General features: G+C 42.7%; 1 protein-coding gene across 2 annotated transcripts; it reads left to right on the top strand.

Annotated features, from left to right (window-relative positions):
- The first annotated feature begins 35,545 nt into the window (after positions 1–35,545).
- LOC306926915 (uncharacterized protein) lies at positions 35,546–45,794 on the top strand. Of its 2 annotated transcripts, XM_079506424.1 has the most exons (4): positions 35,546–35,885; positions 37,196–37,330; positions 38,765–38,842; positions 43,714–45,794. In XM_079506424.1, the coding sequence occupies exons 1-4, from the start codon at positions 35,663–35,665 to the stop codon at positions 45,498–45,500; spliced, it is 2,223 nt and encodes a 740-aa protein (XP_079362550.1). In that variant the 5' UTR covers positions 35,546–35,662; the 3' UTR covers positions 45,501–45,794. The 2 variants fall into 2 exon arrangements, with proteins under 2 accessions (XP_079362550.1, XP_079362551.1); XM_079506425.1 differs by lacking the exon at positions 38,765–38,842.
- Positions 45,795–72,089: the final 26,295 nt, after the last annotated feature.

The following is a 72,089-nucleotide window of genomic DNA, read 5'->3' as shown; positions in this document are numbered from 1 at the left end:
CCGGTCGCCTACAGTCTTTGCAGCCTGATTTTATTGACAGAAGCCGGCCGTGCCGGATGATCGTAGCCAGTAAAGGCACAGTCAATTATCATATTGTATTTTACTAATGTATTGGAATATCTTTCCTCTCCCAAAATGAAATAACTCTGAAACTACAACACATTTCAAAGTAAAAAGTTCCAGCATGTGTCTCCACAGTAAGCTGAATTCTAAAAAGTGTGAATGGAGTTTCTAGGACGTGAAAGTGAGTTTTTTTGACGTGCCAATAGCTGCAATTGAGCCCCATTATACATTTCTCAAATTTGAAAGCACTATATTTCTAAAACTATGAAACATTTCAAAGATTATTTTTCAGGCAAACATGTGCACCGTAAGATGAACCTAAATAGGTTTGAATGGGGTTTCTAGGTATAAGTATGTAGGACTAGTAGCATGCCACAGTTTGTGCTATTGCCATTGAGAATGCATTTGGCGTTTAAGTTAAATAACTCTGAAACTACAACACATTTCAAAGTAAAGAGTTCCAGCATGTGTCTCCAAAGTAAGCTGAATTATAAAAAGTGCGAATGGAGTTTCTAGGTGAAAGTGATTTTTTTGTACGTGCCAATAGCTGCAATTGAGCCCCATTATAAATTTCTCAAATTTGAAAGCACTATATTTCTAAAACTAGGAAACATTTCAAAGATTCTTTTTCAGGCAAACATGTGCACCGTAAGATGAACCTAAATAGGTTTGAATGGGGTTTCTAGGTATAAGTATGTAGGACTAGTAGCATGCCACAGTTTGTGCTATTGCCATTGAGAATGCATTTGGCGTTTAAGTTAAATAACTCTGAAACTACAACACATTTCAAAGTAAAGAGTTCCAGCATGTGTCTCCACAGTAAGCTGAATTATAAAAAGTGCGAATGGAGTTTCTAGGTGAAAGTGATTTTTTTTACGTGCCAATAGCTGCAATTGAGCCCCATTATAAATTTCTCAAATTTGAAAGCACTATATTTCTAAAACTAGGAAACATTTCAAAGATTATTTTTCAGGCAAACATGTCCACCATAAGATGAACCTAAATAGGTTTGAATGGGGTTTCTAGGTGTAAGTATGTAGGACTAGTAGCATGCCAAAGTTTGTGCTATTGCCATTGAGAATGCATTTGGCGTTTAAGTTAAATAACTCTGAAACTACAACACATTTCAAAGTAAAGAGTTCCAGCATGTGTCTTCACAGTAAGCTGAATTATAAAAAGTGCGAATGGAGTTTCTAGGTGAAAGTGATTTTTTTTACGTGCCAATAGCTGCAATTGAGCCCCATTATAAATTTCTCAAATTTGAAAGCACTATATTTCTAAAACTAGGAAACATTTCAAAGATTCTTTTTCAGGCAAACATGTCCACCATAAGATGAACCTAAATAGGTTTGAATGGGGTTTATAGGTATAAGTATGTAGGACTAGTAGCATGCCACAGTTTGTGCTATTGCCATTGAGAATGCATTTGGCGTTTAAGTTAAATAACTCTGAAACTACAACACATTTCAAAGTAAAGAGTTCCAGCATGTGTCTCTACAGTAAGCTGAATTATAAAAAGTGCGAATGGAGTTTCTAGGTGAAAGTGATTTTTTTGTACGTGCCAATAGCTGCAATTGAGCCCCATTATAAATTTCTCAAATTTGAAAGCACTATATTTCTAAAACTAGGAAACATTTCAAAGATTCTTTTTCAGGCAAACATGTCCACCATAAGATGAACCTAAATAGGTTTGAATGGGGTTTCTAGGTGTAAGTATGTAGGACTAGTAGCATGCCAAAGTTTGTGCTATTGCCATTGAGAATGCATTGGGCGTTTAAGTTAAAAAACTCTGAAACTACAAAACATTTCAAAGTAAAAATTTCCAGCATGTGTCTCCACAGTAAGCTGAATTAAAAAAAGTATGAATGGAGTTTATAGGTGAAAGTGATTTTTTTTTACTTCACAGCCCTTTTCTTTACCAACTGCACTTAGCCTGAGATTTCCGGGCGCTTTTATCTTCTTCTTTCTTCAAAGTAAAGTTTCAGAGTAAAGATCAGAGTGGGATTTGAAGTTGAACCCACAACATCTGGAGCATGTGGACAGCCACTTAATGCATTGAGCTATCATGCTGTCTGTGTTCTATCATGGTTTCTTCTCTGTATTATCTGATTTACATCCAAGGTGACACTTAAAAGCACTAAAGACACCTTTGATGCACATTGCACAGCAAACACCAATACAATGCTCTGTACATGATCCCAAGGCCCCATTTGAAAAGTGACACCAAGAAGAACAACTTACAACTTAAAATCACAGAGAGCTCAGTGGCCCCCTTGATAAGACAACATCAATGTGAGCCAGAGGTTGTGAGTTCAAATCCAGCAGAGTTCCTCCTACTTTCACTCTGCAGCATGTTTAGGGGTATAAAGTCCAGAAGAACACTGGAAAGAGATGGGAAGCTGAGTAGATTCTCAGAGAGCATGGTGGCACTCTGTGAAAAGTTGCTGTCTATGTGAGCTACAGGTTGTGTGTTCAAGTCTAGCTGAGTTCCTTCTACTCTTCACTGTGGACCACCTTTTGTAGAATAACACCCAGAAGAACAATCGAAAGCTGAGGAGATTCTCAGAGAGCATGGTGGCTGTCTGTGATAAGCTGCTGTCTATGTGAGCCACAGGGCGTGGGTTCAAGTTCAGCCCATGGTCCATCGTCTCGGACGGAATAGTACAAACTATTTCAAAATAAAAAGTTCCAGGATGTGTCTCCACAGTAAGCTGAATTCTAAAAAGTGTGAATGGAGTTTCTAGGTGAACGTGATTTTTTTGACGTGCCAATAGCTGCCATTGAGCCCCATTATACATTTCTCAAATTTGAAAGCACTATATTTCTAAAACTATGAAACATTTCAAAGATTCCTTTTCAGGCAAACATGTCCACCGTAAGATGAACCTAAATAGGTTTGAATGGGGTTTCTAGGTGTAAGTATGTAGGACTAGTAGCATGCCAAGGTTTGTGCTATTGCCATTGAGAATGCATTGGGCGTTTAAGTTAAATAACTCAGAAACTACAAAACATTTCAAAGTAAAAAGTTCCACCATGTGTCTCCACAGTAAGCTGACTTATAAAAAGTGTGAATGGAGTTTCTAGGTGAAAGTAATTTTTTTGACATGCCAATAGCTGCCATTGAGCCCCATTTTAAATTTATCAAATTTGAAAGCACTATATTTCTAAAACTATGAAACATTTCAAAGATTCCTTTTCAGGCAAACATGTCCACCGTAAGATGAACCTAAATAGGTTTGAATGGGGTTCATAGGTCTAAGTATGTAGGACTAGTAGCATGCCAAGGTTTGTGCTATTGCCATTGAGAATGCATTGGGCGTTTAAGTTAAATAACTCAGAAACTACAAAACATTTCAAAGTAAAAAGTTCCAGCATGTGTCTCCACAGTAAGCTGAATTATAAGAAGTGTGAATGGAGTTTCTAGGTGAAAGTATTTTTTTTACTTCACTGTCCTTTTCTTTACCAACTGCACCATCACTACCTTAGCCTGACTGAGTGAGATTTCCGGGCGCTTTTATCTTCAAAGTAAAGTTTCAGAGTACCAGAGTGGGATTTGAACCCACAACATCTGGATCATGTGCACACTGGACAGCCACTTAACACATTGAGCTATCAGGCTGTCTGTGTTCTGTCATGGTTTCTTCTCTGTATTATCTGATCCACGATAACACTTAAAAGCACTAAAGACACCTTTGATGCACATTGCACAGCAAACACCAATACAATTGTAGAATATTACTAGCCTAGTGGAGGCGTGTATAAACTTAGGGGGGTTGGTGCTATGCCCACCACGGGGCTCCAGTCAGAGAGCATGAAGAAGGTTGACACAGTGTTGGTATTTATGGTTTTATATGAAGATAGATGTACAAACAGACAGGGTTGGTTTGATGAATGAATGACTCAATGAATGAATGGTATCTGCAATACAGTAACAGGTACATGGGAATATTAGGGAAATTAAATAGAAATCACAGCTGGTTTCATACTGCATTTTGTAGATGAATAGGAAACATGTCAGTTATTTAGCTTTAGCTGTATGCAATGAAAGGTACATGAATTAAGGTGAACACTGCACAAAGTACAGGCTTATGGTAAATAATGCTTTAAAGCTTAGCTCAAAGCCTCATGAAACTATGGAAATAAACATGTTAACACCTTTGCTTACTGTGAGCCATGAAAGCAGAAGGCTAGCTTAGGCTACTTAGCATGCTAACACACAAGGTAGTCCCTGTTAGCTTAGCCACATGTTTCAGCATATGAATGAATGCCAAAAACGAACTTTTTAAGCAACATTTTGATTAGTTCTATCACCATGAATTGTTACAACATGAATTTATATTGTACTTTATACACAAATAATTGCCTTACTTCCTCAAGAACGCATTCTGTTGGTCAGGTTTGTCTGTGCAGCTGCATTTTAGAACTGCACAGTCACAGAACTGGGGTCCTGTTCCATTAGGGAGTGCCCCAACTAAAGTTGAAACTGGGTCCTATAGAATGACTAGAGGTTGCCCAGAATAGGCCTGTACAAAGTAAGGCAAATAAATTAGGCTATGGGGAATTTTCTACATCCGCCCCCAGATTAGCAGGGCTAATATGTAAAGAGGAAAAATTCCCCTAGCTGCACCAGTCTCTTAGCGGTCCCCTCTGGTACGGCAAGCCGCCCTAAGAGTAGGGTCATCGGGTGCGAGCAGGTGTAGTCCTCCACCTCTGCTCATTGGTAACTGTCTGTGCTGGAGCTCCCTCTCCGCGTCGGTGGAGAAGAATGGGGCCTGGTACAGAACTTTGGCTGGAGGTAGGTCTGCCGTGGCCGGTATGGTCGGCCGTGCTCCATTGTTTATGGCCTGTCTCCCGCGCAGGCCCCAGTACTGGTGAAACAGTTCATCGAAGACAGGGTCTTGACATGGATGGTTAAGATGGTTAAAGGGCCATACTGATGTCCCGTTCATAAGGGCTTTGGACTTGTTGGGGGAGTCATGACTTTGGCAGTTATTCGATGTAGCGGCTGGTGTGGTCTGGTAGTCTGGATTGGTCTTGGGCAGGTTTGGATCTGAGGTTGCCGCCCTGTGAAGAGAGTGAGAGGGATTGGGCAGGTTTGGATCCGAGGCTGCTGCCCCGTGAAGAGAGTGAGAGGGACTCGTCAGGTTTGTGTCTGAGGTTAACTGCCTGATGTCAGGGCAGGATGAATCTGGTGGCATTGGGGCCGTCACCTGGTGCTGCTGGAAGGCTTGCGGTGTGGAAGCTGTCGGCTGGTACCGTTTGAAGACTGGTTGTGCTATGGCTGGCGTTGGGTGCAGCATGTACGTTGAGCGTGCTGTGGCTGGTGCTGGAAGTAGCCGAGAGGTCTGCTTGGATGCTGGCGTCGGCTGGGATACTGGCATCAGCTGCGGCGTTGGCTGAGAGTCTGGTGTCAGGTGTGGCTGAAACGTCAGCTGGGAAGCTGGCATTGACTGGGAGACTGGCGCCGGATGCAGCTGGTACGTTGGCTGGGAAGCTGGCATCGGGTCCTGCTGGTATGCTGGCTGCTCTGTGGTTGGTAACAAAGGCTGCTGGTACGCTGGCTGCAGTGAGAGAGGCGTCGTAGGCTGCTGGTACGCTGGCTGCAGTGAAGGAGGCGTCGGAGACTGCTGGTACGCTGGCTGCAGTGAAGGAGGCGTCAGAGGCTGCTGGTACGCTGGCTGCAGTGAAGGAGGCGTCGGAGGCTGCTGGTACGCTGGCTGCAGTGAAGGAGGCGTCGGAGGCTGCTGGTACGCTGGCTGCAGTGAAGGAGGCGTCGTAGGCTGCTGGTACGCTGGCTGCAGTGAAGGAGGCGTCGGAGGCTGCTGGTACGCTGGCTGCAGTGAAGGAGGCGTCGGAGGCTGCTGGTACGCTGGCTGCAGTGAAGGAGGCGTCGTAGGCTGCTGGTACGCTGGCTGCAGTGAAGGAGGCGTCGGAGGCTGCTGGTACGCTGGCTGCAGTGAGAGAGGCGTCGGAGGCTGCTGGTATGCTGGCTGCAGTGAGAGAGGCGTCGTAGGCTGCTGGTACGCTGGCTGCGTAGGAGGTGGCGTCGGAGGCTGCTGGTACACCTGCTGTGGTGTCGGAGGTTGCTGGTACGCCGGCTGCGGTGTCGGAGGCTGCTGGTACATATGCTGTGGTGAAGGAGGCGTCGTAGGCTGCTGGTACGCTGGCTGCAGTGAAGGAGGCGTCGTAGGCTGCTGGTACGCTGGCTGCAGTGAAGGAGGCGTCGTAGGCTGCTGGTACGCTAGCTGCAGTGAAGGAGGCGTCAGAGGCTGCTGGTACGCTGGCTGCGTAGGAGGTGGCGTCGGAGGCTGCTGGTACACCTGCTGTGGTGTCGGAGGTTGCTGGTACGCCGGCTGCGGTGTCGGAGGCTGCTGGTACATCTGCTGTGGTGTCAGAGGTTGCTGGTACGCCGGCTGCAGTGGAGTTGTCGGAGGCTGCTGGTACAACAGAGGTGTCGGACGTTGCTGCTGGTACACTGGAGGTGTCGGAGGTTGCTGCTGGTACACTGGAGGTGTCAGAGGCTGCTGGTGGTACACTGGAGGTGTCGGAGGCTGCTGGTGGTACACCGGTTGCGGTGTCGGATGCTGCTGGTACACCGGGTGAGGTGAAGCTAGCGCTGGGTGCTGCTGGTAGACCAGTTGTGAGGTAACTGGCGGCTGGTGGTGCTGGTAGGCCAGCTGCGGGGTGGCTAGTGTTTGGTGCTGCTGGTACGCCAGCTGTGGTGGAGATGGCGCATGGTGCTGCCGGTATGCTGGGTGCTGCTGGTATGCCAGCTCCGGTGAGGCTGGCGCATGGTGCTGCTGGTATGCTGGGTGCTGCTGGTATGCCAGCTCCGGTGAGGCTGGTGCATGGTGCTGCTGGTGTGCTGGGTGCTGCTGGTACGCCAGCTGTGGTGGAGATGGCGCATGGTGCTGCTGGTATGCTGGGTGCTGCTGGTACACCTGTGTGTGCGCTAGGGGACCCAAGGTATCGATGTGATTTCTAGGATACGCCATCTGTTGGTTGAAACCGCTTAGGGGGTCCGGTCCATACTGCCCACTGAGATACGTTGGCACAGCTGAATACTGGTCTGCAGTCGAGGCAAGCTCGGCTTGCCCACTGATTGGCCACATCAGTGCTGTGCTGGTGATCGGGGTGTCCCCATGCACTCTCGCCTGAATGCCGATAGGGACTGGGGGTGGCAGTAAGGAATGATGAAGGTTGACCTGATACGGTAGTAGATGGGATGGGATCCTCCTTGAGTCACACTCCTGTGTCATCTCGCCGTTGTGAGTGAAGCATCCGGGCTCGAAGTACCATGTAAAATATTACTAGCCTAGTGGAGGCGTGTATAAACTTAGGGGGGTTGGTGCTATGCCCACCACGGGGCTCCAGTCAGAGAGCATGAAGAAGGTTGACACAGTGTTGGTATTTATGGTTTTATATGAAGATAGATGTACAAACAGACAGGGTTGGTTTGATGAATTAATGACTCAATGAATGAATGGTATCTGCAATACAGTAACAGAAATACATGGGAATATTAGGGACATTAAATAGAAATTACAGCTGGTTTCATACTGCATTTTGTAGATGAATAGGAAACATGTCAGTTATTTAGCTTTAGCTGTATGCAATGAAAGGTACATGAACATTTTGATTAGTTCTATCACCATGAATTGTTACAACATGAATTTATATTGTACTTTATACACAAATAATTGCCTTACTTCCTCAAGAACGCATTCTGTTGGTCAGGTTTGTCTGTGCAGCTGCATTTTAGAACTGCACAGTCACAGAACTGGGGTCCTGTTCCATTAGGGAGTGCCCCAACTAAAGTTGGAAACTGGGTCCTATAGAATGACTAGAGGTTGCCCAGAATAGGCCTGTACAAAGTAAGGCAAATAAATTAAGCTATGGGGAATTTTCTACAACAATGCTCTGTACACGATCCCAAGGCCCCATTTGAAAAGTGACACCAAGAAGAACAATTTACAACTTAAAATCACAGAGAGCTCAGTGGCCCCCTTGATAAGACGACATCAATGTGAGTCAGAGGTTGTGAGTTCAACTCCAGCAGAGTTCCTCCTACTTTCACTCTGCAGCAGGTTTTGGGGAATAATGTCCAGGAGAAAACAGGAAAGAGATGGAACGCTGAGTAGATTCTCAGAGAGCATGGTGGCACTCTGTGAAAAGTTGCTGTCTATGTGAGCTACAGGTTGTGTGTTCAAGTCTAGCTTAGTTCCTTCTACTCTTCACTGTGGACCACCCTTTGTAGAATAACACCCAGAAGAACAATGGAAAGCTGAGGAGATTCTCAGAGAGCATGGTGGCTCTCTGTGATAAGCTGCTGTATATGTGAGCCACAGGTTGTGGGTTCAAGTTCAGCCCATGGCCCATTGTCTCAGACGGCATGCTACAAAACATTTCAAAGTAAAAAGTTCCAGCATGTGTCTCCACAGTAAGCTGAATTATAAAAAGTGCGAATGGAGTTTCTAGGTAAAGTGATTTTTTGACATGTCAATAGCTGCCATTGAGCCCCATTATACATTTCTCAAATTTGAAAGCACTATATTTCTAAAACTATTACATATTTCAAAGGTTCCTTTTCAGGCAAACATGTCCACTGTAAGATGAACCTAAATAGGGTTGAATGGGGTTGCTAGGTATAAGTATGTAGGACTTTTAGCATGCCAAAGTTTGTGCTATTGCCATTGAGAATGCATTGGGCGTTTAAGTTAAATAACTCTGAAACTACAAAACATTTCAAAGTAAAAAGTTCCAGCATGTGTCTCCACAGTAAGCTGAATTATAAAAAGTGTGAATGGAGTTTCTAGGTGAAAGTGATTTTTGACGTGCCAATAGCTGCCATTGAGCCCCATTAAAACAATCTCAAATTTGAAAGCACTATATTTCTAAAACTATGACACATTTCAAAGATTCCTTTTCAGGCAAACATGTCCACCGTAAGATGAACCTAAATAGGTTTGAATGGGGTTTCTAACTTTCTAGGTGTAAGTATGTAGGACTAGTAGCATGCCAAAGTTTGTGCTATTGCCATTGAGAATGCATTGGGCTTTAAGTTAAATAACTTAGAAACTACAAAACATTTCAAAGTAAAAAGTTCCAGCATGTGTCTCCACAGTAAGCTGAATTATAAAAAGTGTGAATGGAGTTTCTAGGTGAAAGTGATTTTCTGACGTGCCAATAGCCCCATTATTTGAGCCCCATTATACAGTTCTCATATTTGAGCACTTTATTTCTAAAACTATGAAACATTTCAAAGAGAGATGCCGTGAAGATCTGGCCTCAGTTCTCAGCTCCAACTGCTCTAGTCTGACACACCTGGAACTGTTGAGTAACGACCTGCAAGACACAGACGTTAAGCGTCTCTGTGTTGGACTGATGTCAACACATTGTAGACTGAAGGAGCTCAGGTCAGTAGTCCTGAAGTTTATCACAGTCCTGTCTTTTTCTTCAAGCCTGTCTGTCTGTCTGTCTGTCTGTCTGTCTGTCTGTCTGTCTGTCTGTCTGTCTGTCTGTCTGCATATCTGTCTGTCCTTCTGGTCTCTCTCTCTTTCTCTCTCTCTTTCTCTCTCTCTCTCTCTCTCTCAGACACACACATGCACGCACGCACGCACGCACAGTGCAGTGCGTGCATGCAGTTCAGTGATGTTCGGTTATAATATGTTACAATAATGTCTGTGTGGTTTTCTTCATGAATATGCAAATGATCATTTTCTATTCTCCATTGTCTTGTGTTTGTTTCAGGTTGACGGCCAACAACCTCACAGAGGAATGTAGTGTTGTAGTTCTCGAGACATGGTCTCGTCTCGAGACCGGTCTCGAGACCACATTTTCGTTGTCTCGGTCTTGTCTCGGTCTCGCGCCTCTCGCCTTTTTTGTCTTGCGGTCTCGTCTTGGTCTCGCCCCTCATTTGTCTTGGTCTTGTCTCGGTCTCGCGCTTCACACCTTTTTTGTCTTGCGGTCTCGTCTTGGTCTCGCCCTTCATTTGTCTTGGTCTCGTCTCGGTCTCGGACCAATTGTCTCGGGTCTCTTCCCCCACCGAGACCACTCGAGACGAGACAATGCAAAACGTTCTATCAACCCGATCGCAAGGACTGATCCCATTCATATTAACATTAAAGACAGCTGTAGGAGCGCAGCGCAGCGCTGAATTAGAGCACACGTAATCTTAAATCTATTGAAATTGGGTTAGAACATGTTCTGATTGTATGAAATGATATCAGGCTGGCATAAATAAAGTGTCGGCCGGGTGGCGGAGAGTTACACAGCGCCACAGCCTGACTTTTTTGGTATAGTGCGAACGGCGTCGGTGCGGCTTGCAAGGCCTCGCGCTAGACAGCTTTTTTTTATTCTTTGAAATGGGAACGGGGCTAGCTCTCTCTCTCTCTCTCTCTCCCCCCGTCTGTGTGTCTGTCTGTCTGTGTCTCTCTCTCTCTCTCTCTCTCTGTCTGCCTGTCTGTGTCTCTCTCTCTCTCTTTCTCCGTCTGTGTCTCTCTCTCTCTCTCTCTCCGTCTGTGTGTCTGTCTGTCTGTGTCTCTCTCTCTCTCTCTCTCCGTCTGCCTCTCTCTCCGTCTGCCTCTCTCTCTCTCTCTCTCTCTCTCTCTCTCTCTCTCTCTCTCTCTCTCTCTCTATTAACTATTTAATTACATATTTCCATTTTGCACCAATATTATACTACCATGTCTTAATACAGTGTTGCTTTTTACAAATACAATAAGCAAATTAAGGTTGATCACAAAGTTAGTGTGGGTATCAGCAGGCTACTTTGATGGGAATGCGACGGGTTGAAGAACAACCGCTGCAGGGTTTGACTGTGAACAGTGAATCATTCTAGTTTCTTACCTTGTGGCTCATGCTAGTCATTTGAAGAATTTTATAATCCAATAATTATATAATCCAAGGTTTGTTTGTCTGGAGATCCAACGCTATGTCATATTATTAAAGTAAGTAAACTTTAAGAAGCGCTGGTCATTGTGCTGCAGTCAGTGAGAAGCTGGTCCGCTCTGCTAATTGATCTGACCTATATATTTGCGCAACTGACTGGCATGAGGGTAATTACTTATTTGGCAGCACCTGCAATTCCAATAGGACATTTGAAAAGGCTTTCATATATTAATATTTTTTTCTAATAAGGTTTGGCCTTATAGATTTTGTATAGTTTTGGATATTGATTCATTAATTAACACAAAAATGTTTCTCCCAGGCGGCTCTGATGTGCATGCCTCATTGTTATTCATTAATTGATATTTAAAATAAATATTTGAATGAATCATGCTGTAGTAGGCCTATACCTAATTTTGTAAAATCTATTTGCACTGCAGTGTTTCAGATCAAGATTGTTTTCTGTGCCTATCAAATAAGAGGGAAAAATGGTCTTGGTCTCGGTCTCGGTCTCGACCTGCTAGGTCTTGGTCTTGGTCTTGGTCTCGGCCCCCTAGGCTCGCAGCGGTCTTGGTCTCGGTCTCGGTCTCGACCTGCTAGGTCTTGGTCTTGGTCTTGGTCTCGCCCCCCTAGGCTCGCAGCGGTCTTGGTCTCGGTATCGGTCTCGACCTGCTAGGTCTTGGTCTTGGTCTTGGTCTCGGCCCCCTAGGCTCGCAGCGGTCTTGGTCTCGGTATCGGTCTCGACCTGCTAGGTCTTGGTCTTGTCTTGGTCTCGCTTTAGGTGGTCTCGACTACAACACTAGAGGAATGCAAGAAGGAGTTATCAGTTCTCCCCTCCAACACATCCTGCAAGATACACACCTAAACTGTCCAACACATCAGACTGAGAACTGTGTATAGCTGTGGCCGGTTAAGACTCATGCGTGGCCGGTTAAGAATAATGCGTGGCTGGTTAAGACTCATGTGTGGCTGGTTAAGACTCATGCGTGGCTTTTTAAGACTCATGTGTGGCTGGTTAAGACAAATTATTTACATTTCATAGTGTTTTGAGTGTTTTCTCTGTCAAACTAATATATTCTGTCTCCCCAGCTTTTTTATAAAATGTATTAGATCTCTTAAATTAATATAAAATGCTATTGCAAATATTTAACCAATGACTTAAAATGCATGTATTATTGCACATTATAGCTAAACAGTAAACACATATTGTGCATTGAATGTTTACTTATTCTGGTTATATTTGGCATTGTGCATGGTTACCGCATGCCTCAAAATGGCTTCCCAATCACTTGATTGGTTTTTCCTGATGAGGACCACACCCCCTATGGAGTCCACCTGTTGTTGCTGCCCTATAAGTGTGTGTTTGTCCTCTGGCTGGTTTATTCCCTGAAGAAGACCTCTTAGGTCGAAACGTTGGATTCTTGTCAATAAATAATAGACAGCATCGTGGCTACGAGTACTGTGCAGCCTTTTTTCTTATTTTTACTTGTTTAAGACTCATGCATGGCCAGTTAAGAATACTCATGCATTCTTTGAGTGCTGTCGCCTCACAGCTAGAAGGTCCGGGGTTCGTTTCCCGCTCGGGACGCTTTGGGTGCTGGCGGCGTGTTCTCTCCTCCGCAGACAGTCTGCCTGCCTTAACCTTATAAGGTGCTGGTGATGTTGGCTCTGGGCCTTTTTTTCCCCCTATGCTTTCGTCACTTGCAGTTTTTGGGGCTGGGATCATTTAATCAGTGGTGGAAAGTAACTTAAGTAAGTACTGTACTGTACTGTAAAGGTCAGCTTGAACCTGACCTTTCCCCAACCCCTGCTGATGATATGAAACGTCAATGCTGTTCATTATAATCGTCTCTCTGGCATTACAAAAACACATTCAACTAGCTCTGTCATTGCGTCTCGTTGCGACACACGTCAACCAGTAAGGCAGTGGTTCCCAAACGTTTTCATGTCAAGGACCCCCAAATTGACACTAATTAGACCGCGGACCCCCATTAGAAAATATATGCCAAGGACCCCACCATAAGAGAAGATTTCTACGGCTCTAACAGTGAAATACTGCAGTAAGGAGTCGGCCATTTAAATACAGAGCTGCTCAATTATTACATTATACGCAAACTAATGAGCACTTTTCCTAATGGGCACTTTCCTAATGGAAAAAAGGGGAATATCCGCACTATGTATAACGTTTAGTTTCTTTATTTCATGAAAACACACACTGAAAAATCGTTGACTGCCTTTTTCCACTGACGGCAACTAAAATGGAAACTAAATGAAAACTAAGCTATGATGACTAAAACTAATATACTGACAATTTTGTCAACAAATAAACACTAGACTAAAATGTTAGGAAGGGACTATATATAGTAGACAAGAGATCCAGTATAAGTCATTTTACAATTAGTTGCGTCGCAGCTGAAAATAGATCGGCTATTTTCAGCAAGTGTAAAAACAGTCATTACGGTGGCATCAAGGCCCACCAAAATACATTGTGTTCGACTAAATCAACTGTAGATTTAGTCGACTACAATTGTATGGGGCACGGTGGCACAGTTGGTAGTGCTGTCGCCTCACAGCTAGAAGGTCCTGGGTTCGATTCTCGCTTGGGGTGCTGTGGGTGCTGGTGGCGTGTTTCCTCCTCCGCGTCATCAGTGCCCATACCCGAGGCGGGGTTGGTGAAAGGGCCTTTCTGTGTGGAGTTTGCATGTTCTCCCTGTGTCCCCTAGGGTAGGTACCCTCAGAAAAAACATGCGGTAATCCTGGTCTCTAAACTGCCTCCCCCTGGCCAGCTGGGGTGCCTGATGGAGGGGAAAGGAACTGGTTGGAATAACGTGTTCCTTTCCACGCGCTACATCCAACCAGGGAAACTCCCCCCTGTCAGGTGTAAAGGAGCAACTTGGAGTTCCAGTCCGTTGCTCTCCCCATGTCCCCCATATATGGGGACTGGTTGGCGGAAGGTGTGTAGAGCCCAGGATCACATTAGATAATTGACACAGGGGTGAAAAATGGGTTACAAAATCGTGGGATAAAAAAAAGAAATTGTATGACATTTAGTCGACTAAAACTAGACTAACACTAAGACATTCCAGGTGACTAAAATGTGACTAAAACTAAATGAAAACTATTCAAGAGACTAAAACTAAAAACAGAATTTGCTGCCAAATACAACACTGTGTCCCGGCTAAATGCCTGATGTATGGTCTGACGTGTGGCGGCTTCACCACATGCAGACAAGTATAAATCTGGCTTAATATTCTGTCGGGAAATATCATTTCTGTTTTTTTTATTTAAGCAATATTACACGAGAGGGGGTGGGTTTAACGTCATTAATGCACGCCTGCGATGCTGCAGGGACTCACCCTGCATAGTTCATTAATGACGTTAAACCACGCCTATAGATCAAAAGGCTAATTGAGTTCATCCTTGCGGCTGGCGTCACTGCGTCAGTGCAACCACACCTTTCTAGTTTAGAAAGACATTATAAACTTGTGATGTATATGGAAATCACAATTAACACTAATATAGCTTAAACAACTGTTTAGTGTAGTGTGACATTACATTGTCTTTCAGCAGGGCAAACATGTCAGGACACAGAGGCTAGGAATTTCAGAACAGGGCTTGACCAAACAAATGGTCGGGGGTTTGCTGATAGCAGGCCCTGCAGGACACCTACTGTTCTTCCTGTGCTTGCTTCCTGGTGACCATATATGGAGACAATTTGGACAATGTTGACCACTTTAGACTTCAGGGGGGTGGGGTAACCTGAGACCACCTTTGCATCTGTTGTTGTGTCTGTATAAAGACTCTAGTGAAATGTCTATATGTGTTAGTGTTAGTCGAGCCGAGAGGCTGTCGGGTGCCTGCATGGCTCAAGCCATGCAGCATGTATTTTGTACACTCTGAAAATAAATGGAACTCCGGAAGAACTTTCATCTGCTTGCCTGTGCTTCTTCATCCATCTATCTGTCTGCAGAACTTCTCCGTATTTTTGCCTGAGTGTTTTTTAGTCTAAGTCTTTACGTCTGTTTATGGGCTATAGAGAGAGAAAAAGCAGTCTCTCTCTTTGTAGTTTATATTCTTCACTTGAAAGATATTGCGCCCCTGAGATATTCTGTTCTCTCTCCTTCCTCCTTACAATACTTTTTTTCCCTCCTCAATTCTCATCCTCACCCCACAACCGTCCAGAAGGCGTGTTCATCTTCTCTCTCACAAGCGTAACCCTTTTCTCCCTTTCTCCTCCGTCATACTCATCCGTCATACTCTCATCCCTTCGCTCAGCATAGCCATTAAGAAGCTTCCTCCTACAGTCATAGTCTAATTACAGCTCCATCTCAGTGAATTAGAATGTTGTGTAAATGTTTTCCCTTAATTTAATTTAAAAAGTGGAACTTTCATATATTCTCAATTCATTAAGTTAAGTATTTAAAACCTTTTTTTTTGTTTTAATCTTGATGATTATGGCGTACAGCTCATGAAAATCTAAATCTAAATTATTATTATTTTTCAAAGGAGAAATGTCGACCATCTGAAACGTTTGTTGATGTATGCAGTTAATACTTGGTCTGGGCTACTTTTGAACAAATCATTGCATCAATGGGGCGTGGCATGGAGGTGTACAGCCTGTGGCACTGTTGAGGTGTTATGAAGCCCAGGTTTGCTTCGATAACAGCCGTAAATTAATTTGTATTGTTTAGATACTTCACCTTATGCACAATGAATTGAGAATATATGATAATAATTGAGATGGAGCTGTGTGTTGTTGTTCTCTCTCTCTCTCTCTCTCTCTCTCTCTCTCTCTCTCTCTCTCTCTCTCCCCCTCTCTCTCCTCTCGGTCCCTCCTCTCTCTCTCTCTCTCTCTCTCCCCTCTCTCTCCTCTTGGTCCCTTCTATCTCCTCTTGGTCCCTCCTCTCTCTCTCTCTCTCTCTCTCTCTCTCTCTCTCCAGGACCATCGGTCCACGGTGCTGTCCCTGCAGAAGCTGATCGCCAGGGAGGTAGCGAACGAGGAGCGGGGTCCCTTCCTGATCACGGTGTGTGTGTGTGTGTGTGTGTGTGTGTGTGTGTGTGTGTGTGCGAAGAGGAGAGGAGAGTGCGTGCATGTGCGTGCGTGTGCGCGCGTGTGTGAAAGGAGGTAAAGTTGACCTTAAATCAATTACTTTCTATCATTCCAGGTGAGCCAGTCGTCACTTTTGTCGTCGTTTATTACGAATTACGTCAGCATGGTAACGCGTAACGGAAAGAAAAGCACAGGCCAATGGCAATCAATTGGCTGAGGCAGAGGCTGGAAATTGCACAGGTGAGGGGACTTTGGTCCACTGGCAGAGCCTGGCCAGAGCCATTTGTGGTGTTTTGGACAACAGTGTGTCCCACAGACTCAAGGCACCGGGCACTGCACTCCCTGTTGGGATGTGGAACGCGTGTGTCGAATTTGAAGTCGATGGGTCAAACGGTTCTCGAGTTACATGCATTACAACCGTACACACACGCACACACACAGACAGAGACGTGGCACATTTATTAGACTAGACCTGTACGTGCCCGTCGCAGTCGGCCACCGGCCTACTTGAGAACAATGCAACTTGGGAACCTAATGATATACGTTGTCATAGCACCCGTTTTAACTGCCGGTGTCCCACATGGAGTTCTGTGTATGTGCCTGTGTGTGAAGACTGCAAACTGAAAAGTGTACTTGGCAATCAATTCGGCCCACTGGCAGAGCCTGATTGGTTGAGCCTCAATTGGCTGAGGCAGAGGCTGGAAATTGCACAGGTGAAAGGAGTTGGCCTCATTAGGCCCACTGGCAGAGTCTGGCCCAGGTGAAAGGAGTTGGCCTCATTAAGGCTCATTCATAGTCTGGATTTTCGGTGGTGAGGTGACCACCGGAGCTGAAATAACGTTGAGCGGTGGTGAGTAAAAACAGAGAGAAGAGCTGGGGCGGTGGCGGTGGTTTGCTCTTCACCGCGGCTTGTGACGTCATGTTGTAGTTCGGTGCTCACCTCACCACCGAAAATCCAGACTATGAATAACTGGCAGAGCCTGGCAGAGCCTGACCAGAGCCTTTTGTGTTGGTTCTGGAAAACCGTGGGTCCGACCAACTCGATACCTGGCACTGCACTCCCTGTGGGCCTGGGGAACGTGTGTGTTGAATGTGAAGTCGGTGGGTCAAACGGTTCTCGAGTTACGTGCATTACAACCGTACACACACGTACGCACACACGCACGCAGAGACGTGGCACATTATATAGTAGATGTGTTACACTCTCAGAGTTACAGACCTGTAAGGGTCCATTTGGTTACAAGTGTTACACTCTCAGAGTTGCAGACCTGTAAGGGTCCATTTGGTTCTATCTATTACACTCTCAGAGTTACAGACCTGTAAGGGTCCATTTGGTTCTGTGTTACACTCTCAGAGTTGCAGACCTGTAAGGGTCCATTTTAGGTTTTATTGATGTATTTATTTGTCTGATCCGGTAACGGACGGAGCACACACATGTGTGTGTGCGTGTAGTAGAGGGGGCATCCTTACTATTGGGCACTCGGTGTCTGTCAGACTGGCCCCATAAAATCTGAATCCCCCACCCAACCCTTTTCCCCCCTCACAGTCACTGTATATGTTTTTTCCCCTTACATTTTTACCTCCTCTATGATGATTTCCTGTTTTTGGCTATATAGATAGAAGTGTATATTTGTACGTCTCTAAATCTTATGTAAACAAGTTTAATGCTTTTATGGTGTCGTCCACTCACTACAGTTAACAGCTTTGTATTGAGTTGTGCTTGAAATGTACTGTAATTCTGTTAATAAATACTTCAATCAATCAATGAATCTGTTCTGTGCGTTCTGTGCTGCTGTATGGCGTGCACCATTTGAAAACACATCTTGACTAGTACTGGCCATACCTTGAGTTGGCTGTGTGGCCGCGACCGTCTCTAGTGTTGTCCTTGCGTTCGTGTTTGAGGGATTCCGATTTTACGGGGGCCAGTTTCGAATTGCAGCCGTCCGTAGGTGCCCTTTGAGAGCGGTTTTGAAAGAGTCAAGGGATTCGCATGTCTTAATGACAGTTGGTAGGGCGTTCCACATTTTGGTGGCATAGGAGCGAAACGAATTTAGTCCCTTGTTTGTGCCGAATCTGGGTTGTACATGGTTCGTTGCACTCCCTCTGGTGTTGTGGGTGTGGACTTCGTTAACATTAAGGAAGTATCTAGTTTGTGCGTCTGGTGGTGGAGACAAACAGATACGCTGAACAGAGCAGAGCCGATACTCCATCCAGAGCTAAATGGACAGAAGTCAGTCTCGTTGAGATGAAAACTTTTTTAGGAATTTGTCTCGGAATGGGAATCCTGAAACTTCCAGCCAGGTGGGATTACTGGCGGATAAAACGACCCCTTCTTCAGACCAACTTTCCCCAGTAGGCTACATGTCGCGAGACAGATTTGCTGCTATCTGGAGGTAATGATGAGTATTTTATGAACTGTAATAAATGATGATGATGATTATAACGCTGGCAAGAAACGATGATGAGCCTATATGCTGCCTAGACGCCCTCCCATAACAAGTTTACAAATGAAACCAAATTAACCCATGATATCTATTATCTATATCCATCTCTCTGTAATTTCGTTACATTTGTACACTTGATAGACGTGAATCCCCCCCACCGCCCACCCCTTTTTTTCCCCTCACTGTATATGTTTCTTTTCCCTTTTTACCCCCTTTATGATTAATTCCTGTTCTGTCTATAGAAGTGTCTATTTGTACGTCTCTAAATGTTTTGATGATTTGAACATGGTGGACCCTATTGGAAACAAGTGTAATGCTTAATTGGGTCGTCCACTCACAGTTAACAGCCTTTGTATTGAGTTTGTGCTTGAAATGTACTGTAATTCTGCAAACTGTTAATAAATTCTTCAATCAATCAATCAAAGACAGACAGACACGTCTATAGGTAGGTAGGCCTACACACAGTATTATTATAATGTCTGATGATGGTGAATGGTAATACAAGTTCATAATTAATTATAATGATAAGAAATAACAGTAGTAGTAGTATTTTATTTAGTGATTTTATTTATCACACAATAATAAACAATACATTACATGAATGTACTAGCAATAAGTATTACCAATACTATACAGTATAATCAAGTCTGATGATGATGATACAGATTATTATAATAATGATGGTGATGGTGATGATAGTAATAATTATGACAGTAATACATTATGATTATAATGATGGCTGCTTGCATGCATGTATGCAAGCATGCTTGTATACATGAATATTACATTTTGAATATTTGGATGAATATTACATTTTTTACTTTTCATAATTTGGTGATATTGTTATTACATTGGTGGTGTGTGTGTGTGTGCACGTGAATAATGCAATGTGATAACAATATCACCAAATTATGAAAAGTTAAAAATGTAATATTCATCCAAAGTAACTTATTTACTTTTTACTTACGTGTATATTCAGATATCTTCATCTCCAAGACAACAATGAGGAAGGCCTGGACCGCTCGGACAAACTCTGAAAGCTGCGTTGGTTCCTGAATCACCTGGCAACACAGTACCAGTCCCTCTATGGGGTAAACGGTACTGTGTCTGTTGACGAGAGCATGATCAAATACAAGGGCAGACTCTCCTTCAGGCAGTACCTTCCCCTCAAACCCACAAAGTGGGGTGTCAAGGTGTGGGTCATGGCGGAGAGCTCTACTGGATACTGTTCAAGCTTCCAGGTAAGAAAGATAAAATCAGCACACCAGTTAGCTCCCATTTGCAAAGATGTAATAGTACGTTTCAAGTACCAAAGTTGTTCTTGTTGTTGGTTTTTCGTTCCAGGTCTACACAGGTCGTGATGGGAATGTCGCAGAGAAGGGTCTTGCTCATCGTGTCGTAATGGATCTGGCAGAATCCTACTATGGCTCTAACCTGTCCATATACATGGACAATTTTTATAGTGGGGGTGGAGCTTTTCCAGGACATGAGGAGCAAGGGTATGGATGCCTGCGGCACCATTCGGGCCAACAGGAAGGGGCTGCCAAAGGACGGACAGCTGACAAAAAAGGCGAATTTGGTGAAGCACGAATTCAGAGTCGCCCAGAAGGACGACCTCACATTCTGTGTCTGGCAGGACACTAAGGCTGTCATGGTTCTGTCCAACCATCACGACCCCACCGAGACAGGGACCGTACAGAGAAGGAAGGGTGCCTCCAGCCAAACCACTGTGGTAGTTCCATCCTGCCTTGCCGATTACCAGAAGCACATGAAGGGTATGTTTGAGTTATTGATTTTTTTATTTATTGACAAAAATAAATACAAATAAATACTGTATATGACATAGCCTACATTATTTGAAAACATCTGTCAAAAAATATAAAACAAATAGCCTGAGAACCTTTTTCCATTGTGGTCCTCTCAGTGTAAATGTGTGTGTAAACTGAGTCCTGTGTTTGTTCCAGGTGTGGATCTTCTGGATCAAATGGTGGGCTACTACAAAATTGAGCATCGCTCAAAGAAGTGGTGGAGGAGGGTGTTTTTTTACTTCCTCTCCGTGTCCTGCTACAACGCGTTCGTTGCCCATAGAGCTGCTGGAGGAAGAGCATTCTCCGCCTCTTACAAGGGGTACAAAGATTGGCTGGAGGACCTGATGGAGGAACTTGTTGTCCCAGTTTTGGCAAGGCCTCCTCCTGATTTCTTCCCCCCTCCATCCCCAGCTGTGCTAAACACGGAGCATGATTTTGAGAAAATCTTCGATAAGAGAAGGGGCTGCAGAGAGTGTGCAGTGGCAAAAAGTGGCACTGGTGAACGTCCCACAGCCACAGTATATGGCTGCAAACAGTGCAAGGAAGCTGTGCACATGGAATGCTTCGGCAAGCATGTCCGTTTTATGAACTGAACACTGAATTCACTTTTCTTCTTTTTTTTGTTTTTGCATTTTTGTGAAATGTTGCTAGGCACTATTATTTTATTGTATGTTATGGTTCCGAGGGAGCCTGTTCTGGAGACTTGAATGACGTTTATCAAATTGTTTCAGAAAAAAAGAACACTGTGACACTTTTATTTTCATTTTTGTGAATATATTACCTTTTGTTATGTTTCCAAGGAAACCTGTTGAGACTGGAGAAGATTCAAAATGAGTGGTCCTGATTCAGAACCACTGATCCGATTGACTTTCCACTTGGTACTGCACTAGCCTGTGAGCCCAGGAATCCCCCGCCAAGTGGGAAGTCAATCGGACCGAGTTTTGATATTCCTGCCCATTCTAAGCAGATCGGGCCGGTTCTGCAGAACTGCTGATCCGATTGACTTCATACTTGGTACTGCACTTACCTGTTTGTACAACAACACACCTGCCAAGTATGAAGTCAATCGGATCAGTGGTTCAGGAGATATTGCTGTCCATTCCAGGTGGGTCGGGCTGGTTCTGCAGAACCGCTGATCCGATTGACTTCATACTTGGTACTGCACTTGCCTGTTTGTACAACAACACACCTGCCAAGTATGAAGTCAATCGGATCAGTGGTTCAGGAGATATTGCTGTCCATTCCAGGTGGGTCGGGCTGGTTCTTCAGAACCGCTGATCAGATTGACTTCATAATTGGTACTGCACTTGCCTGTTTGTACAACAACACACCTGCCAAGTATGAAGTCAATCGGATCAGTGGTTCAGGAGATATTGCTGTCCATTCCAGGTGGGTCGGGCTGGTTCTGCAGAACCGCTGATCCGATTGACTTCATACTTTGTACTGCACTTACCTGTTTGTACAACAACACACCTGCCAAGTATGAAGTTAATCGGATCAGTGGTTCAGGAGATATTGCTGTCCATTCCAGGTGGGTCGGGCTGGTTCTGCAGAACCGCTGATCCGATTGACTTCATACTTGGTACTGCACTTACCTGTTTGTACAACAACACACCTGCCAAGTATGAAGTCAATCGGATCAGTGGTTCAGGAGATATTGCTGTCCATTCCAGGTGGGTCGGGCTGGTTCTACAGAACCGCTGATCCGATTGACTTCATACTTTGTACTGCACTTACCTGTTTGTACAACAACACACCTGCCAAGTATGAAGTCAATCGGATCAGTGGTTCAGGAGATATTGCTGTCCATTCCAAGTGGGTCGGGCTGGTTCTGCAGAACCGCTGATCCGATTGACTTCATACTTGGTACTGCACTTACCTGTTTGTACAACAACACACCTGCCAAGTATGAAGTCAATCGGATCAGTGGTTCAGGAGATATTGCTGTCCATTCCAGGTGGGTCGGGCTGGTTCTGCAGAACCGCTGATCCGATTGACTTCATACTTGGTACTGCACTTACCTGTTTGTACAACAACACACCTGCCAAGTATGAAGTCAATCGGATCAGTGGTTCAGGAGATATGCAGACAGATATGTAGTTGAGTATAATTAATGTATTCGTTTTATATTACTTTATTTTATTTTTTAATAGTTTGTAATAAATATTTGTGCAAATACATTTTATTCTGAACAATAGCCAAAGTTGTAAGCTCTGAAATGTTTTTGGAATTTTGTTTCTATCTGCTATAGAGGCTGAGTAATATATGTTTTAGTGAACCTTGGGAATTTTGTGAAGTTTCTCAGAAAGACCTCAGGTTCTAGGGTGTCTTTCATAAAACTGCCATAGGTTTTAGAAGGCCTTTTCAAAATCGGCCTTAGGTGTAAATGGGTTAAAACTACAGGGAAGGGTCATCAGGTCAGAAATAGAATAATTTATTTGAACAACCCATTTAAAAAGGATGACATATCAGAAACCAGGTTAAAATGTCAGTTATGCTAACTATTACCACAAGATCAGCAGCCAGGGGAACCAAAGGTGTCCTTGCTGACAGGGGGACACTGATTTCACAAGCCATGCACTATACTAGTTAAAACCCCAAGACAGCCTACCCCAAGACAGCCTATACCACGTATACCCACCACCTGTCGGGACTACAACTCTAGCCCACCTGTGCTACTGCTACTACTGGCACAGTCAGAGGCAAATATACTTTATATTCAACATCTATTTTGCATCGATTCAATATAGTGAGCTGGTTTGCACAAAACAAAATAAACCTAAACAAATTAAATAACAAAACTAATAAGGACAAAAACAGCAAGGGCACAGAGCTCCTCCTAATAAAACAAAAAGACAATTAAGACAAAATTACAAATTAAAACACAAGTACAATATGCAGAGGCAGCCCTTTACCTCAGATTTAAGAATGCCACACTAGGCAATGAGGCCATGCTGTCATCAGCACTCGGTCCCGTGAGCTTGCCACCGAACCAACTGGAGCTGGAAAAGCGCTGCATAAATATATACGAGGCCATGGCGTGGAGAAGCCACGCAGTCAGTACTCCTAGCTGGTCCATGGGGCAGCAAGCCACTAAATGCTCAGGAGCCAACAAACAGCAGCTCCGCATGAGAGTCATACGAAGCTATAGTATAGCCTACAACAGGTGGGGGGAAACCAGCAGCCTATCCCAGGGTGGGATTCCCACTGTCAGATGCCTGCAAAGTAAGAAGCACTTAGATTTTGCTCATAACTTTACAATTATAAAAACACATGGAGACCAGACCTTACATACCGTCAATGACATTCTCTTGCACCTACAACCCCAACACACCACCAGGCAAACACAACAAGCCAGCCAGCTACTCTGATAGCTGGGTGTGGCTCCCTCTTATTCAGTGAGCAGCCAGGTGTCTCAGCTGTCCTGAATATGGGTAATTGGGATGTCACATGATTGGAAAAGCTCAACCCACTACACAAAGGAGGAGGATGTGCAAGTCTACCTGCACTCCCATCCCGACAGCTCCAAACCAAATGAAGTGAGTAAAGTTGTGACAATTTTTCACTGTGTCAGCTGTGAGGGGTCATATCACTCCTCGTTGAGTTGATGTAAGTTGTCAGACTTCATTCTCCTTTTATAATCAGGACTGCAGCAACTTCAAAGCTGGTAACATGGTCAGGTCAAAAAAACAGCAGACAAAACTCGACGTGACCGGGGTCTTTGGAGCGTGCTGTAAACATGAAATTCCACTGCTATTTGTGAACATGAACCAGGGAGAACGGTGAGTTTGTTTTTTCACAACTGCTAAGCTCCAAATGTTACCCAAAGATGTTGGATGCTATTTATTTACATTTTAGGTCATCATGGAACCCATTTGGACAAATTGGAGAACTGTCGTTTTTTTTTCTCAATAGGCTGGCATTCTCCATGTATGTCATCGATGAGTTGCTGAGCAGATGCCAGGACAAGAGCATTGAGCTCCATGTCATATATGACATAGCATGTGTCCTGTCATCACACATGCGTGTAAGCAATTTCTTAAACCGTTATTAAATACTCAAGACAACATTTACTTGTGCAATACAGTTTTATGTAATGTATTGTCTTGTGTTCCATCAGAAGAAAGGAGAAGGCATACCAGCTAGTCTGTCCCTGGCTGTACCGGCGTTTCATGTTTATGGTCATAAACTCCAGTGTCAGGTAATGTTGTCTGTCTGTCAGTGAAAGTATTGTGATTAATGTTTATGGTTAGGGTTATTAATGGCCTTATTCTGCAAGGGAAGCACTTAAAGAGTGACACACATACAGTACACACTCACAAACTAAATATGTAAACAGTACAAATTATGAATGCACCCATAGTGCAGCAGTCGTGCTATAGATGGGTTTCTTGTTTACAGACATTGAGACTGCACGCGCCTATTTCATGTAATCAATTCCCAACAGTTCCCCAAACCTGTTGGTTTCAGTTCAATCAACCTCCTCTTGTGTGTTGGCTGGTGAGATGCAGAGAGGCACCCTAGTGAGACAGATATATATATTTACTTCACCCACTAACCCACCCACTCACACCGAGAACAGCTCACATACAAGCTTGCGTCATGGATGCGGCTGCTGTGAGCTTGGAGGTCTGCTGTTCTCAGCCATTCTCTGTGCAGCAGCGTCAGTGCTGTGACCACTTTACATTGAATGTAATGAGCGATCGGTTTCTTTTGCCCACGACCTGCGCACACATACAGGTTCTTGTCAGTGTGACGTTGTCTGGAATTGCGTGTATTGTACTGTACATTGATGTAAATGTACTTCAATCGTCTGTTATTTACAGATCATGTACAGCACAAGAAGGCTGCAGGGGTTTGGGCTGACGGATGGAGAAGCCGTGGAGAGGCTGTGGTCATTCCTAAGAAGATTTGCGCGAGTCACAAAATAGATGACGCCATCACATCGCATCGACCTCCTAAGTGATGCGCTGCTTTATTTTAGGAGGAGGAAATCGGCTGATCTAGGTTTGCCCCCATTTCTATCTTTGCCGGTTATGCTGCTTCCAGTTACAGCTTTTTCACATGGAATGAATGTTGTTTATTAACAACATGTACTGTATTCACTGGTGCTGGATGTGTCATGTGCCTACCAAAGGCAGGCATTTTGTGAGCATGCAGTATGTGCCCTAACATTATGCTGCTGGTTTTTACATAAAGTTGACAATTTCTGTTTGTAGATGTGCAGCTCCATCAGAGATGGGTAAGGGCAGAGAAGGTCCTGACTGCTGCGGAGGTGGAGTTTTCTGCCATCCTGAGAGAGGCACCAGGTAGGCCTACAGCTTTCTTCTACGCACACACACACACACACACACTTCAGTTGTATTCTCAAGTAGTGGGAATTGCTGTTTATTTCAGCGTTCGAAACATCTCGTTCATGAGAAAGATTAGTTTTCACCAAATCATTCACCGTTCAGTACTTCTCGTTCCGGTCCGGACAGAGCTCCCTCTGTGCAAGCTCATAGGCTAATATGCTTGCTTCCAATGTGCAGCCGATCCCACTGACATGATTGCACAGAAACACAGCACTGTCATTCATGAGCATTGCACATGTTCTTTGTACTATAATGTAGTAAAAGTAATCAATACCTATTGTTAATTTGTTTATTTCGTTTTCTTAAAGGGTGTATTTCAGAGCAGGACGTACAGGGGTGGATGGAAAGGGAGACAGAAGTGGCTCAACTTTCCGTTAAGAAGACGAAGCCAAAAGGTATGCCAAATTAATATAATGCAGATGTTAAGTGGTTCATTTCCCATTTGCTCAGAGCGGCAGGGAGGGTTCCCAGTTGATCCCAGACTCCCCCAGAGTTAGTGTCGAAGTGTAATTGAGCAGGACACTGCACAGGTTGGTGCCTTGCATGGTTTCCAACTTAGACGGTGTATAAATGTGTGAGAATGGGTGATGCTGGTTTAACTCAAATCACATCTTGATTTCAGCAGCATTTCTTATTCCAGTACAAAGTTATTATGTACTACCTATGTCAAAGATTGTCATTCTCATGCATAATGTATTCTCATAAAATATTGGATTCCCCCTCTTTATTTCCATTGGATGCTGCGGTTCGTTGAAGTTAAATTGTCTGTTTTATGTTTCTAGAGTGTGTTCCCAGATGGAAGAGGGTCTACATCACCAAGTTGATCGAGTTAAACCAGCTCAAGTAAGTATAATCTCAATTTGCTAAACTAACTCAATTAGGATGGATCTATCCCCCCGTTACTGTATTTTATAAAAGCAGAAAATGTGCTGCTTTGATTATTGGCACTCCCCAGCATTAGCTGGGTTATTGCATGTTTTGTAAGTAGTCTGTCTCTCGCCCCCCCCACCCGATCAGTGTTCTGAGATTCCACACAATGAAAGTTAAATGACAATGATTTGTCCAGTCGTATATGGGCTTATTTGTCAATTTGTGCAGACGTCTGTCCAGCAACTGTCCATATATGGGCATATGTATGTGTGCCTGTCACAGACACACAACTTGATTATGATTTCACAAGGTATTTTATCCACAATTGTTTTACTTAAGCAATTCACAGTTCACACGTGCAATATTGTTTTGGCAATATAGATTTGTTATCAGTTTTAACAAAAAATATGTCGATGTAGATTGCATACTAAGGAGTCGTCTGCTGCAGATGAAATACAGTAAGTAAGCCTATATATATAACATTTCAATTGTGTCCATGTGTGCTTTACGGAGTACTGGCAGCATTCATTTATTTTTGATATTTCTTTTGTTTAGGATAGAGAATTGTCTTCAGACAATTGAGGGAAAACACTGCATTGCAACAAGATGGCATCAGTCAGATGTGGTGTTCCAGTCAACGTTGAAGGTCCTTGACTGGGAGGTTAGGAGTCAACTCCTTCTGCAAGCTCGCACAGAGGCAAGGGAGAGAGTCACTCTACTCCATCTCAAAGGCAAATACCCAAGTCCAAGTCACTTTTAATAATTATTATAAAATGGCATGCTTTTGATATTGCTATAGAACAAATGTTTCCCCAGGACGAAACTAGTGGGTATTGCCTGCAACCTCATGATAGATTCATATCACGTTTCAGAAGCCACGATATACGATCGATATACGATATTGTATGTTGATTCCAAATAATGACCATGAATTAACTAAAAGAGCTCTTCTTTATTATTCTGTAGCAGAGGCAAAGCCTTTAAGAATTGCCCAAATACAATAATACCCATTAAGGCCCACATATATAGGCTTTTACTTTAAGTTTAAAATAAAGTAATTGTGCATTGCACCTACACTATGTGTTTGTCAAAACTGCATCGCCCACTCAATCGATATAGCAGCCTCTGTATCGATTCACATATCGTCTGGACTAGTACATATCGATATATTGATTAATTGAAACCACGACTAGGCAAAGCGAGTGTTTTTAAGTCCTCGATGATCTCTATACTATACCGGTCCTTTGTTCCAACTAAACACAAGTGAATCTTTCTAAGTCTGAAATGCCTGAGTTATCAAGACTGAGTTACCAAGTTTGATTATTACTGCCACTGTGTAATGTAGGTTTTTGTTGGGGTGTTTTTCATTGTTATTTTTTGATGTTCTGTTACAGATGGACAGGGCATTGCTGTAAGGCTGTCTAAACAAATAAAGAGCTGTAACTCCAGACTGAGGAAGGCAATTTTGGAATACAACTCTATCCAGTGGCCACCACAGACCTCCTTACCATCACAGTTGGAGTTTGCCCAAGCATCTTGTTGTATTCTCGTATGAAATAAAGTACACACAGACAAGGCAGCTTCATACCATGTGTTCACTTCAATTTTACCTCATGACATCATCAATACAATACCATTCACCTTTTCGCATTAGGGCCCCCTAGTCTACCTTAGGGCATTGCACTTTCAGACCATACACAGTATATCACACATCTGATGTCTCCTTTCCTGCCTATTTCATCATTGATGAAAGTGTGGGTGGATTTCAAATTGAATCAAATGAATTAACCACTAATGTATACTTCATTGACCTGTGTTGGAATGTGATCATTATTGTATTTTATATACCTACTCTTATTCTGAAGTGCCAAATGTTCAACAGGAAATGCCTATTAACATGTGTATAAAACTGCTGAATAAACGGCTGGCTTCAGTTCTGTTGTGTACAGCTGAGAGAGTGGATGTGAACTGACGCTGCTGCCTACTCGTCTCATTATTTATTTCCTCCATACATCCGACTTGTGTCCACAGTATACAGACTCTTCCTATCGCTGTAATGAAGCTCTGTCTAACAACCTGGGTCCCCCAGGGCTGTATGGTTTCCAGCCTGATTTGCTGTGTTCCGTGATTTGTTTTACCTCCGAGGTAGGCGGGACATGCCAAAACTGAGAATTGGTGTGGTTGGGACAAAAACACCAGTTTGACTCAAATCAATGTGCAGCTACTGCTGTTGCCCTACAAACGTTTGTCCCTTCATTATTCAATAAACTCACCCCACACAGCTGTGGACTATTGAATCAAACTAACATCTAGCAATCAAATTTAGATATTTGGCCCCGGACCCTCATCAGAATTTGTTTTTTGCCAGTGATCCCCCAGAAGAGAAGATTTGTCATTCTACATTATTCAGCTTCTATAGGCCTATCTGCTATTTTGAAATGGCCACGTAACACATTTTGTTGGGGAGCCCCTCCAAGGAGCCCTGGGGGTCCCTGGACCACACTTCGAGAACCAAGAGTTCGTAGAGTTTGTATTGTTAATAAGTGTTGGTGCTACTTATTTGTTACAGTAGGTGAGTTTTACCCTGTTTATCTTTACAGACCGAAGAGGGGGATTTTACAAGATTGCTGAAAAGACGTGCCATCGACACCCTCCACATGAAGGCCAGGGCTGCTGAGGAGAAGGCCATGCTTAGAGATGAGATGAGATCTCTCATCATGTCTCTTTTTAAAGGTGCATTCTCTGAATGTCTACAACACCACCTTTCAAGTTTGCCAAAATATCACAAACACCAACTATTCCATCAGCACTTGATTTGTGATCTTAAAAATTGTTGTTTTATTTTGTCTCTGGCTTGGTTGCATACCCCATTTTCAACAGCCAATTATTCTGTCCATGTTCATCTGTACTGAGTATGTTCTGAGTGGTCTCCAGCTCTTTAACTTGTAGTTGATTGTGACCTTTAATATGCAGTCTGGTACAATGAGTTGTGTCTGAAGCTAATTCCTTGAATCCACTATCAGCCACTATACACTGACACCACGATGCGTAAACAGCGCCTCAAACTGTGACTCCGCCCACAACCGGGGGAAGTTGTTATTTGCGCTCGTTCACTGCAATGCAATTTGCGGCATTTTCAAAACAATATTGAGCAGAGTAGCGATTATCAAACGTATTTGCAATGCTGTTGAACAAAGCTAGCGTGTATAGCGTCAAACAAACAACAACTCAGAGCTAGCCGGAAACATGACGGAGGATAATAAAGAGACTCAGAGAGCAGATATGCCTTTGCTTCTTAGACTGCATGGCTGAGAGCAGTGTGTTTATTTTCACTTCCTTATATGCAGATCAGGGGTGATCACGTGACCGGTATCAGGTCACGTGCTCTCAATACAGAAGTATATATAAACATACCCACAATGATATACAGGCAATAAAGGTATATATATAAATATACATACAATGATATATATATACACAGGCAATTAATGATCATCTTAATACATTCCAACTTGATCGTGAATTGGTACACATAGAAATAACAAAAAAATAACCCTTGAAAGAGAAACAAAAAAAAACTTTGGACTGTATGTTACTCTCCAAACCCTCAAAATTCTTCAATTGACACAGCTTGGCTGGTTTTGTCATAACATCGGCAACCATTTGTTCAGTTGGACAATACTCGAGAATCACTTTACCATCATTGACAGTTGATCTTACAAAGTGGTATCTTATGTCAATATGTTTTGACCTCTGTCTCTGTACAGGATTTTTAGCTAACGCTATTGTACCTTGATTGTCCTCGTAAATCTTTGGCTGCATGTAATGAAATCCATCAATACATTGTAACAATTGAATCAAATACAAACACTCTTGTAGAGTTGCCGCTAAAGCCATTGTTGTGATATTAGCCCATGCACAGTACATCTTAGTCTATGTACTTGAACTTGAGATACAGTGTACTTGATATGTATTGTGTACTGCCGGTACTGTAGCATTCTTTATAGATAGGCTACGAGAGACATCTAGGCGACAGCAAGGTCAGCCTTGCTGCAGTAGGCACGTTCTTCTGTCTCATATCTTATTGTTACGTCATTATGATCCAGCACTATATATGTTTCATGTTTGTGTAATAAACTTTGTGAACCTTAGCGTGATACTGTCTCGTGTCTCGTTAATTTGTTCTCCCGGGTACCCGCCGGCCGCCGCCGCAGTCGCCGTACCAAAGTAATACTTCAACAGGATTGTCACACACCACCCAGCCTGCACACACTACCTGTCTGTCAACCCAGACGAGGGTCCCGTATTTAGATTACAACAGCCATGTACTCAGCTTCACAAGTTGAAAGTGCTACGGTGTATTGCTTTTTAGACCTCCATGAAATCAAAGGGCCCTCTGGGTTTAGGCTGACACAATAACCACTAGGATTTTTCCCTGGTTCCCTTCAGATATCTCAGCACATGTTTCACTGTGATCCACTGCTCTTCTGTTGGTTTAGAAAAATATTGTGAAAGTTTTCCCACTACAAAACTCAGATCTGGCCTGGTACAAGTAGTCAAGTATATTAGACTACCCACAACTTCCCTGTATTTTCTCACATCCCCCAATGACTCACTGCTGTCAGTGTAGTTCAGTTTTGCCTCACAGGGTGTTGTTCTTGGCTTGCAGTCCTGCATGTCAAATCTAGTCAATATTTTGTCAACATATTTCCTTTGTGACATAGTCACACAATGTTCACCTTGTTCAAAATCAATACCAATGAAATGTTTCAATTTGCCTAAGTCTTTCATTCTGAATTTTGCTGTAAGCATCTCTTTGACATTAATCATCACATTGTCATCACTTGCTGCAATTATTATATCATCGACCCAAAATAAAATGAATACCTTTTGATCCTTAATTTCCCTTGTGTAAACACAATAATCAACTGGGTTCTGAATAAATTGATTTTTAGTTAAAAAATCATGCAACATCTTGTTCCAATTTCTCCCTGATTGTTTTAAACCATACAAATATTTATTTAGTTTACACACCAGCATTTCCCCATTCTCAGATGTAACTTCATATCCCTCTGGTTGTCTCATGTAAATCTCAAAATCTATTGGTGCATGCAAATAGGCCGTTTGGTGTAAGATCATATTCTCTTGTGCTGCCTTTTGCATCAATACCCTCACACTAGTCTGGTTTGCCGTTGGTGAAAAAGTCTCTTCATAATCCACACCTGGTTTTTGATTGAAACCTTTGGCTACATAACGTGCCTTGAATTGTTTAGATTCATCTGCATTTGTTTTTAAAGCATACACCCATCTACCCCCCACTACTTCTTTGCCTTCTGGCAGTTTAGTCAGGGTAAACGTGTAATTTTCCTTTAGTGATTCAATTTCCTCATCCATAGCTCTTGCCCATAACTTAGAGTCAGGTGATGCCATTGCCTGCTTTACTGTGTGTGGCACATCACAAATGACTCTAACAATAATCAAAGGTTATGTCATCTAGGTCATCAGATTTTACTTGACACTCATAATCCTTTAAATACTGAGGTGGTTTCACTTTTCTTCTGGGATATGTTGCACTCTGGCCACTGTCACCTGCCTGAGCACTGACCAAATCATCCATCTCCCCTGCTTCTTGTTCCTGTGTCTCACTGGTTTGGTCATCTTCACCTGCCTGAACATTTGCCAAATCACTCATTTCAACCACAACCTCTTGTTCTTGTGTCTCGTTAGTTTTCCTATCTTCAGGGAGGTGGTTTACAGTCCTTCCCCCACTGCAATCATCATCCCAATCTGTTTGGGTCTGAACCTCAATGACATTCCTTTGAATTAACTTTACCAATCTGTGCTTAGTTACCTTCCCAGTGTCGGGATAAAACACTAAATAGGCTGGGCTATTTTTATCATAACCTACAAATATCCCTTTTTCACATCGTGAATCCAACTTTTTCTTATTTTGTTTATATGCATAGCATGGGGACCCAAAAGTTCTCATTCTTGAAAGGTTTGGCCTCTTTCCTGTCAGCATGTAATATGGGGTCTGTCCTACACGCTTATTGAAACATCTATTTCGAATAACAGCAGCCGTCATTACCGCATATGTCCACAATTCCCTTGGTAATTTGCACTCAATCAGCATACATCTGGCCATCTCAAACAGCGTTCGCCAATTTCTTTCAGCTGTCCCATTCTGATGGGGTGAGTAAGGAGCTGAGGTCTCATGTCTAGTGGAATTTCCGCTTAACAATGCCTGAAAGTGACCAGAAGTATACTCAGTACCATTATCCGAACGAATACACTTAATTTTCCCATAAGGTGAAACATCGGCAATGTACTTCTCTGTAGCTCTTAGATTTCAAGAAATAAACAAAAGTAGCTCCTGAATAGTCGTCAGTAAATGCTAAAGCATATTTGAATCCATCTTTAGCCGTTGGATCAATTGGTCCAGATAAATCAGTGTGTACAAGTTCTAGTGCTGCTTTAGCTCTTTGGTCTGGTTCTCTATTTCAGCTCTGAGCACATTTACCTTCTATACACACATCACATGACAACTTGGAAATATCAACCTTGCCTTTAATTTCCATACCATCAGTTACATTCTGCAATTTTAACACATCTTCGTAGTTGCAATGTCCCAGAATCTCATGCCACGTCTTGATGTCATAACACCCATGACATTCATCAACATCAATACTCTCATCAACGGTGTTTACATAAAACAACCTGTCATGTACCTTAATGTCGAATGTCGTGCCGTCTCTCTGGATGAACTTGTTCTGTCCCTCTTTGAAGATGAATGTGGCTCCATTTGATGTTGCTGCGTTGACTGAGAAAATGTCTTGGGGAAAGGATGGAACATACAGCGCCCCCTTCAGCATCGTTTCCACCTCTCGACCCTTGGTATCTCTCAGGTAAAACACTGCAGTACCTCTCTTCAGCGCTACGCCAGAGGCCCTCACTCCATCAGCCATCTCCAGAACATTCCTCCGTGGCTCGAAATTCTCATCGAAGTTTCGGAACTTCTTCACGTCGGTCACAATATGTGACGTAGCCCCGGTGTCGACCATCAGCCCTCTGCTCAGAGTATTACTCCGACAAAGTCTCTGCTTCGGTCTCCCGGCGCCGTCCGAGTCGCGGTTCACCTGGCCCACCTTGAAGGCGAACGTGTGCTCCTCTTCATCCTGCGTCACATTGACGTTGTCTTTCCGTCTTCTTCGTCTGCAGTTGGTGTCGTTATGTGTTGGACTTCTGCAAAGACTGCACCACTGTCTCTGTTCTTTCTGACCAGCAGCATCTCCGCACTCAAATGATTTGTGCCCCCTCTGGCCGCAGTTATAACAGGACAGTCTCACGTCGTTGTCCTTGCTTCTTAGTCTCATCACGCTGTCATCCCCGGAACTGCTACTGAACCTTTCAGTGATCTCGTAACTCCTCAGTTTGGACTTAAAGTCGGCGAAGGTGATCCTGTCGTCACTTTGTGCGATGTGGATGGAAAATGGCTTATAAGATTCTGGCAGCCCCTTCAGAACCATAGCTGTTAGCAAGCCATCACTCAAAGTCTCTTCCGCATTCCTCAGTGCCGTGATAGCTATTTCTGCTCGCATAATATAGTCATTGTTTCATCTGCAGTTTTCCGGAGCGATGTCAGCTCTGTGTACAAACTGATCACCCTCGGTTTCCCCTTGCCCGCATAGTGATCTTTCAGAATCTGTAACGCCTTTCTTCCGTCATCCGCTGCCTCACGCATAACCAACGACAAACTTGTATCATCGAGCACCTGAACCAGTTCAGCATAAGCGTTTTCATTCTTCTCGGTGTCCTCAATGGCTTTCACCTTGGCTGCAGCGTCTCTTGCTGCGGCCTCATCTCCATCGAGTATTTCTTCGTCGTCGACATCGGGCTCGTAAAGTATAGTGTCTTTCAGCCCTTTCAGCCGGAGGTAACCGAGAAATTTTACCAACCATAATTCAAAGTTCCTTTCATCTCCGTCAAAACGAATTCGGCTCCATTGGCTGTTGTTGTTTCTACCACTGGGCTCCATGACCTGTTGAACAAAGCTAGCATAGCGTCAAACAAACAACAACTCAGAGCTAGCCGGAAACATGACGGAGGATAATAAAGAGACTCAGAGAGCAGATATGCCTTTGCTTCTTAGACCATGGCTGAGAGCAGTGTGTTTATTTTCACTTCCTTATATGCAGATCAGGGGTGATCACGTGACCGGTATCAGGTCACGTGCTCTCAATACAGAAGTATATATAAACATACCCACAATGATATACAGGCAATAAAGGTATATATATAAATATACATACAATGATATATATATACACAGGCAATTAATGATCATCTTAATACATTCCAACAAATGCCATACGTTGAAAGATCTGTTGCCCGTGGACAAGGCACGCTACCTCCGCAAGTTAGATAGCATCGGCATAGATGTTTGTCCGTATGTGATTAAGGATTGGACAAGTTGCATTGGCAGCCATAGAAAATTCTTACCCCAGGCTAAAACCAGATGTGACGTTTTTGGGCGTTCCTGTATACCGTGGTGTCAGTGTATGTATCTGGTCACCTCCTAGAAGAGATCATTATTGACTCTCAGACTGGGTGTCAGGTTCTCCAGAGGGTCCACAATTTTTTGGGGGGATCCCCAGATTAGTTTAATGTGCAACATTGTTTTCACACTCAACATTAAACAAACCAACATAGTATAAGTGTATAGGGCTACAATGTAGCTGTCTGCACAGTTGAACAGTTACAATTTAATGACTTAATACCTTTTTAATTCCAAATTGGCCAAATTGTCAAATATGGGTAAGAAAGAGGCAATCACAAGCTCACAACGCCTTGCTCTGCGAGGCGTTGTGAGCTTATAGATTGGGTATTATGATTTTCACAATATTTATCTGTGGCAGTCGAACGGAGTCAAACTAAATGCCTACAATTCCACGTGCTAACTATAGTCTAATGATCTCTTTCAGTGACAGTTACACATATCCTCCACCAGGGGGCGAAATGCATTAAAGCCACAGTGCCTGGGTCCATTATTGCGCATGCGTCAAACAAACACATTGATCCGGAACTTTCGTGTCTTTTTTTTCCACAACAAAGAAACGTTAGTTTGTTCATCGTGGTGTGAACACAGCGTGGTGAAAACGGTCTCTAAAGGAGGTCAAAACGTGTCAAATGGAGTCTGTACGGCTGAAGATAAACGAACACATGACGTCGGTGGGAGAGGACATATTGTGTGTTTTAGAAAAACAACAAAGTGTTGATGTCTGTCGTGTGAAACTTGATGTCAGAGTGCTTGTGCTGGAGCGACTCAGTATGGTCGCAGAGGTAATCTGCAGCCTCTTTCAGAGAGAGATGGAGACTCTACACATACACAACATCAAACTACACACTGCAGGTATGTGTCACACACACACACACACACACACACACACACACACACCTCTCTATCTCTCTCTCTTGCTGCAGGTATACTGTTACACACTCGTAGATGTATTTGAATCAAATTTGACATTTTCATATTTATGAGCATGTTGGTGCTCTTTCCCCTGTGGACACTAGAGAGACACCTGCTGAGCCCGTAAAACTCCAAACATGTACAAATGCAAAATATACGATGCTCACCCTGTGCAATGTATTCACCCGTAGTTTTCAATAGAGACATATTTTAATCCTGTCTAGTCTATGGGCAAACGTACATTTTCACCCTTGATTAATTCCTGTTTACATTGAGCGTAATTCTGGCTTTCACTGGATACTCCCCCTCATTACTGCCATTGGGAACTTCCGACAAAAAAAGCCAAGAACCCATAGGTGACTTAAATCCAAAATGGCTAAAATAGCTTACTTTTCACAATTTCTAGGACATTTTTCAATTTATTTAGGGGTTGACACTAAGGTCTCAGAGGACCCGTCGGTCAAAGTACAGCTTAGATTGTACTTGCCAAAAGACCATGCCCACTTGCCCGAAAAGTAAATTGTCCATTATAATAAATGATGGGCCTGTGCGATAAAAAATGTCCTACCTGTCAAATGTTATGCTAAATACCTACATAGCTATGAATGTGATTATGGGTTCACACTTATTTTATATTTCTAAGTGTAGCCACAGTGAAAATAGCATAAACAGTGCTCTTATGTGACATTCCACAGACCAGAAAACAGAGTGCTCTAGCGGCGTCATACCAAAGCCTACACGGGTTGTGCAAAGACGCGCTGTGATTGGCCAGTCGCTGTGATTGACAGCCTAAACCTAACCCTAACCTTAACCTCAGTAAAACTATACCTAACCTTAACATCAGTAAACTTAACTTGCCCGGGGCGTGGTTATAAGCACAACCCGTGTAGGAATTAGTATGTCGCGCTCTAGCGACAGGTGTTTAGACAGATCTCTTGTGTTGTGCTTGTAGACGGCTGCGTCCCCTCCCAAACAAGCACTTGCTCGGTCGGGCAACCTGAAAGCAGACTCCACATGCCCAAGAGTTTAATTTACCTGCCAGGTGCAGGTGGGCAACCCTTAGTGTCAACACCTAGATTTAATTAAAATGTTTCACCTGGTGTTTATATCAGGATGGGGGACAATGATATTAGCACCTTTCAACTGAACAGAGCATGGTAGACGTCTATAGTTTGATTTGATTACATGATGGTATAATGTGAGGTTGCTGAATGATAGCCAAAGGTTCTTTCTATTGGTGATTTCCACAGAGCACCACAGGGAGAGGTCTACAGTATCTAGAGAGACAAAAACATCAACGTTGTCAGAGGAACAGCGAGAGACGGACCAGGGACGTGGACTGCTTTATGCAGCGATGCAACCTGTAGTGAAACTGTACAAGATAGGTATGTACTGTTTTATTTAAATACAAGAATTCTCGTCCCAGAAGACACTCACCCCGGGTCAAAATTTGCAAACTTGGAATGGTCGCCACCAGGTATTCAGACCTACCAACCTGCACGCATTTTGTGTACCAACCACACAATTCTAGGTGTCTATACGCAGGTATAGACACCTAGGTATAACTGTGCAATAACAACTACGCAATGTTAGGGGATGCAGGGTGAAATTCAGTTAAATTAGCCCCCAACGGCTTCTGCCAGAAATATTTGAGGGAAATCTAAGCATATCGGCCATTTATATGGCCCATTCCGATTATGCTACCTATTATATCGTGTATCCCTACTATTTACAGAGCACAACCATCTATTGTACTACAATTCTGGTGTGAAAATTTCCAGGGATGTGCCGATGAGACGTTTTGGCTGATATCGATATCCAATATAATGAATTGCTGTTATGGCTGATAACCGATATTACCTATGTCGATATGATCTCATTCTGTATTGAAAAATTATAATAATTTTGTCCATTCTGAAAAATACATGTAACAGGGTTTCTGCACTGCAGGCTTAGGCAAGCCAGATTTAACTTTAATACCTTTATATTTAATATTGTGAGCTTGTAGATCTGTTCAAGCTGTTACTTTGGGCTTGTTAATCTGTAAAGACAGACCGATTAATAGTACCGATTCATTTATCGGTCTGATTGATTAATCGAACTGATGCCGATTAATCTAAAAACAACTAAAATCGGCCGATACCGATGTGTTTGCCGATTAATCTCCCATCACTAAAACATTCTATAACATAACCTCCCCCAAAATTGCGAGACACCCAAATTTGCGGCCTGCGGAACACCTGCCCACCGCCCTCCAAAAAACCTAACCTTATTCCTAAACATAAACTTGTTAAAATTATGCCTAAACCTCAGTGATATTGCTAGGTTGTCAATGGGGTGTCTGTGGCTCAGGATGTAGAGCAGGTCGTCCAATGATCCATGGGTTGGCGGTTCGAATCCCGGGTCCTTCTGTCCACATGTCGAAGTGTCCTTGGGCAAGACACTGAACCCCACCATTGGTGTGGGAAGTGAGGACACTGGCGTTGACTGTTCGCCGCTTCACCTCCCAATGTATGAATGAATGGACCATTGTAAAGCGCTTTGGGTAAGCACGTAGTGCATAGAAAAGAGCTATAAAAATGCAATCCATTATTATTATTATTATTATTATTATTGTAGAGAGTCCCGGAACTCACTGGTGTAAGACTGAAAAGTTCCTGAAGAAAGTTTGTTCTTGTACTGAGTTTGCAGTTTCTGTCCACGTTGAATGAACACAAATAGTTGATTTTTTATTAAAAAGACACCTAGTTCTTTATATAGAACCCCAAGTGTAAACGCATCTTAGCAATTAAAGTCCTTATTCTATTCCTTCATTGCAGGCCAGAGTGCAGAGTCCAGCCTGAAGGTGAAGAGGTTTTGGAGTGTTAAACAGGAATCTGAAAACCACCTGGACATCAGTACGTTTTATTCTCTCTCTCTCTCTCTTCCTTTTTCCTTTTATTGAAAGGCTAATAGGCGTGTCCAAACTGGAATCTGCTTCAATTCTGAGTTGTTAAATTTGAATGTTTGCTGTTGGCATGGGCCGGCCTAGAGGTCCGGGCACCTAGGCTGCTAAACCTCACAGTGTGTTGCGGGTTCGACTCCCAATTCCGGCAGCCTTTGCTGCGTGTCATTCCCCAATCCCCCCCCCCCCCCCCATTTACAGTCAGCTTACTGTATGTACTCAGGCAGAAAAAGCGCTAAAATCTAAATATATACATATATCTAAATAAATAATGTTTGCAGTAAATTGCCTTTTTTATGAATGAAACAGACAATATATTTACAGCTGTAGTTCGTCCAACTACCAAAGCTAAACACTGTGAAATAATGTTCAAAGTAGGGCTGTGCGATATGACGATATATATATCGTATCGACGACAGAAAATGTCTGTCGTTTAAAAGGAGCTCCATCGTTTATATCAAATCGCAAAACAAGCGTTACGGCAGTATTTTTCGTCACAGCGCCCAGACAGGCTGCTTATCAATGCTGCTATTTCATAACAAACATGAAGGGAGATGATAGGGGATGAGGTTCAGAGCGGGGTAACTCTAAAGTAACCGGCACTTCACTGTTATAAATGCATGTTTCATGTTGGGTCAAATTGATATACTGCATGGGCCACACAGTTTTACACAGTGATGTTGTTGAACAAAGAGCTTGTCCGTCCGAACACTTCTACCTCTTTCCTCCTACTTGCAGTCCTGCTGCGTGTCTTCTTATTTTATTGTTCCAAATAAATTATTCCACCTGAAAAGTCCTGTATTCAGCAACAACAACACAAGACGCTAACTGAGGTTGTGATCATGTGTAAAAAACATCCACTCAACCCAGCTGTGCATGCAGAGTTGACGAGTGATGATGCGTTTTCTCTCACTCTAGCCAACACCTGTAGTCTATTAATTATCTATTGATTGTAGGTCTCTCTAGGTGGACCGACCTTGGCTACAAAAGCATTTGTAATGTTCACATAACAGTGATAACACTTGCCCAAAATGTTATTTTTCCTAGTCACATCCACATACATATTGTTCAAATCCTGGAAACACAGTGTCCAGATAACACTGGTTCAGATCTCCAACCACGATTGCTGGCACTTCTGGGTACTGTAGCGCGAAACGTCACTTAGGGGCTTAGCCTAAAGCATGTTAATAAAGTATTCAATCATAGCCTCACCAAGTGTCTGTTTTCAGAACAAAAATACATCTCATGGATGCACCGGGGACGTATCGTCAGTGATGTATCCCAAGGTCATCAGGGTTTTGGGTCTCACAAACATCATACCCCTCACTCAGGTGACCCAGCCGGGGTGATCAAGTCCTGACTTACGTCCCAGTAGCTACCCTCGATCAGACTCACTAGGGAAAGACACACAATCCACCGCTCAGTTTATTAAGATTTTACATCATATTTGATTTGGCTTTTGTTCTAGACTAGAGGTACTAGAAACTGTATTATATTGATGACTTTTTACATTATTCATTTATTTATTTATTTTGCTGGGGAAAACCGATTTAAATAATCTGGATTCGTTTGAGACAGTTCCAATACCGATATGGCATTTTTATGGCCGATATGGCCCATTCTGATTATGCTACCTATTATATCGTGTATCCTTACTATTTACAGCAGAGCACAATCAGCGCTCCATCAAATTAAAAATTTGGAAAATGTGGGCAATGGGTAATCTGATTTTCCAGCCACCACTCTGCGCTGAGGTACAAGATTCAAACCTTTTATAGCAGTGGTTTTCAACCCTTTTCACTATTCATTGGGCATTTGAGCCACGGACCACCATTTGATGAGATTTAGCCAAAACTTTGAATACTTTATCGTTGGATACGATTTTGTCCACAATTCCATGCTGCAGAGATAGCAGGCATCTAAATAACAACTCTTCTACTTTCTCTAATTGTGTAGACTTCTTGTAAATTATGTAATTCAGATGTTTAACTCTCTATCTATCTATCTATCTATACAGTATCTCACAAAAGTGAGTACACCCCTCACATTTCTGCAAAAAAATAATTATATCTCTTCATGTGACAATACTGAAGAAACGACACTTTGATACAATGTAGTCAGTGTACAGCTTGGATATCAGTGTAGATTTTATTTCCCCCTCAAAATAACTAAAAACACAGCCATTAATTCCAAACAGCTGTCAACAAAAGTGAGTACACCCTTAAGTGAAAATGTCCAAATTGGTGTCAATATTTTGTGTGGCCGCCATTACTTTCCAGCACTGCCTTCGCCCTCCTGGGCATGGAGTTCACCAGAGCTTCACAGGTTGCCACTGGAATAATCTCCAACTGATGTCTCCATGATGACATCACGGAGCTGGTGGATGTTAGAGACCTTACGCTCCTCCACCTTCTCAGGATTCCCCAGAGATGCTCAATAGGTTTTATGTCTGGAGACATGCTTGGCCAGTCCATCGCATTTACTCTCAGCGTCTTTAGCAAGGCAGTGCGGTCATTATCATGTTGGAATACTGCCCTGCGGCCCAGTTTCTGAAGGGAGGGGATCATGCTCTGCTTCAGTATGTCACAGTATATGTTGGCATTCATGGTTCCCTCAATGAACTGTAGATTCCCATTGCCGGCAGCACTCCTACAGCCCCAGACCATGACACTCCCACCACAATTATTCACTGTAGGCAAGGCACACTTGTCTTTGTACTCCTCACCTGGCTGCTCCCGCCACACACGCTTGACACCATCTGAACCAAATACATTTATCTTGGTCTCATCAGACCACAGGACATGGTTCCAGTAATCCATGTCTTTAGTCTGATTGTCTACAGCAAACTGTTTGCGGCCTTTCTTGTGCATCATCTATAGAAAAGGCTTCCTTCTGGGACGACAGCCATAGAGACCAATTTGATGCCGTGTGTGGCGTATGGTCTGAGCACTGACAGGCTGACACCCCACCCCTTTAACCTCTGCAGCAATGCTGGCAGCACTCCTACGTCTATTTCCCAAAGACAACCTCTGGATATGACGCTGAGCATGATCACCTCCCTTCAGAAACTGGGCTGCAGGGCAGTATTCCAACATGATAATGACCCCAAACACTCCTCCAAGATGACCACTGCCTTGCTAAAGAAGCTCAAAGTAAAGGTGATGGACTGGCCAAGCATGTCTCCAGACCTAAACCCTATTGAGCATCTCTGGGGCATCCTAAAAAACAGAAGGTGAAGGAGCGTAAGGTCTCTAACATCTACCAGCTCCGTGATGTCATCATGGAGGAGTGGGAGATGATTCCAGTGGCAACCTGTGAAGCTCTGGTGAACTCCATGCCCAGGAGGGTGAAGGCAGTGCCGGAAAGTAATGGTGGCTACACCAAATATTGACACTTGGGCCCAATTTGGACATTAAGGATGTACTCACTTTTGTTGCCAGCAGTTTGGAATTAATGGCTGTGTGTTATATAAATCAAATCTACACTGATATCCAAGCTGTACACTGACTAACATACTGAAGCAGCAAGCGTGGATGTCGACACAAGTCCAGCCCCACATGGAACATCTTCCGATATGTAGAGCTACAGTACATTATGGCAGAGTGACGTTCCATATGGGGCCAATGTTAGTGCGACTCAAGCTATGAGTTGAACCCACGTCCAAGTCCAACCCACACTCGACCAGACAAAACTGTTATGGCCTATTAACTGAAATGTTGGTATTGATAAATCAACAGTGATGTTATCTAATTGCCATGTTTTCCACTGTTCTGGAATTGCTGCCCCAACCCTGTGGAATGCATTGATTTCTCCCCAAAACTCCCCATATAGCTCACTGTTTTGATTGATTTTATTCTATCATCAAAAAATAATACAATGTTCAGGAAACGGAAACCATTCGTTGCCATGGTTACACATATACAAGCGGTAGCGGGTTCCCCCCTTCCGGATCCAGTTGCGTGACGATGAAGCTGTTAGGAATTATGCCATGGCTTATATATAGTTTTGCTCATAATAAATCAATACACATCGGTAGGCCCAGTAGCTATTGGCCTACATCATGTCAAAAATATCTAGAATAGGAGCCTAAAATAGGTGACATTTTGGTGTGGTAGGCCTGTACTTCACAGCATTTTTCTTCATTCATCGCCTTAATGATCAGTGAAGAATGCAAATAGAATTTCTTGTTGGTTGACTGTGACGTGTACAAAGGTGAGTGTTGGTGGATGGCTCAACATTGAAATAAATAATACTTTCTCCCAAGCTTCTGTGGATGCATTTTTTGTGCTGAACATGTGCTCATATTTAATTTGCAGGTTAATGAGCTCCCTGATGCAAGTAGCAGTCCCTGTGAATATCCAAAGTTTCAATTCATAAGTCTGTGTTGGATATTGGTCGACTATATGTGATGCAAAACCCAACGCAAATAGGTCGCGTTTGGCATTCGGAAAGCTAAGAGGGCTGCACAATAACGCGTTACAAGTAACGTATTTAAAGATTTCTATGATATTTTCGAGTCCTATGATATTATAGTCTCACTACTTCACTTTTTTCGAGCACAGAAAAGAACGCTTCAATGTAAGTAGTGTGACTATAAAGACCCAGGCTCATCCATCCAACGACAGTGTGGCAGTCCACTCCACCTCCTCCAAACAGACGCGGTCTCGACTTGATCCGGTCTCGTTACAAATGTGCGTGTTGGTTTTGATTTGTGTCTGTCCCGCGGCAAGCATGTGTTAGAGAGAGAGAGGGGGGCGACCGAGTCATTCCCGAATCTCTCTCCCCCATTTCCTGTCAGCTCTCATTGTACCTTTTTCCCCCTAGACTTCCTGCACCTGCCTGTGTGTAAAGAGGTTTCCTCTGAACATGAGGAGAGGAGTCCCAGTCTTGTCCAGGTGGAAACTCAACCTCCACACATTAAAGATGAACAAGAGGAGCTACTTCAAAGACCAGAAGAGGTGATGACGTTTCTAGCAGTAAAAAGTGAAGATGATGATGAAAACAGAGAGACAGAGGCTGAAGCCAGCACCTCAACTGGACACATGAAAACACAAGCTGATGTAGAGGACTGTGGAACAAAACAACCAACCAGAGATGAGCAGCTCCTCTCTCCACACTGTTCTGAATCTGACGACACTGAAGCCAGTGATGGCTGGGAGGAGACCAGGGAAGGTCAGTCGGAAGTAAACACGGTGGATTTACACGAGACTCGAAATGTGGAAGAACTAACATTGTCTTCAAACCACAAGCTGTCTCAGGACCTGACATCAACACAAACTCATCATCAACACAAAACGGAGAGCCACACAGACAAAGGTTTTAGTTGTACAGAGTATGGCAAAATGTTTAGTCACAAGGCAGGTCTAAAGATGCACACAGTTATTCATACAGATGAGAAGTCCTTTGCTTGCAAAGTTTGTGGTAAAGGCTTTAGTCAAATGATTAATCTTAAAAGACACATGATGATTCATACAGGGGAAAAACCCTTTAGTTGCAAAGTTTGTGGTAAAGGCTTTAGACGAAAGATTACTTTGCAATCACACATGAGGACTCATACAGGGGAGAAGCCCTTTAGTTGCAAAGTTTGTGGTAAAGGCTTTAGTCAGAGTAGTGTTATTAAAATACACATGAGGACTCATACTGGGGAAAAGCCCTTTAGTTGCTACATTTGTGCTAAAGGCTTTAGTGCAATGACTCATCTGAAAACACACATGAGGAGTCATACAGGGGAGAAGCCATTTTGTTGCAATGATTGTGGTAAAGGCTTTAGTCACAGTAGTGTTCTTAAAAGACATGTGATGATTCATACAGGGGAAAGGCCCTTTAGTTGCGAAGTTTGTGCTAAAGGCTTTATTCACAGTGGTGATCTAAAAAAACACATGAGGATCCAAACAGGGGAAAAGCCCATTAATTGCAAAGGGGAAAAGTCCTTTAAATGCAAAGTTTGTAGTAAAGGCTTTAATCACAATGTCAATCTAAAAAGACACCTGATGATTCATACAGGGGAAAAGCCTTATAATTGCAAATTTTGTGGTAAAGGCTTTATTGAAGGTGGTGGTCTAAAAAGACACACGAGGACCCATACAGGGGAAAAGCCCTTTAATTGCAATGTTTGTAGTAAAGACTTTAGTAACAATGGCAGTCTAAAAAGACACCTGATGATTCATACAGGGGAAAAGCCTTTTAATTGCAAAGTTTGTGGTAAAGGCTTTATTGTAAGTGGTGATCTTAATAAACACATGAGGACTCATACAGGGGAAAAGCCCTTTACTTGCAAAGTTTGTGCTAAAGGCTTTAGTCAAATTGTTAATCTGAAATCACACATGATGACTCATACGGGGGAAAAGCCATTTAGTTGCAAAGTTTGTGGTAAAGGCTTTATTCAAGGTCGTGCTTTAAACATACACATGAGGACTCATACAGGGGAGAAGCCCTTTAGTTGCACAGTATGTGGTAAAGGCTTTAGTCAGAGTAGTGTTATTAAAATACACATGAGGACTCATACAGGGGAAAAGCCCTTAACTTTGCAACTTAGTTGCAAAGTTTGTGGTAAAGTCTTTAGTCACAGTGGTGGCCTAAAAAAACACATGAGGACTCATGCAGGGGATTAGTCTTTCATTTGTACAGTTTGTGATAAAGGATGTAGTCTTATGCAAGATGTAAAAAAAGAGAACAAATAACATGGAGTCATACAGGGGGAAAGCACTAACCTTGTACAGTTTATGGTAAAGGCCATAGGCGATTTTAGGGGGGCCATTCTTTTTGTGTCAATTATAACTTCATACTCATTTATATTTTTCATTTAATTCATGCTTTGTAATAAACAACTTTGCAACATTACATGAACTTCTTAAATGCAAGTCCAAGCTGGCGCTTCGACAGTGATCTCCAAACCCAACTGGGCATCCTAAAAACCCAACAAAAGAAAACAAGCTAAGAAACATTGTAACTACCATGACCAAATCTGCAAAAATAAACTTGATCAATGATAAAGCAGAGGAAAACAAAAACAATCCTCGGGAGCTCTGGAAGCTACTAAACAACCAACTAGGCTGCGGTCAGAAACTACAAACATAAACATCAAATCAAACGACAAGCTTGAGGTAGCCAACTACTTAAACATCTTCTACAAACATTGCAACAACGCACTTCCCTCCCACTCCGGGTGCTTTGGTGTAGAGCACATCAAAGCCTTCTACAAAAACCTAGGTGGTTGTAAAGATTATTTTAAACTAGCAATGGTAACAACAGAGGAGGTACTTAAAAAAACTGAGTGCCCTTCAACCCCACAAGGCCACTGGCCATGACAATATTCCCTCCAAATTTATCAGAGACACTGCCATCTCTATAGCTCCAATCATCACCCACATAATAAACCTCTCCATCAAACAGGGACAGATCCCCCAAGATTTCAAACTGGCCAAAGTAACCCCCCTGCACAAGATAGGGAGCCAATTAAAGCCCTAAATGTAGGCAAGACGAAGTACATGTTGTTTTCAAATAAAACAAAAGTGGAAACAGGTGACCCCATACTGTCTCTGAGAGGGGCACACATTGAGCGGGTCTCATCATATAAGTATTTAGGGATCTGGCTAGATGAGGATTTCTCTTTTAAAACACATATAGAAAATCTAACAAAGAAAAGCAAACCTAAAATTGGCTTCCTCTATCGAAATAGATTATGCTTCTCTAAAGAGAATAGAAAGAGGATAATCCAAGCAACAATTATGCCAATTTTTGATTATGGAGATATCCTGTATATGCATGCCACTGACAGCATTCTAAAACCCTTGGACGCAATTTATCACAGTGCACTCCGCTTTATTACAGGAGCAGGTTTCAGAACACATCACTGTGCATTATATACCTCAGTAGAATAGTCTTCTCTGGCTCTTAGAAGGAAACAACATGCTACCCTGTTCACGTATTAAGCTTTAATTGGTAAACTACCTCTGTATTTAACAAAACTGCTAGCTCTCAATACATCAGCTTATGGTACTAGATCACAAGATATGCTTTTATTGAAGGTACCAAAAACTACTACTAAATTGGGAGATACTCCACATTTATGGAATGGTTGTCAAAACAAATTGAAGTTGAATGTTTTTATTTCGTTTACTACTTTCAAGATACTCTTAACTGACCTCACACTAGAGGAAGGCATATGCACCTGCTTTCTGTAACATTTGGTTACAAGGTTTTGTTTCTGTGTGTATGTGCTTGTGGATTATATTTGTTGTACTGTGTGTCCATGTCATGTATGTAAAATGTAAATGTTCTTATTTGTATACAGGGCGCCATTGAAAAAGAGACCCTGGTCTCAATTGGATTCCCCTGAAATAAAGGTTACAAACAATTAGACCCCGGCATCTCTAAAGTGATGGAAAAAATTGTCTATGAACGGGTTAAAGTATCTTAAAATGTATGTACAAATTTCAATCCGGTTTCAGAACATCCCACTCCACTGACACATGCCTCCTCTATTTGAGTGACCACATCAAACACAAAAAAACAAAATATGTCTAAATAATATTTAAACACACAAGGACTCATACAGGCAGACAGAGCCTTTAGCTGCAGTTTGTAGATGTGAAGATAATTCGGTTTCATACTGGGGAGAAGCAACAAGAAATATATGCGTGTTTCAAAAGCATTGTGTGATATCAGACACATTTAAGATCATTCAATGTAATCCAGGATGAGAATGACAAGTCAGATGAAGCAGAGGAATCACATAATCTGAAAATCAACATGACTGAATAAAATAAACGTTTCTCTTTAGATGATTATATTAAAGGTATATTCAGTGATTTCAGTTAATTCAAATATCACTTATTTTTTCTTATTTTTTGGATAATCCTCCCTACTATAAAGTGTGCTGACCATATAAGGAGTTCCGCCCTGTCCCCAGTGAGCCCCTGGGGTAAAAAAAACCCTAGTTTCGGTTTGGGCTTTGGGTGGCAAAGCCTTCATCCAATCAGGATGAAAGGGGCCTTCTTCCAATCACGATCGAGTGGGGCGGGACTTGGTGCACGTGCTGTTGGTCTGTTGTACTTCCCCCACTGTAGAGCGTGTGCATGTGCACATCTTGTTAACGGGTGGACCGGGTTTTTTTCCAAATCACTGAATGCTCCTTTAAAAGAAAATAATAGTTCCTTCAAGTTTATATTCGGTTGACATCATCACTTAATTTACTTTACGTTTAAGTTCTACTCACCTTTTTGTATAGATGGTTTTTGTAACAGATCTTTTATTTGTGTTATATTACAGAAATGTTATCACCTCTAAATTCACGGATCAAAAGGCATCAAGGCTGTGGCAGTTCACCCTGCCCCTGAGAATGAATTTAACAAACAGGGTTGAACTCTGCATTATTCTTTGTTTATGTTGCAGACAATGACATTTGTTTGACTTTATATATATATTGTATGGTGCTTGATTGATAATTGATTGTTGACTCCATTGTAGGGAGCAACTACCAGCTGTGGGTGTGGGGAACATGCCAGCATTGGTCTTGTGTAAAGTCGGAAACGGAGTACTCTGATTAAGTGTATATTATTTTTGTGGACAATTAGTAAGTAAAGAGTAATATGTGACACCTTAAAATGTATATTAAGAATTGTGATGTTTCTGGACATTGAGAATGTTCAATTGATTCGAATCAATTCAGATTTGGTATGGTCCAGTGGGAGGGGCTTAGCCTATATAAGTAGGGAGACCTGCCACTGCCAGGGAGTAATTAAGGTCGGACTGTGGAGGTGTGAAGACCAAAGCCAATCTGTCCAGTTAAGATTGTAAGTACTTTTTCCCCTTCATTTTGATCACTGATTGCCTGTGTAAAAAGGTCAATAAAGAAACCATTTATCTGCATTAAGGACAGTTTTTGGCTATTTTGCAACAAGGCATTTGAAAAAACTAACCAACCAGAGGAATACCCTGTTTAATTAAAATGCAGCCTCCAACATAGGCCATACAGTATTTGTAATAAGCAAATCAGAGTGCTCTAGATGGATTTAATCATAAATGTAAGTGTGGCAGGATAGGTGTGACTGAGTTCCCACGCTGTCACAGCCCATCCCCCACCCACTCATCAGTGGGTGATAAAGGCAGTGCGGTTCCTTATGCTAGTCAGCTGGTTGTCTCTGCTGCTGGTTTGTGGCTGCCACACCTTACTTGTCGAGCTGGTGTGTCCACACACAGTTGACGCCTAACTTGCTGGCCCGTCGGGTTACAGCGTGGCGTTGTGCATATTGGTGCAGGTATGTTTCTCTTATTGTTTAAACGATAGCTGGCAGTTGATAGTTTGATGACCATGAACTTGACTATGACCGCTTGTCTCTTTAGCTTCGGGCTACACTCTGCAGGCATTCACTCCTGCTGGAGTCTTGTGCTGGGTGTGCGGTGTAGCTTCACCACGCCACCCAGGTACGTGGTTTATCCTCCCTCTCTACAGTATATTTCATTTGGTGTCTTTGACGCCATGGGAATGTAAACATGGGCTCTTGTTGTGCCAGTGGTTTCCCTACCGGCTTCTGCTGTGTGAGGCACTACGTCGGTGCGCATTGTCCCTCATTAACGTGGTAGGTTCCATTGAGCTCTCGCTGTTCTTGCCTCTGTGAATTGTACTTTTAAATATTAGTTTAACACATTGATTGCTACAGAATCTAGCCAGGCCTGTTCTTCTGGTGCTATAGGCTTAAGATTGAACGAAGGACACTGTTCGGGGGGCCACAGCAAAATGTTCTCTTATAGCGAGAATCACACGCATACATCAAAAGAAAGCTGAACTTGTCCACTTCAATTTAAAAAATAAATTTTGATTTTACCATCTTCCGTTCTGGAGATATTGACCTTTTTGCAACACCTGCTTTTGCTATCTTGAACAGCGAGCAGAGTTATGGATGGTTTAAAGTCAGACATTGACAGGCAGATATAAAAATGAACACAATAAATATCCTATACACCGAATGAAAGCCCTGAATGTGTACTTTTACGAGGAAAACAGTACACATTGATCCCATCTACAGTTTGACATTAATTGGTTATTGAATGCAGCTTGTGCCCACCAGATAACTTCAGAGAAGACATGGACCTGAACTCCTCAATATTCACAAAATAAGGCCTATAGCGACATATACATACTATATACCGTATGAAACAGAAGACTCTCTGCTTTCATAAGGAAAAACATTCTACTGTAATAAAAAAAATCACACCCCTGTGAAGTGAGCGGTGCAACTCTACTTCTCTACTTATTCACTACAGCTCGCTATATACGGACTGAGACAGAAAGTCATGTAAACCTTTTATTTACAGTTTGGTCTGTAAACTTCTACTGTAATAATAAAAATCACACCCCTGTGAAGTGAGCGGTGCAACTCTGTTCTCTACTTATTCACTACAGCTCGCTATATACGGACTGAGGCAGAAAGTCATGTATACCTTTTATTTACAGTTTGGTCTGTAAACTTCTACTGTAATAATAAAAATCACACCCCTGTGAAGTGAGTGGTGCAACTCTGTCCCACAGAGTTGCACCACTCACTTGAATATCATCTTTACAAACATAGCAACAACTCTGGTTAACAAACTGCCCACTCTGGGCTCTTTGGTGTAGAGCACATTAAAAACTTCTACAGAAACCTAGGTGTTTGTAAAGACTATTTTAAACTAGTTATGGTAACAACTGATGAGGTACTTAACACATAATTTGCTAACCACGTATCCGTACGTCTTTAATTAATCAAACGTCCGGTGCGAATCACATATTCATACGTTTTAATCACTTTTTTATTGAATACTTTCATTCATCTTTCACACACCGACTAGATCATGGCATGGGCGTGTCCATTTTACCCTGGCTTCTACACGTAAAGCGGCCCGCCCTCCTGTTTTCAGGAGGGGAGGGGGCTTCTTTTTTTTCTGATCACGTGATCGGGACTAAGCAGCAATGACAGGTTCTTCATTGTCCGGGTGGGTAAAAAGATGAATGAAAGTATTCAATAAAAAAGTGATTAAAACGTATGAATACGTGATTCGCACCGGACGTTTGATTAATTAAAGACGTACGGATACGTGGTTAGCAAATTATGTGTTAAGTACCTCATCAGTTGTTACCATAACTAGTTTAAAATCGTCTTTACAAACACCTAGGTTTCTGTAGAAGGTTTTAATGTGCTCTACACCAAAGAGCCCAGAGTGGGAGGGCAGTTTGTTAACCAGAGTTGTTGCTATGTTTGTAAAGAAGATATTCAAGTAGTTTGCCACATCAAGCTTGTCAGTGATGTGTGTCGTTCGATTTGATGTTTGTTTGAAAACCTGGTTTTTAGTTTCTGACCGCAGCCTAGTTGATTGTTTAGTAGCTTCCAGAGCTCACAAGGATTGTTTTTGTTTTCCTCTGCTTTATCATTGATAAAGTTACTTTTAGCTGATTTAGTCATGGTAGTTACAATGTTTCTTAGCTTGTTTCGTTGGGTTTTTAGGTTGTCCATCTGAGCTTGGAGATCACTGTCAAAGCGCTTGGCAAGCTTTGACTTGCATTTTAGAAATTCAGAGCATTTTTTGTCTCTGGCTTTCATTGCAGTCAGTAGGCCTATGTCCGAATTCATCCATAGTTCCGACCGGGTTTTGACCCTGATGGCAGTGATGTAAATAGGGTGCATTTTGCGTCCCAAAACGCACTTTATAGTTATGGGACGCAATAAACCAACAGCCTCTGCATCCATAGGACGCAACTTTATCCTGGCTGCACTGAAGACTATGGCACTCTCTCGGTCACACACTGTTCTACGTGGAAGTCTAGCACTCTTTCGGTCACACACTGTTCTACGTGGAAGTCTAGCACTCTTTCGGTCACACAGTCGTCTCGTCCCACACACACACACACACACACACACACACACACACACACACACACACACACACACACACACACACAGAGAGAGAGACACGACATGATGAGCCCTCGATCGCTTTAAACGACTCTGGAATAATATTGATCGTTATACATATACAGGTCTGCTAGTACTAACCTTTTTATCTCAAATTGACCGGCCAAAATAAATCCACGACCGATTTGAGTGTGTTGCTCCGCTCGCTTGTCACTCCAACTTTCTTTGAGCTCGGTGGATGCGCTTTCAACGCAAATATGAATCAGCTGGTTAACGAGCCTCGTTGACCCTGACCCTGGTCCCTGACTTGACTTGAATTGGCAATCAACGGCACTATTAATGGCAGCTGTATAAACGCTTCTCTTTTGTCTCTTGTCTTGTGTGTATGTGTGTACTGTGTAGGGCAGGCCATTGGATTCTTCCCTGTAGACAGGGACTCAAGTGACTTCTAAGTTCCACTTTTCCAAAGAAACGCAACATTATTTTACATCCACAATGGCAAGCCTATTTGCATTTTGGCTAAGTACAATAATTGCAACTGCAAACAACTTTTGGTTGGTATATTAAGCTATGTTAAATCCACTGTTGCCCACTATTAGTATTTCTTACTGAGTTGTGCTTGCTAATACTACTAGCCTACATAAAAACATATACTGTATAGGCCTATTTGATATTTTTATATTTTTTTTTAATAAAAAATAAATGTTTTATTATTATTAAGTGGTGCAACCACTCCCTTACGGAGCTATGTGTGTGTCTTGGTGTCTGGGTATGAGCACAAAAATAGCATGGTTGTTTTTCACCATCTGTGCGCAACCTAACGCACACACAAACACACACTCACGTATTAACTGTATATATGATGCTTTCGGGGGGTGCCAACACATTACAGTGACAGTACAGTAGAGGGTACAGTAGAGGGACCGCCACACGGTAACTGTCATTTCTCAACCGTTTCGGACGCGGCCCGGCCCCCTGGGCGCATTCCTGGGGGTCTGGAACTCCCCCACCCCCCCCCCACCCCCACCGCGAACCCCCTCACGCAGTTGCACCACTCACTTCACACAGGTGTGATTTCTTTTGGGACTCATAAGGATTTTTTGGGACTCATTCGAATGACCACCTGTGCATCCCGGGACCCATTACATTGAAAACCTATTTACATCACTGTGATGGTTCTCAAAGGAGCCATGTTCAGTATTGATGTAAATTTGGTTTTGAAGTGTGCTTTTAAGCTCATCGGACCAATCCAGACTCTCCAATTTAGGTTTTGAGGTCCCTTGATATGACTGTTTTGTGGCAGCCGGTCTTAAGTTTTTGTTTTTTGCGGGTACAGAATATCATAAAATTATCGCTAAGCCCGCATACAATAACACCTTTCATGGAGATTCTGGATTTGTCCGAGGTCAAAATGAGATCAATGACAGTTTGAGTAGAAACACACACTCTAGTGGGTTGGGTAATTAGCTGGCTGACACTATGCAGATCACAAAACCTACTAAATGATTTGAAAACAGGCGCCTCTTTATGTTGTATGTCCGTATTCAGATCGCCCATCAGGATTTTCTCTGCACCCTCCTCCTCAGCTACTCAAATTATTTTGGGGGGATCCCCAGATTATCTTAATGTGCAAGTGCAACATTGTGTTCACACTCAACGGTAAACGAACCAACATAGTATAAGTGTATAGGGCTACAAGGTATCTGTCTGCGCAGTTGTAAAGTTTAATGACTTAAGACATTTTTAATTACAAATTGCCCGAATTGTCAAATATGCATAAGAAAGAGGCAATCACAAGATCACAGCGCCTTGCTCTGTGAGGCATTGTGATCTTATATAGATCGGCTATTTTCACAATATTTATCTGTGGAAGTGGAACGGAGTCAAACAAAAATGCCTACAATTCCACGTGCTAACTATAGTCTGTGCTTGAAATGTACTGTAATTCTGCAAACTGTTAATAAATATTTCAATCAATCAATCAACAAAGTCTAATAATCTCTCATTCAGTGACAGTTACACATCTCCTCCACCAGGGGGCGAAATGCATTAAAGCCACAGTGCTTGGGTCCATTATTGCGCATGCCAAACAAACACGCTGATCCGGAACCCGGAACTTTCGTGTCTTTTTTCCACAACAAAGACACGTTAGATTGTTCGTGGTGGTGGGAACACGGAGTGGTGGAAACTGTCTCCTAAAGGAGGTCAAACTAGTCAAATGGAGTCTGTACGGCTGAAGATAAATGAACACATGACGTCGGTGGGAGAGGACATACTGTGTGTTTTAGAAAAACAACAAAGTGTTGATGTTTGTCGAGTGGAACTTTATGTCAGAGTATTTGTGTTGGAGCGCCTCAGTATGGTCGCAGAGGTCATCTGCAGCCTCTTTCAGAGAGAGATGGAGACTCTACACAAGACCAAACTACACACTGCAGGTATGTGTTACACACATCAAACTACACACTGCAGTATGTATGTTGCAACATAGCCCTAGAACGGCTCTTGTTGTTCCATACAGTATACAGTATTTCACATACAGAGCCATAGAACGGTCGTGCTTACTTTCATGTTGGACGTAAACTTGGCGGCCTAAATGTGATAAATGCTCTGTTTGTACTCACCCATTAAATAATTCCAAAGACGTGGAGTGAAATATGGTCCTCTAGTTTTATATCCATGTGAAAGTTCTGGTACAAAACGTGTATTTAGTCAATCATCTCCACTTTTTCAAGAGATGCACACGGACGTCTTTCTCTCCGGGCGAGAGGGGCCCGGAATGATCGATTAACTGATTTTAGATACTTCCTGTTGTTTACCGAAGACGTCATCACAAATTGACAAGGGAAACACAAAAGTTTGGGTCACACAATTGGCAGGTGGTGTGATTAATTACCCAGCACCTATCGCAAGGCACCTGCCAATTGTGAGACGCAAACTTTTGTGTTTCCCTTGTCAATGATGACGTCTGCGGTAAACAGGACGTATTCGTAAAATCAGTTCATCGATCATTCCGGCCGCCCCTCGCCCGGAGAGAAAGACGTCCGTGTGCATCTCTTGAAAAAGTGGAGATTGACTAAATACACGTTTTGTGCCAGAACTTTCACATGGATATAAAACTAGAGGACCATATTTCACTCCACGTCTTTGGAATTATTTAATGGGTGAGTACAAACGGAGAATTTATCACATTTAGGCCGCACATCATTCAATTCAACCAGGAACAGTAGGAAGCGATCTATGCCTATGATACATGGAAATTTACGTAAGTTAATTAAATGATCACAGGCATTCTAGGTCTAGTTGCAACACACACACACACACACACACACACACACAGACAGAGAGACATGCACACAGTGCAGGTATATCTGTTACACACACATCAAACTACACACTGAAGATGGCCTTAAATTAAGAGGTAGATGTATTTGAATCGAATTTTACATTTTCATATTCATGAGCGTCTTGGTGCTCTTTCCCCTGAAGACACTGCAGAGACACCAGCTGAGCCCGTAAAACTCCAAACATGTACAAATGCAAAATATAAGATGCTTACCCTGTTGCCCCAAATGTTATAGAGGCCTACGGGGTGCTTGTGCAATGTATTCATCCGTTTTCAATAGAGACATATTTTAACCCTGTCTAGTCTATGGGCAAACGTAATTTTTCAACCTCCATTAATTCCTGTTTACATTGAGCGTAATTCCGGCTTTCACTGGATACGCCCCCTCATTACTGCCATTCGACAAAAAACACAAGCCCAGAACCCATAGGCGACTTAAATCCGATTTCCAAAATGGCTAAAATAGCTAGATCTACAAGCTCACCTGTCAGGATGCACAACACATTATTTAGCTTGTAGATAGTCTTATGTTTTGTTACTTTTCACAATTTCTAGGGTTAGGGGTTCGGGGTTAGGGGTTCACACTAAGGTCTCAGAGGACCCGTCGGTCAAAGTACAGCTTAGATCAGGCCTGTCGAACTCAACTTGGGGTGAGGGCCGCATTGATCAAAAGGTCACTTGATGGGGGGCCACAGCCAGTTGCGTGCTCGATGTCTCAGTCAGTCACTGCTATAACTGTGTGTGTGTGTGTGTGTGTGTGTGTGTGTGTGTGTGTGTGTGTGTGTGTGTGTGTGTGTGTGTGTGTGTGTGTGTGTGTGTGTGTGTGTGTGTGTGTGTGTGTGTGTGTGTGTGTGTGTGTGTATATATTCTACTGTAATTATTAAACAATGCAATAAGGATCCCCAACAAAACATTTGAAAGTAAAACATTTCAATTTGAAGTAAAGACATTACTTGTCTACCTGTTTACATCTGCTAATATGCAAAATATCTCCAGTTTCTGTTGAGTAAGGCCATGCCAAAAGACCATGCCCACTTGCCCGAATAATATTGTCCATTATAATAAATGATGGGCCTGTGCGATTAAAAAATGTCCTACCTCAATTGTTATGCTAAATACCTACATAGCTATGAATGTGATTATGGGTTCACACTTATTTTATATTGCTAAGTGTAGCCACAGTGAAAATAGCATAAACAGTGCTCTTATGTGACATTCCACAGACAAGAAAACAGAGTGCTCTAGCGGCGTCATACCAAAGCCTACACGGGTTGTGCAAAGACGCGCTGTGATTGGCCAGTCGCTGTGATTGACAGCCTAAACCTAACCTTAACCTCAGTAAAACTATATCTAAACCTAACCGTAACCTCAGTAAACTTAACTTGCCCGGGGCGTGGTTATAAGCACAACCCGTGTAGGAATTAGTATGTTGCGCTCTAGCGACAGGTGTTTAGACAGATATCTTGTGTTGTGCTTGTAGACGGCTGCGACCCCTCCCAAACAAGCACTTGCCCGGTCGGGCAACCTGAAAGCAGACTCCACATGCCCAAGAGTTTAATTTACCTACCAGGTGCAGGTGGGCAACCCTTAGTGTCAACACCTAGATTTAATTAAAATGTTTCACCTGGTGTTTATATCAGGATGGGGGTTTATTAGCACTTACCTAGTGACTGCACCTTTCAACTGAACAGAGCATGGTAGACGTCTATAGTTTGATTACATGATGGTATAATGTAAGGTTGCTGAATGATGGCCAAAAGTTCTTTCTACTGGTGATTTCCACAGAGCACCACAGGGAGAGGTCTACAGTATCTAGAGAGATGGCCTCCAAAACATCAACGTTGTCAGAGGAACAGCGAGAGACGGACCAGGGACGTGGACTGCTTTATGCAGCGATGCAACCTGTAGTGAAACTGTACAAGATAGGTATGTACTGTTTTATTTAAATACAATTCTCGCCCCAGAATACGCTCACCCTGGGTCAAATCATGCAATGCCACCAGGTATTCCTAAATGTAACCTCAGTATAACTATCTATGCCTAAATCTAACTGTAGTGGCTAATTTACACCAACAATAAAACTTAAAAAAGCCACTAAGGGCACCAGGTAGCGAATCGTACTCAGAGGTAGGAATGAGACCATTGTCAGACAGGCAGCGAAGTTTAGTGGTGTTTATTTTCAGCTTTTTGGTCCAGACAGCAAAAGATGGAAAATGTTCAGGTTCATCCCTAACCTACTGGTAAAAAACCATATGCCTTCCTGGTGCTCTGCTGACTGACTGTGTGTGCTCATTAATTAAGTAACCTCAGCTGTGCCCCAAACTGCCCATCACCTTCAAAATAAAAGCATATAGCTGCAACACAAAATGTAGACTGAAATAATGACTGTAAACAAACCAAGCAAAATAAACAAATAATAAATGCATTAAATCATTATATAGAAAATACTGAATTAGCAAAAATACTTAATAGCTCCCACATTCCGGCCCCTAATTGTGAGAATCACAATTACAATATTTAAACATGTAAGGGAGCTATTTTTCTATCCATGTGCGTGTCTTCTGTGTCTCCTTCTCTGTAGCCACTGAAAGGTAAACAGAGCGAAGAGTAGACAGGATAGAGAGAAAGCAGATAGAAGGATTGTCCATTGTCTTATGCTGTGGCCTCCACCAGCAGCAGGCAGATCTTCACAGGTCTCTCCAGACGCTGGTTTTGGTTTGGATGCACACAGAGTGGGCCAATGCTTTGGAGTCGGGCTTGGTGCTCAAACCTCGACTCATCTTCCAGTATCCTCTTGGAGCTGAAGCATCTGCAATGATAATATCTCCTGGGGAGACGTTTCTTCTTGGAGTTGCCCATCTCTGTCTTTCCTGCATCACAACTTCAAGTAAGTATTCAGATGTCCATCTTTTCCAAAACAGCTCTGCAATACACTGTACTTGCTTCCATTTTCTTCTGATGTACAGGTCACTTTTTACATAGAGTCCTGAGGGAAAGATGGGTTTGCCTTTCAGCAGGAGAATATGGTTTGAGGTGAGGGCCTCAAGGTCATGGGGGTCGTCAGATGCTTTTGTGGGGGTTCTGTACAACATGTGGTTCTTCCCAGCGTGTCCTAGTTGTTGATGGATGTGATGTAAAATGAGCTGGGAAAGATGCAAGTCTTTGAAATGAATATGACGCTTTGTTTCTGATGCTAATGCAGACTTTTGCAAACTACCTCCATCTATGAGGATGTCCTCCTCCAGTATGGGGTCTAATATGTACAGTGGACTGTTCTTGGAGATGATATTTGAACCATGTTTGAGGGAGGCCATTTCATTCTTGAACCTGTGTTTCTGCAAAAAATGAATGCTTGCCTTCTCTGCTTCATCACAATCTTCTGGCGTGAAATGTTTTCCAGACAGTGTGCATTTGAAGCTGTGATGATTCTGTTCAATACTTTTGACTCCAGCATCATTGTCACTTTTGGTGGCTTTAAGTTCCTTTCTCTTTTGACTCAGAAGCCTTTTAAGTTCAAATAACCGGGCGACAGACATTTTAATCTTCCAAGATGAGAAGCAAGACGAGTCCTTAACGATGGCTCCTGCTTCTCTTTTGACCTCTGGGTCATCGATGGGAATAACTGACTCCATTTCCAGCGTAGGCCACTCGTTTTCAAGCAAATCTGGGCCTTGAAGTTGCTGCTTGATGCTCTGCAATTCACTTGGCAAGACCGGATCTTCTTTTCTGAAAGGTAAGTCAACGTAATGTTCATTTTTCATTTCTGTTCTCATCGTGAATTGAGTGTCCTCTCTGGGCATTTCCAATTGCCCCTCTAATGTCTTTTCATTCAAAGCATGGTTGTGTTGTTTAATGAGATTTTCTTCCAGATGTTCAACAGTTATGTGATTTGTTGTGACAACAGAGCAGCCAGTTTTAACTCTGCTCTTAGTTCCACTCCTGAGTGGTCCATTGATGACCCAGCCAACTCTTGTTCTGACTGCGTATGGTCCTTCATTTTGGCTATTGATCAGCTCCCATGGTTCCATCACTTTTGCTGCATTAGTTCCAATGAGCATATCCACATCTGCATCCAAGTCATGCAGCTTTATGTTCTTCAAGTAGTGCCATTTGTCCACTTCATCCTGTCGTGGAATGTTCACTCGTGACACTGGCATAGCCTTTTGGGTTAAAACATTTGGCAGTTCAATAAAATCATTCATATCCATGCCCGATACTTCCAAGTGAGACAACACACTGGTACTCACAATTTTCTTTTGCCCCATTGTTCGCAATAGAATACTGGCTGGCTTGCCACTTAGCCCCAATCTCTTTGCCAGGTTCTGAGTGCAAAAGGTACCAGAACTCCCTGGATCCAAAAATGCATATGTCTGCACAACTCTGTCACTCATTTTGCTTTTCACTTTAACTGCCACAATTGAAAATACAGCATTGTCCTCGTCTCCAGCCCCTATATGGCCACATGTCTGAGACTCATGAGATGCATCACTCCCAGGTTCATGAGCTTCATTATGCTCAATGTGAAGAACTGACGGATGCCTTTTCTGACACATGCCGCAATACAATCTACTCATACAAAATTTGCTTGTGTGTCCCACTTTCAGGCATCCAAAACAAATCCCATGCTCCTTTATGAAATCTATTTTGTCTTTTTGTGTCTTGGACTCAAACTGTGAGCATTCGTCAAGTGAGTGACTGGTTTGTTGGAAGAATAAACAGCATTTTATGTGACTTTTGTTTCCCTCTTTCACTGCAGTGACACTGGTGGCAAAGGTGCCCTGATTCCTCTGCCTTGGTTGACTGACAGTGGGGGGTGACCTGTTGTAGCTGGTATTTTTTGGATCTTGAATATTTCCAAACAGTGGGTCAGAGACAATTCTAACTTCCTTTTCAACAAAGTTCACAAGGTCAATAAAAAGTGCTCTGCAACCACGTTGCTCCTGTAAATCACATGCAACATTCCTCCATTTCTCCCTCATCTTATAAGGAAGCTTCATGACAATATTTCTGAGGTTTGATGGCACGTCCAACTCATTCATGTGCATGATTTGCTGTGTTAAATTTGAGCATTCCCTCAAGAAAAGAGAAAAGGTTGCAGTGCTTTGACATCTTCTCCTTTAACCAGAGGCCAGTTATCAATTCTGTCCATATAAGCAGAAGCAATTTTGTATTCATTTCCAAAATGTTCAGAAAGCAAGGATTTGGCCCTTTGGTAGCCTTGAACAGAGGGTAGGTGCTGACAACTTTTCACCAGGTCTCTTGGTTGCCCCCTGGTGTACTGTTCTAAAAAGTGCAAGCGATCACTTTCATTGTCAGTTTTAACTTCAACACAATTTTCGAAAGATCTGATGAAGGAATGATACTGCAGGGGATCACCATCAAAAATGGGTATGTTTCTCACTGGTAGGGAAGATGCTACATTTTGCTGTACCAACATATTAGTAATTTCAGTTTGGCGTTGCATAATGTTCACAATGTCATTTTGGGTGCTGCTGTTACATGTCATGTTCGAGGTGGATGTCTGTCCTGTTTGTGGAGCATTGTGAACCATTTGTGTTATTGGTGCTCGAGTGTTATTGGTTGGTGGTCTGAGGTTTGTCTGCAATGTTTCCCTTTGTGTGGTTTCCATAAACCTGATGGTCTGTGATGTTGTCTTTGGCCTTACAGTGACAGCCTGGGCCTCAGGGTGAAATACATTTTGCATGTCATTTTTGTAATTTCCCTGTGGGACATATTGATTAGCTCGAGGGTTGAGTTGGCTTGTCATCCGATTCTGAGCCTTGTTTCTTTCCAGGTATGAGTTCATTCCATCTGATCTTTTGGAGTTGCATTTTGAGCTGGTTTCCAACACATTGAGTTTGGCATTAGTTGCAGCTAGCTCACTCTCCAGAGCCAACTGTTCTTTTTCCTTTCTTATTTTCTCTGTTTCCTTTCTTATTTTCTCTGTTTCCTTCCTTAATTCCTCCTCCTTTGCTTCCAACTCATGTTTCCTTTTTAATGCCTTAATGCGCTCCACAAGTGCTGCTTTGTCAGCCTCAGCCTTTAGCCTGGCGGATGCAGTAGAGGAGGTCTTAGATGCAGTAGAGGAGGTCTTAGATGCAGTAGAGGAGGTCTTAGATACTTTAGAGTGTGTTTTTTCCCTTGGACCTGAAATGTTGGAGGCACTGTCCTCTGGGTTGATATCGTCAATAATAGTACTTTGTTTAGTTTGAGTCTCAAGATCATCATTATCAACATTGTCATTTATTTCAACACCAGTTTCATGTATTTCAGACTCATTTTCAACATAATTTGATACCACATGAGGGTGCCCTGCAGCAAACAACCAACCCTTGACATGAGCAACATTCTCCACACTTGAAACATTTGAATCACCCACAGTCACTGTCTCATTTGTCACATCTGGATCCATTTTTCTGAATGTGATTCACACAAGCAATGTGTAATTAATTTACGTCGGAGATTTAAGAATGAAAGACTCACGTCCAACAAACTCCCAATAAGCATCAACGTGTAGCAGGACAATAATTCAGTCACTCCAATGAGCTTGCCTCTTTCCAATAAGGCTGACAGTTATTCTTCACATACCAATGTTGTTGTTGCTAGTTTTGTGCGAGTGTGATGTCCATTTGGGCCGATTGGTCCTCTGATCGTATCTTTAACAGCTTGATCCAAACTTCAAAGTGATTGTGCGGGTGTGCCGGCATGGCTGGTGGCTCCATTGCTTGATTTGTTTGAAAGTGCAAGTGCGTCGATCCACTCCAACTCCAAACATCAGTGAACAACAGTGCAAAAAAATCCAAAACAACAATAAAAGGTTTCCGCTTCAAATAAGGGAAGGTTTTTTACTTTATGTAGTGGCTAATTTACACCAACAATAAAACTTAAAAAAGCCACTAAGGGCACCAGGTAGCGAATCGTACTCAGAGGTAGGAATGAGACCATTGTCAGACAGGCAGCGAAGTTTAGTGGTGTTTATTTTCAGCTTTTTGGTCCAGACAGCAAAAGATGGAAAATGTTCAGGTTCATCCCTAACCTACTGGTAAAAAACCATATGCCTTCCTGGTGCTCTGCTGACTGACTGTGTGTGCTCATTAATTAAGTAACCTCAGCTGTGCCCCAAACTGCCCATCACCTTCAAAATAAAAGCATATAGCTGCAACACAAAATGTAGACTGAAATAATGACTGTAAACAAACCAAGCAAAATAAACAAATAATAAATGCATTAAATCATTATATAGAAAATACTGAATTAGCAAAAATACTTAATAGCTCCCACACTAACCTTATTCCTAAACATAAACTTGTTAAAATTATGCCTAAACCTTAGTGATATTGCTAGGTTTTCAATGGGGTGTCTGTGGCTCAGGATGTAGAGCAGGTCGTCCAATGATCCATGGGTTGGCGGTTCGAATCCCGGGTCCTGCTGTCCACATGTCGAAGTGTCCTTGGGCAAGACACCGAACCCCAACATTGGTGTGTGAATGTGGGAAGTGAGGATACTGGCGTCGACTGTTCGCCGCTTCACCTCCCAATGTATGAATGAATGGACCATTGTAAAGCGCTTTGAGTAAGCAAGTAAGAAAAGAGCTATACAAATGCAATCCATTAATTATTATTGTCTCCACCAGGCCGAAGGCATGGGGAGAGAGTATGTTTTGCACTCTGTCCGTGTGTCTGTCCGTCTGTGTATAGCTAATCTCCGGCACCGTTAACCCGGCCGATGCCAAATTTTGCACACACACTCCCTGGATGGCAACGATGAACCTCTGCCCCAAATTTTCCAGAACGGCCTGTTATAGCGCCACCAGGATGATCGATGATCGATATTTCATATTCCATCATAATTGGCTAACATTGGCTTTCAAAGTTGGCAGGATTGGCCCGTTTTGAACAAAAATCCTCAAATCAATGTCTTTCACAGACTTTCCTACTGAGGAATATATCCCACCCTTTTCACATTGGCCTGTTATAGCGCCACCAACAGGTGGATTTTTGCAAAACATTTTTGTAACAAAAGGCCTCAAATCATCCAATTGCCATCCAAGGTGTAAGAGGAAATGGCACCCTTTTCACATTGGCCTATTATAGCGCCACCAGGAGGCCACAACCTGACCTGCCCTGGTGGAGACCTGTGCCCTGAGGGGCACTTTATCTAGTTATTATAATGTAGAGAGTCCCGGAACTCACTGGTGTAAGACTGAAAAGTTCCTGAAGATTTATTTTTTAATATATAAACGAGAAAAGACAAAGTAAAATATTAAAACAAAAAGAAGTGTCCAATAATAATAATCTTTCATAATCCTTCCTTATGTTCGAAAAAGGAGTAGGAAGAAGTTTATTGAAAGACGTATCGAGTCCTACCCCTTTTTTGTGTATCTCAATTAAGGCTGTCCCAGAACATTCGGGGTTCGAACGTTCGCTCGTTAGGGTTGGCACTCGAATCTTAATTAATGGGCTTGAACCATTCGTTTTGTTTTTTTTAATATATATTAAATAATGTATTATTATTATTTTACTCTAACATATGCGATATGCATAATAAGAGTACTATGTTCATGTTGTGTTTACAATAATTTGAAAGTCCTGCATGACAGCAGAAGAGACAAACAGTGACACACACACACACACACACACACAATGCGCTTCTGAGAGGAGCCTACACAGGTGGAACAAATGAATGAACGAGAGGCAGCTAACGAGCAAGCTACACTCGCGTTTTAGCTGCCTGCCAGCAAGCTTGTAGAGACATTGGGAAGCATTTTTGGTCTGACAAAAAAATATGGACAGGTCGTACAGGTACTCACAATTACCATGTTTTGGGGGCTGCTTGAGAACTCATTCAACTCATGGCTCATTTTTATGGAATGATGAGCTCGCATATCAGCTGTTTTCGCGGAGCACATGTCAGAGCCACTTGACGCTGTGTGTGTGTGTGTGTGTGTGTGTGTGTGTGTGTGTGTGTGTGTGTGTGTGTGTGTGTGTGTGTGTGTGTGTGTGTGTGTGTGTGTGTGTGTGTGTGTGTGTGTGTGTGTGTGTGTGTGTGTGTGTGTGTGTGTGTGTGTGTGTGTGTGTGTGTGTGTGTGTGTGTGTGTGGGGAGAGACGAGAGAGATTGATAAAGAGAGGGTGCTGCGCTCTCTTCAGCGCTGCGCTAATCATGTTCATGAGTTTGCAGTTTCTGTACACGTTGAATGAACACAAATAGTTGTTTAGAAGATGGAGTGCTGTGATTTTCTTTCCACCCTAAAACATGATCATCAGGTCTTATTGTTATATAAGGAGGTATCATTATTATTTTTCGAAAAAGTGTACAGTATTTGTTAAAATGTTGTTTTTATGTGGGAATGCCCACCAGTTCATTAAGTTTGCCTGGTGGGTGGTGATCCACCTGAACTGAAGCCGCACCCACAGCTGTAGTTGTATGATAAAGGGGGAGCGGTTAGGGGAGGGGCTGATAGTGTGATGTCACTATTTTACTGTTTATTTCATTGGCCCGTTTGACTGTCAAGCGTTCAGCCTCCAGGAAGAAACCCTAAATACAAAGGGAATACATCATTGCACATAAAACAACTCCAGGGTGTCTAATGAAGAACTGTCACCTCATAGACACATGAAAAATAAAAAAATTGTGGCACCCCCTCTTTAAAAAGAGACACATAGTTCTTTATATAGAACCCCAAGTGTATACACATCTTAGCAATTAAAGTCCTTATTCTATTCCTTCATTGCAGACCAGAGTGCAGAGTCCAGCCTGAAGGTGAAATTGTTAAATTTGAATGTTTGCTGTTGTCATGGGCCGGCCTAGCGGTCCGGGCAACTAGGCTGCTAAGCCTGACAGTGTGTTGCGGGTTCGACTCCCAATCCCAGCAGCCTTTGCTGCGTGTCAGTCCCCTATCTCTCTCCCCCCATTTACTGTCAGCTTACTGTATGTTCTTCTAAAGGCAGAACATATATACATATATCTAAATAAATAATAATGTTTGCAGTAAATGGCGTTTTTTATGAATAAGAATAGACTCTCGATTTGGAAATAGACAATGTATTTACAGCTGAAGTTCGTCCAACTACCAAAGCTAAACACTGCGTGAAATAATGTTCAAAGTAGGGCTGTACGTGCGATATGACGATATATATCGTATCGACGAAAATGTCTGTCGTTTAAAATGAGCTCTAACGTTTATTTTGTGCGGTAAAACAAGCGCTACGGCAGTATTTTACGTCACAGCACCCAGACAGGCTGCTTATCAATGCTGCTATTTCATAACAAACATGAAGGGAGATGATGGGGGACAAGGTTCAGAGCAGGGTAACTCTAAAGTAACCGGCCCTTCACTGTTATAAATGCATTGGGTCAAATTGATATACTGCGTGGACCACAGTGATGTTGTTGAACAAAGAGCATGTCCGTCGTGTGCAAACACTTCTACCTCTTTCCTCCTACCTGCAGTCCTGCTGCGAGTCGTGTTATTGTTCCAAATAAATGATTCCATCTGAAAAGTCCTTAATTCAGCAACAACAACACAAGACGCTAACTGAAGATGTGATCATGTGTAAAGAAAACAGCCACTCGACCCAGCTGTGCATGCAGAGTTGACGAGTGATGATGCGTTATCTATCACTCTATCCAACACCTGTAGTCTATTAAGTATCATTAAGCATCCCGTACGAAAGTTTAACAAACTACACTGAGCAACAGAAAGTGTAACATTGAATACACCGAAACAACTGTGGAGTAGTGACATGAGTTATTATTTTCCCTTAGAGAATGTAATGCAGGCATAGGCCTGTACTTCTGTGTCTGAATGGGAAAATCTTATTTCTTTAATTTTGCCTTTTAATAGTTAATAATGATAATAATTAAATTATATATATATATATATATATATATATATATAATTATAATTTCTTATATATATATATATATATATATATATATTATTTTAGGCCTGTCTGTGCATGGGAAGGGCATCAGTATTATATCCATATCATTAATCCATATCATTAGACTGGATATCATCTGTGATTTTTTTTAAAGTGTTCTTTTCCTGTACACAACATACTAAGTAATAATAGTAAGTACTTTGCCTGAAAAAAGAAAGAGAAAAAAATCTATTTTAGATCTGTTTTAGATTTTAGATATTTTAGAAAATCGGTATCTGGAAAAAATGCTAAATTGTTATCGTGATATGAGATTTTGGCATATCACCCGCCCACTACTCAAGCTTTAATCACATTGTACCTTTCCCCCCCTAGACTTCCTGCACCTGCCTGTGTGTAAAGAGGAAGTTTCCCCTCAACATGAGGAGAGGAGTCCCAGTCTGGTCCAGGAGGAACCTCAACCTCCACACATTAAAGATGACCAAGAGGAGCTACTTCAAAGACCAGAAGAGCCCATGACGTTACTAGCAGTGAAAAGTGATGATGAAAACAGAGAGACAGAGGCTGTAGCCAGCACCTCAACTGAACACAAGATAACACAAGATGATGTAGAGGACTGTGGAACATCACAACCAACCGGAGATGAGCAGCTCCTCTCTCCACACTGTTCTGAATCTGACGTCACTGAAGACAGTGATGGCAGGGAGGAGACCAGGGAAGGTCAGTCGGCTGTAAACATGCTGGATTCACGCAAGACACAACATGTGGAAGAACAAACATTGTCTTCAAGCCACAAGCTGTCTCAGGACCGGACATCGTCAACACAAACTCACTCCACGAAGAGCCACACAGAAAAGAAAGGTTTTAGTTGTGCAGATTGTGGCAAAATGTTTAGTAGCAAGGCAAGTCTGAAGAGGCACACAATTGTTCATACAGGGGATAAGTCCTTTGCTTGCAATGTTTGTGCTAAAGGCTTTAGTCGAATGTTTAATCTGAAAACACACATGAGGACTCATACAGGGGGAAAGCCCTTTACATGCAAAGTTTGTGGTAAAGGCTTTCGTGAGAGAGGCAATCTAAAAAGACACCTGCAGACTCATACAGGGGAAAAGCCTTTTAATTGCAAAGTTTGTGCTAAAGGCTTTAGTCAAATGATTAATCTGAAAAAACACATGCGGACTCATACAGGGGAAAAGCCCTTTAGTTGCAATGTTTGTGCTAAAGGCTTTAGTCAAATGTTTAATCTGAAAACACACATGAGGACTCATACAGGGGAAAGGCCCTTTAGTTGCAAAGTTTGTGTTAAAGGCTTTAGTTTTAGTGGTGATCTGAAAACACACATGAGGACTCATACAGGGGAAAAGCCCTTTAAATGCAAAGTTTGTGGTAAAGGCTTTAGTCAAAGTGGTCCTTTGAAATCACATATGATGACTCATACGGGGGAAAAGCCCTTTAGTTGCTATGTTTGTGCTAAAGGCTTTAGTCAAATGAATAATCTGAAAACACACATGAGGACTCATACAGGGGAAAAGCCCTTTACATGCAAAGTTTGCGGTAAAGGCTTTTGTCAAAGTCGTACTTTGAAATCACACATGAGGACTCATACACGCATGCGGACTCATACAGGGGATTAGGCCTTTAATTGTACAGTTTGTGGTAAAGGATCAGGTTCAGGTTCATTTCTTTATTTGTCCCCGAAGGGCGATTTGGTTTACAACAAGGCATAACAGGCAGACACATGAATCGCATAAAACACAGTAAAAAGAGCATGGTACACATAGAAATAAAATAAACAGTTCAAGGTTTCAGTGTAGCAAAGGAAATTCATAACGGCAACAAAGTTACCTCCTCCTCCTATCGTCATTTAAGGCCTGGATAGACACAGGCACGAAGGATAATTTATACCTGTTACTTTTTGCCCCTGGAACCTTTAGGCGAAGGCCGGAAGGAAGCAGCCTGTACTCAGAGCTGAGGGGATGGGAGTTGTCCGTGCTTTCTTAAGCACCTGGTTTTTAAAGATATGATCCAGGCTACTGAAATGTACTCCTGCTATTTTTGAGGCCGTTCTCACAATCCTACCAAGCTGGTTTTTGTCTTTTAAGTTCAGGTTTCCGTACCAGCAAATAATGGAGAAGGATATAATTGACTCAATAAAAGCACTGTAGAACAGTTTCATTAGATTTATCCACCTGAAATTTGGCGAGCCTCCTCAAACAAAAGAGGCGTTGTTGGCCTTTCTTAGACAGCAGATCACAGTTGACATCGAATTTCAGCTTGCTGTCAAATGTGGTGCCCAAGTATTTGTATCACAATGTCCTGAGGTGGTGGGGGTTCTGATATGCAGATTATTTAATATTTGAGTCATTATAATACTGATGCTAGATAAAACCAGCCTTGTTTCCATTCCATGCCAGCTTAAAAAATCAACAATGGTGGACATTGTAAACAAATTGGAAATGCAAATTTGGAACTGAAGACTGAAGAAGAGGAGGAATTATACAAAGTAGGGTGACATTGATGACATCACGATGAGGACAAAATCAGTTGAGCTGTTCCTGAGAGAAATTTCCATTAGAGCACCTATATGATATGAAAGCCTAATTGTTCAAAATTGGTTATTTGTGGGGATAGAAAACACATATGGGAGCCCCAAAAACACAAAAGATTCACGATTTTACGTCTGGATGGCTTTCTGCCGTCTCTTGCCTGTTGGCAGGATGTCTTCTTGAGAAACCCGACATGTTTGGTCGTTCACAGATGGATTTACCCAGTCGATAGAGAAGAGGGGTGGGGGTGTGGGGTAAAGGCTCTGTAGAGCACCCTCATTGGTTGTTTAGCCTGTCAATCAAAGAGACAGGAGTGTAGAGCTATAGAGGCGGGTTTGTTATTGTCTGTAGTAGGCGTATAGTTAGTAGGCATATAGCAACATGTAGTTGCATTCGCATATATCTAAATGACGGAGCGGTTGCGCAAAGACCCGCCCGGCAGCACTGTTTAATGCAATTTATTTGTGCAAGTTATAAGTATTTTTTGTTGAATTACTCATGACAAAATTATAAAAGTCAACAGTATGTATATCCATACAATAAGCAAGCAGCACGCGCAGACAATAGTTATTTCTTTCAATCATTTTATTATTATTTTATTTTGAAACGGGCTATCTAACGTGTCACGTTGCGAGCTTGTAGATCGGCTGTTTGGTGTCGACGCGGTAAATCAGCTGTAAGTCAAGCCCATTTCTACAGGATTCAAGTGATGATGATTTAAGGTCAGGTTTAATGTTAGTTTAAAGTACTGATGAACAGCCCAGAATATGTAGGCTAGTTTCAACCCAGATTCGGGCAGAAACGACAGGAATTGTGTTAGGACAAAAACACACTATAGCTGGATATAGGAGGGGCTAGTGCCCCTCAAAAAACTAAAATAATAATAAATTAACATGAACAGGAACAGTTGACTATCCGAGAAATTACCCCAGCTATTTTGTTATTGCTAAATAACAATGAATGGTTGGCAGTGTAAATCGATTCTCACTAATCATTAATATAGGCCTACCCTAAGTTTACATAAGGACACAACCTCTATTGTTTTATTAAAGAGCCAGGAATGGCCACAGCTATCAAAGCATTCTGAGTACCTACCATAGAGGTATGCAACAGATCAGGCCGGAACCCAGATTAACTCATTCCAGGGCAAAATACACAGTTCCATTGTCCAGTCATCGACACACAGAGGGTAGAGAAGTGCTCTTGTGTCCGTCAGAATCAACTAGACCGGCGCACAAGTCGGTAACGATGGAAGTTGGAGATCCATGCCCCACCCGGCTATGCAATACCCGTTGTACCCATCTGTCTGTGTCCCTTTTATGCCCATATATGGAGATTTTTGTATCTGTCCACTATGTGTTATTTATATGGATTTCTGTGTCAGGCATGCCCAAATATAGAGTGTTGTGATGTCAGAACAGGCCAGCTCCATATATGGATCTTGGGCAGGGGTCCTGTCCAGAGCCCGGGCAGAGAGGCCTTTTTGGGGCGGTTCTGGACAACCGTGGGTCCGACCGACCCGACACCGGGCACTGCACGCCCTGTGGGGGTGTGGAATGCGTGTGTCGAATTTGCCAAAGGTCACCAGCGGTACTGTTCTATCTCTCTCTGCTGCCAAAGTTTACTGTTCTATCTCTATCTGCTGCCAAAGGTTACTGTTCTATCTCTGTCTGCTGCCAAAGGTCACCAGAGGTACTGTTCTATATTTATTCTGCTGCCAAAGGTCACCAGCCTTACTGTTCTATCTCTATCTGCTGCCAAAGGTTACTGTTCTATCTCTATCTGCTACCAAATGTCACCAGAGGTACTGTTCTATCTCTATGCTGCTACCAAAGGTCACCAGAGGTACTGTTCTATCTCTATCTGCTACCAAAGGTCACCAGCCGTACTGTTCTATCTCTATCTGCTGCCAAAGGTTACTGTTCTATCTCTGTCTGCTGCCAAAGGTCACCGGAGGTACTGTTCTATCTTTGTCTGCTGCCAAAGGTCACCAGAGCTACTGTTCTATCTATCTGCTGCCAAAGGTCACCAGAGGTACTGTTCTATCTCTATCTGCTACCAAAGGTCACCAGCCGTACTGTTCTATCTCTATCTGCTACCAAAGGTCACCAGCCGTACTGTTCTATCTCTATCTGCTACCAAAGGTCACCAGCCGTACTGTTCTATCTCTCTGCTGCTGCGAAAGGTCACCAGAGGTACTGTTCTCATCTCCGTCTGCGTCGGCCGTCACCTTGGGATCAGTTCCCAAACGAACGGAACTACATAACTCACAGACTGAACGCGGGACATTTCTCTCCCCCTCCGGCTTGGGGCGCTTTTTGTGTCGATTACGGCTGTAAATCACTTTAGTGGGAGGAGGACGGGCCATGGGAATGGTTGAGAGGGAGACTCTGCTCTAACCATCCAGGTCTGAATGCACTGTAGGAGCCAAAGAGTGCTTTAGCCTATAGTTATTTCACTTGGTTGGTGATGGGTGTGGGCACTGCATTGACGCTCCATTATTGGTGGGAGCGTCTCTAGTTGACAAATACAGGTATCTGTACCAGCTCTCTCGAAGGCTGCTTGAACTTGGAGCCAAGGTGAGCTGGGAGCGATACATTTTGTTGACCACACTCGCACTTTAATTGATAGTTTGATTCATTCATGTTTTGTTTGCTCACTGTTTGATTCTTTGCACATATTTATTATATATATTTATTTATTGGAAATTGTATTGTAATATTTGGTGCACTGAACATTTTAAACTTGAGCTCGTTTGGAAAACTGTTCAATTTAATCTTCATATTGTGTCTGCACCAGGGCAGGAATTTCACGGCGGCCACGGCCGTCGTTGCCCCTCTCTTTGGCCGTGTGCCCCTCGAAAAAGTATATGCCCATACGGCCACAGTGTGGCCGTATGGGCATATGCCCCGACCGGCACCACGGCGCCCCGACCGGCACCCACAGAAGTTCATTTTACCGTTTTTCCTCCGTGCAATTTTCCAGTCATTACGGTACCAATGTTCCCCTCACGTCCCGCGCAGAACAAATCTGTGTTGTAGTTGTGTTGCCATTTGCCAAGTGGTTTGATTCTTTTGCGGTACTTTGCCTTAATAACTACCCCGCCGCGTGCGCGCGCGTACACACACGCACACACACGCCTCCTCCTCCGGGCCACACATACACGCACTGACAGAGTAAATAGAGGGCATTTAGCCCACGCTGCCTACTAGTGTAGCTAATCTAGCTATCCGGTCAAACTGCAACTATCACTCAAAACAATAATCCAGCTGATTTATTTTTGTCTAATGCGAAACAGCGTGGCTGTCCATGCAAGGAGGAGAGATGATCTACCGTATCTATCTAGCCCACCAAAACAAACAAATGTACTTTTGCGTCGCATTATGGATAGCGACAGAAAAATACCATGGATATAATTAAACAATTGTTCCCCTGTACACATCACACACTGTCTCCAGGTAAGAACAAAAAACTGTTCTGAAGCTGCACTTTCACTTTGTGTGTTGACTTGCTGTATCTCCAGAGTCCTCAGTCCTGCAG

This window comes from Electrona antarctica (assembly GCF_951216825.1).
Source record: "Electrona antarctica genome assembly, chromosome: 7".
In the NCBI taxonomy this organism is placed as follows: domain Eukaryota; kingdom Metazoa; phylum Chordata; class Actinopteri; order Myctophiformes; family Myctophidae; genus Electrona; species Electrona antarctica.
The sequence above is the reverse complement of the archived record's forward strand: the minus strand, read 5'-3'. Positions and strand labels throughout refer to the sequence as shown.

What these genes read in the sequence shown, in the direction of transcription:
- LOC306926915 (XM_079506424.1), top strand. Translation starts at nt 35,663, where the DNA reads ATGGAGTCTGTACGGCTGAAGATAAACGAACACATGACGTCGGTGGGA. An exon ending in CATCAAACTACACACTGCAG is followed by an intron (nt 35,886 to 37,195) that starts GTATGTGTCACA and finishes TGATTTCCACAG; the next exon opens with AGCACCACAGGGAGAGGTCT. An exon ending in TGAAAACCACCTGGACATCA is followed by an intron (nt 38,843 to 43,713) that starts GTACGTTTTATT and finishes TTTTCCCCCTAG; the next exon opens with ACTTCCTGCACCTGCCTGTG.